Source organism: Kogia breviceps, chromosome 8 (genome assembly GCF_026419965.1).
Source record: "Kogia breviceps isolate mKogBre1 chromosome 8, mKogBre1 haplotype 1, whole genome shotgun sequence".
In the NCBI taxonomy this organism is placed as follows: domain Eukaryota; kingdom Metazoa; phylum Chordata; class Mammalia; order Artiodactyla; family Physeteridae; genus Kogia; species Kogia breviceps.
The window spans coordinates 90,138,057-90,199,004 of NC_081317.1; the positions used below are offsets into that span (position 1 = coordinate 90,138,057).

The 60,948-nt window shown below is 46.8% G+C and overlaps 2 protein-coding genes and 1 pseudogene across 10 annotated transcripts; 2 read left to right on the forward strand and 1 right to left on the reverse strand.

The window, feature by feature from the left end:
* Positions 1-24,759: 24,759 nt before the first annotated feature.
* Positions 24,760-41,702, forward strand: GRHPR (glyoxylate and hydroxypyruvate reductase). 3 transcript variants are annotated; one of them, XR_010841611.1, is made up of 10 exons: positions 24,761-24,894; positions 27,066-27,196; positions 27,595-27,667; positions 28,227-28,343; positions 29,453-29,541; positions 30,658-30,762; positions 31,538-31,673; positions 32,959-33,089; positions 34,738-34,894; positions 38,910-41,358. XR_010841611.1 is itself a non-coding variant. In XM_059073273.2 (9 exons), the coding sequence occupies exons 1-9, from the start codon at positions 24,812-24,814 to the stop codon at positions 34,388-34,390; spliced, it is 987 nt and encodes a 328-aa protein (XP_058929256.1). In that variant the 5' UTR covers positions 24,760-24,811; the 3' UTR covers positions 34,391-34,611. The 3 variants fall into 3 exon arrangements, 1 of the variants encoding a protein (XP_058929256.1); XR_010841610.1 differs by having other exon boundaries at positions 24,768-24,894; positions 40,828-41,702; XM_059073273.2 differs by lacking the exons at positions 34,738-34,894; positions 38,910-41,358 and adding an exon at positions 34,269-34,611 and having other exon boundaries at positions 24,760-24,894.
* Positions 35,450-58,004, reverse strand: ZBTB5 (zinc finger and BTB domain containing 5). 7 transcript variants are annotated; one of them, XM_059073242.2, is made up of 4 exons: positions 57,791-58,004; positions 38,051-40,110; positions 36,821-36,939; positions 35,450-36,153 (listed from the first exon to the last, which is right to left on the reverse strand). In XM_059073242.2, exon 2 carries the CDS (start codon positions 40,104-40,106, stop codon positions 38,076-38,078), a length of 2,031 nt encoding a protein of 676 aa, XP_058929225.1. In that variant the 5' UTR covers positions 40,107-40,110; positions 57,791-58,004; the 3' UTR covers positions 35,450-36,153; positions 36,821-36,939; positions 38,051-38,075. The 7 variants fall into 7 exon arrangements, with proteins under 7 accessions (XP_058929225.1, XP_066895804.1, XP_058929224.1 ...); XM_067039703.1 differs by having other exon boundaries at positions 35,450-36,156; XM_059073241.2 differs by having other exon boundaries at positions 38,201-40,110; positions 57,791-57,971.
* On the forward strand, positions 48,941-49,039 carry LOC131762023 (U6 spliceosomal RNA; annotated as a pseudogene).
* Positions 58,005-60,948: the final 2,944 nt, after the last annotated feature.

The following is a 60,948-nucleotide window of genomic DNA, read 5'->3' on the forward strand; positions in this document are numbered from 1 at the left end:
TTTTTAAGGTTGAATAATATTCTGTTGTATGTATACACCACATGTTGTTTATTCATTCATCCACTGAGGGATACTAGGGTTGCTTCCATATTTTGGCTATTGTGAATACTGCTGCTGTGAGCAGAAGTGTCTCTTCAAGTCCCTGCTTTCAACTCTTTTGGGTATATACTCAAGAAGTGGGATTGCTGGATCAGATGGTAATTCTATTTTTAATTTTTGAGCACAAGCAGCTTTTACTGAGTACTCCTCTGGCCTTCTTCCACTCCTCAGGCTGGAGGCCAAGCCAGGCAGCAAATGAGAGCATGAGAAAGCAGTTTAGGGCTTCTCCAGAGAAAGGGAAAACTGACTGTGGGGTGATTTGCACCCACCCGCCAGGTTCTGTACACGGCCTCTCAGGGCTTCCTATGGGGATTTCAAGTCAATGTTTCCTGGGATTTCCAAGACCCTTGCTCTGGACCCTGCCCTTGGGAGCCAGCAGGGGAAGCATTCACCTATCAAATAGGATAATAAGCGCCTGGGACCTGGGAGGTAGGTATTATCATTATCCCATTTTACAGATGAGAGTCCTGATGCTCAGAGAGGTTAAATGAGGGGCCCAAGGTCCCAGCTAGAAAGTGGTGAGGCTCAGACTAAAGCCCAGCTCTGTCCACTACCTCATGCTGCCTCTACTGGCATTTAAATGCATGTGGAGATGTAAAAACCTCCTGCTGCAGGAAGAAGTGTCTAGGGGCAGGGATGGGGGAGACTGATTCTGACTTAGGAAGCTGGAAGTTTCCTTGGAGGAGCCACATTATAGCAGAACTTTGAAAATCAGGTAGATGTTGGAAGTTGGAGGAGATGGGGGGAACTGGGTGAAAAGCTCCTTGAATGGTTCTGTCTGGTGAGAGGTGATAGATCTTAAATGCAGTAGAGATTTTCTTTTAAGACTGTAGCTCTAAACTATTAAGTTTGAAAGGTTTACAAAATGAATAATTTTATATGAAAATTAACATTTACAAGGTCAACTCAAAAAGAGGCCATATAAGAAATTGGAAACCTTTCACTCTCTGCATTGTATATTTCTGTAATATTTGAACTATAAATGAACATATGTTACTTTTGGAATCTGAAAAATGAATATATAAAAATTAAATAGATATATTATTGTGGAAAATATGTATGATATATTGTTAGGTGTAAAAAAACAGATTGCAAATCAGTATATGTAGAGAATGACCCCATTTATGCAAGTAAATGTGTGAATGTGAGTGTGTATTTGAAAGGATATACACCAAAATTCTCTCAATGTTTATCCCTGGGAAGTAGAACTATGGGTGACTTTCTCTTTTCTATTATTTGTATTTTACACTAAGAAGAAAATTAATTTGAAGAGAAACCTAGATGAGCTTGGGTATGGTGATATGATGCCTTTTCAAATACAACACTGAAGACACAATCCAGGAAAGAAGTAATCGATAAGCTGGACTTCATTAAAATTAAAGACTTCTGCTCTGCAGAACACAATATCAAAAGAGTCAGAAAACAAGCCATAGACTGAAAAAAAATATGTGCAAAAGACACACCTGATAAAGGACTTGTATCCAAAATATACAAAGAACTCGTAAAATTCAATGATAAGAAAACTACCTGGTTAAAAAATGGGCCAAAGATCTTAACAGACACCTCACCTAAGATGATAAACAGTTGGCAAATAAGCATATTATGAAAAGATGCTCCACATCATATGTCATCGGGAAAAATGCAGATTAAAGAAACAATGAGATACCACTACACACATATTAGAATGGCCAAAATCTGGAACGCTGACCAACATCAAATGCTGCTGGTGACATGGAGTAACAGGACTTTCGTACGTTGCTGGTGGGAATGCAAATGGTACAGATACTTTGGAAGTTTCATCAGTTTGGCAGTTTCTTAGAAAACTAAACATACTCTTACAATAGGATCTAGCAGTCATATGCCTTGGTATTTACCCAAAGGAGTTGCAAACTTAGTCCACACAAAAACCTGCACAGAGATATGTATAGCAGCTTTATTCATAATTGCCAAAACTTGAAAGCAACCAAGATGTCCTTCAGTAAGCGAACGTCTAAACTGTGATACATCCAAGACAATGGAATATCATTCAGCACTAAAAATAAATAAATAAACAAAACCAAACAAACAAAAACAGAGCTGTCAAGCCATGAAAAGACATGAAGGAATCTTTTTAAAATTTTACTTTATTGAAGTATAGTTGATTTACAATGTTGTGTTTAATTTCTGCTGTACAGCAAAATGACTCAGTTATACATATATACATTCTTTTTCATATTCTTTTCCACTATGGTTTATCACAGGATATTGAATATAGTTCCCCATGATATATAGTAGAACCTTGTTGTTTATCCATTATATATATAATAGTTTGCATCTACTAATCCCAGACTCCCACTCCATCCCTCCCCCACCCCCCCCCCCGGCAACCACAAATTTTTCTCTATGTCTGTGAGTCTGTTCTGTAGATAAGTTCATTTGTGTCATATTTTAGATTCTATACATAAATGATGTCATATGGTATTTGTCTTTCTCTTTCTGACTGATGTACTTAGTATGATAATCTCTAGGTCCATCTATAGTGTTGCAAATGGCATTATTTCATTCTTTTTTATGCTGAGTAGTATTCCATTGTGTGTGTATGTGTATATATATATATATATATATATACACATACACACATATATTTACACAACATCTTTATCTATTCATCTGTCAGTGGACATTTAGATTGTTTCTATGTCTTGGCTATTGTAAATAGTTCTGCAATGGACACTGGGGTACCTGTATCTTTTCAAATTATAGTTTTCTCCAGATGTATGCCCCGGAGTGGAATTGCAGGATCATATGGCAACTCTATTTTTAGTTTTTTAAGGAACCTCCTTACTGTTCTTCATAGTGGCTGTATCAATTTACATTCCCACCTACAGTGTAGAAGGGTTCCCTTTTCTCCACACCCTCTCCAGCATTTGTTATTTGTAGACTTTTAAATGATGGCCATGCTGACCAGTGTGAAGTGGTACCTCATTGTAGTTTTGATTTGCATTTCTCTGATAATTAGTGATGCTGAGCATCTTTCATGTGCCTGTTGACCATCTGTAGGTCTTCTTTAGAGAAATGCCTATTTAGGTCTTCTGCCTATTTTTCGATTGGGTTGTTTATTTTTTTGTTAATGAGTTGTATGAGCTGTTTGTATATTTTGGAAATTAAGCCCTTGTCAGTTGCATCATTTGCAAATATTTTCTCCCAGTTTGTAGGTTGTCTTTTCATTTTGTTTATGGTTTTCTTTGCTGGTCAAAAGCTTGTAAGTTTGATTAGGTTCCATTTGTTTATTTTTGCTTTTATTACTATTGCCTTGAGAGACTGACCTAAGAAAACATTGGTACAATTTGTGTCAGAAGATGTTTTGCCTGTGTTCTCTACTAAGAGTTTTATGGTGTCAAGGACCTGAAAGAATCTTAAATACGTATTAGTAGGGGAAAGAAGACAATCTGAAAAGGCTATATACTGTATGATTCCAACTATAAGACATTCTAGAAAAGGAAAAACTATGGAGACAGTAAAAAGATCAGTGGTTGACAAGGGTTGGTGGGAGTGATAGAAAGATAAATAGCTGGGGCACTTAGGATTTTTAAGATGTATGTTATTATAATGATGGATAAATGTCATCGTACATTTGTCCAAACCCATACAATGTATAACACCAAGATGAACCCTAAGGTTAACTATGGACTTTGGGTGATAACAATATGTTAATGTAGGTTCATCCTTGGTTAAAAATGTACCATACTAGTGGGGATGTGGATAATGGGGGAGGCTATGCATGTGTGGTGGCAGGGGATATGTGGGAAATCTCTGTACCTTCCTCTCAATTTTGTTGTAAATCTAAAACTGCTCTTAAAAAAATATTTAAAAAGTTAATTTGAAAAAGAAAAGAAAGCTTGTTCAAGCACTACTCTTGCAAAAGGATACAGGCCGTTCTCAGGATGAATCTTGTCAAGGTTTCACATAACAATTAATTCCTATGCTATTTAACCTTTTCCAGAGCTTAAAAAAGTTAAAAATTTTCCAATTAATTTTATACACTTAGAATAACTCCAATACCAAGACTTGATATTTTTTTTAAAAAAAGCATCAGATAAAGTATGTTTACCTAAAATCAGAAGCCAACATCATACTCAATGATAAAACACTCAGCTCTAGTCTAGAGGGATTCACATTTGAGTCAGAATTAAGACAAGGATGACAGTTAGGTATCAGCAATGCTAGCGGCTCTAACAAACAAAACCCCAAATCTCAGTAGCTTAACACAATAATAGTTTATTCCTTATTCACCCAAATAACAATGAGGACCCCTGGTCAACAAGCACCTCTCATTAGGCTTTTCATGGACCTAAACTCCTCTGCCTCTGGTCCTGCCATCACCTAGAACTGCTGCTAGATCCTCTGACAGCAGACAGAGAGAGGAGAGGGTGGTATGGGAGTTTCACAGGCCAAGCAGGAAAGCCACTTATGTCATTTCCACCCACCATCCAAAGGCTAGAATGCAGTCACAGGGCCACACAGGACTGCAGAGGGGCTGGGAAGAGCGTTCTAGCTTTGTGCCTGGAGGAAAAGGAGACAGGTGATAATGCAGCATTCCTTAAAGAGTGCTTCACTATTATCTTACTTTCTGCACATTTTGATGTGGGGCATGTAGGCAATGACTTTCACCTGAGCACCAGTGATTATAAACACATCCCAATTTCAGAGATTTAAAATGTGAAAACTTAGACTCGATAAAATACTGCTTATGAATACTAGACGAAATAAGAAATGCTGTATTTGTAAAAGCCCATGGACGAGCAAGGGTTTTCCAGGCATGATCCCAAGGCAAAAAGCATAAAAGATAGACTGACCACATAAAAATAAAAAATCCCTCACATCAAAGAAAGAAAATTAGGGACTTCCCTGGCAGTCCAGTGGTTAAGACTCCACGCTAACACTGCAGGGGGCGAGGGTTCGATATCCCTGGTCGGGGAACTAAGATCCCACATGCTGTGTGGCAAAAAAAAAAAAAAAAAAAAAAAAAATTAAAAGCAGAAGGACCCATGGGAGGGGGATGTAGAAATATTTGTAACGTGTGATAGATCAAGAATTAGTAGGCTTACTATTTTTAAAAGCCCTTATACACCAACGGTGAAAAAGGTGAAGATTCCAAGACAAAAATGGACAAAGAACTGTAACAGGAAATGAATCAAAAAAAACTAAAAATGGTTAAATATGTTAACTATGTAAAACTCTTTGGTAGTCAAAGACATGCAAATTAAAACCACACTAGGATATATATATTTTTAATCATAAAACTGGCAGAGGTCTGAAAATTGACAATGGTGCTGGCAAGGACTGGGAATTAGAGACTGTTTCACTTCTGGAAGAGGGTGAAATGGGCGTACTGTTCAGCGCTGTGGGTAAGATCTTAAAAACATGCATGCCTGTTGACCCAGCCATCCCACTTCTGGAATTTTTTAAATTTCAGTTTTATTTTTATCAAAGTTAAACATGCATATAATTTTAAAAGTTGAAAAATTCTTCATGGTTTCTTATGAAAATCAGCAATTCCCTGAAGCCCCTTCCCCTCAACCCCCAACACTATCACCACCCTACCCCTCTTTCTCAGTCCCAGAGATACAGGTTTCAATCTTTCTGATATTTACCATATTTTCTTTAAGTAACATGATTACATGGCTACTTCTTGAATTTTCAGGTTTGGGCATCATCTAATAATTTCTCATCATGAAGAGAGGATTTAGCTCTCTCACCAACCCTCTCCCCCAAACACAACCCCTATAAAACACATGCACATTCTCCACCCACACACACCCACACATATCCCCTGGTCATCAGCCTCCCAATATTGTTATTTGTCATTCTAATTAGATCAATATTCATTATTTGCCTTATTCTGGCTGTAAATCTATTGTCAAATGAGCTGTGCAGAACACTATCATTTTCTTTTCCTGCACAACATGTTGTCTTCCCTGGAGTAAATAACTGACTTGTTTTAATCATCAGCTTAATTTGCTCATTTTTATCATCAATTTAACCACAAACTCTCTTTCAGAATTTTGAACTTGTTACTCCACTGTGTTCTGGCTTCCACTGATGCTGTTTTTAAAATCCAATGCCATTCTCAGCCATAATTCTCTCTATATACCTACTTTTTCTCTGCAAACATGTAGGATCTTTTCTCTGTCCACGTAACCCATACTAACCCCAGTCCTGAGATGCTTGGTGAGCCTGATTTGAGACCTCTTTATGGTTCTGCAGTATAAATCAGGCTTCTTTTTCATCTTTGGGATATGGCTTTCTTGGGCCTGTTAAGTCCATCTACTTTCCAACTACCAAAATGCTGTTGCTGATGACTCCTCTATTCTCCTCCTCCTTGTGAGTTTTTTCTTTTTTAATCAGTTTGCTATAGTTTGGAGAGAAAGCAGCATTGCACCAAAGTTAGGTGTAGAGTCCTGCTTCCCTGTGGAGGGTCTTGATTAGACTCTTCCTCCCCCCACTGGGTCCTGGGCCTCCACATCTGTCCGCCTCGTCCCACAGTCCTCTCAAAACAGCTGTTGCTCAGCTCAGTTCAGCTGGCAGGCAAATGCCCTTAGGGCAAATTAATGACCTTGGTGTCAAATCTAAGAAGTTTAAAAAAAATACAATAAACCCCAAAACAATATAAGTAAAGAGATAAAAAACAAAATGGAAACCAACAAAATAGAAAATAAAAACGCAATGAAGACCAATAAAACTAAGAGTTGATTCTTTGAAAAGACAGAATAGAAAAATCTCTGGGAAGATGGATCAAGGGAAAAAAAAGAAAATATACAAATAAATGACATTATACATGAAAAGAGTAACATAACTATAGTTAAAACAGAGGTTTAAAAGATAATACGATAAAAACAGATAACCATCTGGAGGTTTTATCTTTTCATGCGGCTGTATTTGTAAATAAAAGATTACTGAGAAAAAACATAATAAGGGAATTCTATCAACAACATTATGCCAACAAATTTGAAGTCTTAGTATTATAGAAATACATAAATTCCTACCAAAACTGAAAAAAAACAGATATTCTGAATAGTCCTAAAACAATTAAAGAATTTGAAGCAATAATTGAAAACATTCCCACAAAGAAAATTCAAGGCCCAGATGGTTTTAGGTGAATTATACCAACATTTCAAGAATAGATAAGCCAATCTTATATGAATTCTTCCAGGGAATAGAAAGATAAGGAATATTCCCAAATTCATTCTTTGAGGACAGTGTAATCTTAATGTAAAAATTAAACAGGGCTTCCCTGGTGGCGCAGTGGTTAAGAATCCGCCTGCCAGTGCAGGGGACACAGGTTCAAGTCCTGGTCCGGGAGGATCCCACATGCCATGGAGCAACTAAGCTCATGCACCACAACTACTGAGCCTGCGCTCTGGAGCCCTTGAGCCACAACTACTGAGCCCACGTGCGCGCCTAGAGCCTGTGCTCTGCAACAAGAGAAGCCACTGCAATGAGAAGCCCGCGCACCACAATGAAGAGTAGCCCCTGCTCACCACAGCTAGAGAAAGCCTGTGCACAGCGATGAAGACCCAAGGCAGCCAAAAATTAATTAATTAATTAATTAAATTTAAAATGTAAACAAGTATGGCATAGGAAAGGAAAATTGCAGGCCCATTTCACTCATACATTTAGATGTAATAATCCTAAGTAACATATTATTAAAATAATTCAACTGTATATAAAAAAGATAATGTACCATAACTAGGTTGAGTTTATTCCAAGAATACAAAGATGGCTTAATATTAGAAAATCTATAAAGCTAATTTATCACATTAATAGATTAAAGAAGAAAAATGTATCATCATCTAAGCAGACACAGAAAAGGTATTTGATAAAAGTATATAATGATTGATGATAAACTTTTAAGCAGATTGGAAATAAAAGGGAATTTCCTTAAACTGATAAAGGATATCTATAAAAACTTCTAAAGGAAATATTACTTGTGCAAACAATAGTAACATTTCCTTTAAAATCAGGAAAAGATAAGGATGCCTACTATAACATTTTTTGAGGGTGACGCAAGAGGGAAGAGATATGGGAACATACGTATATGTATAACTGATTCACTTTGTTGTAAAGCAGAAACTAACACACCATTGTAAAACAGTTATACTCCAATAAAGATGTTAAAAAAAACCCAAAAAAACATTTTTTGTTCAGCATTGTACTTTTGAATTTATTTTTCTTAAATAAATTAATACATTTAGCGGTAGAAGTTTTTAAATAAATTAATAAAATAGATCAATGGCATGCTTTTGGTTTTTTTTGTGGTACACAGGCCTCTCACTGCTGTGGCCTCCCCCGTTGCGGAGCACAGGCTCCGGACGCGCAGGCTCAGCGGCCATGGCTCATAGGCCCAGCCGCTCCGCGGCACGTGGGATTCTCCCGGACCAGGGCACGAACCCGCGTCCCCTGCATCGGCAGGCGGACTCTCAACCACTGCGCCACCAGGGAAGCCCAATGGCATAATTTTGAAAAGAAAGAGATAAACTGTCATTATTTGTAGATGATACGATTGTCTATTTAGAAAACCCAAAGGAATCTACGGACCAATTATTAGTTAGCAAGATTACTGGGTGTAAAACCAATAGGCAAAAGTCAATGAAATTCCTAGTCATTAAAGAAAAAAACACAGTTGATGAATAAACTTATGAAAATATGCTCAACCTTTGTAGTTATCTGGGAAATTCAGTTTTAAACAAAGATATAGTATTTTATACTTGTCAGATTGGCAGGTATTTTTAAAAATCTGACACCACCAAGTGTTAGAGAAGAGGTAGAGGAACTAGACCCTTCATATGCTGCTTGTGGGAATCATTGGTACAGCCACCTTAGTTAGAGCCATTTTTACCATCTATCTCAGTTAAGTCGAAGATGCCCTAGACCCAGCAAATCTATACCCCCAAAACCTCTTCTGAGTGTACTCAAAGAGAATTTTACAAGAATGCTTATGGCAATATTGTTTATAATGACCGAAAAAAAAGAAATCTTAAATGTTCATTGACAAGACAACAAATAAAGATGGTACGTTCATAAAAAAGAAAAAGATAATATGGAGTAAATAAGCAAGATATAGAAGGATATGATCCTACTTAAAGTTGCAACATTCCACCCCTGCCTCTCTGGCTTTTTTTCCCCCTTTGCACTTCTCACATTCTAACATACAGTTTATCTATAATTCTTAAATTTTGCTTACGTTTGGCTCACCCCACGGGAATGTACACACCACAAGAGTAGTGATCTTGTCTGTTTTGTTCACTGATATTCCCAGGGTGCCTCATATACGTTAGGCGCTCAATAAATATTTGCCAAGTGAATTTGTTGAATGAATAGAAGACAATATGAAGCCACATATTGAAAGTTTGAAGGCATGCAAAACAATACTACTTAATATTTATAGATAAACATCCCTTTATATTTTTGGTTACCTTTGTGACAGAGGTGGAGGGTGGGATCAGGAAGGGACACCCAGGAACCTTCAAGTGTCCCCGTAAGGTTTTATTTCCTAAGGTGGCAATGGAGAGGGGAGCGTTGATTATATTATTACCAACAATGTCTGCACGATGGAAAAATTTCACATTAGCACTTGTTTTTAATAATCGGAACAGCAGCACCTGCAGCATGTACTAGGGTTTCTAAGGGTTTTCCCACATGATCTCATGGGTCAGCTGTGCACAAGGGGCTTCCTATAAGCCCAGCTCAGAGCAAGGTGGGACCTGGGACTGGGGTTCTTCCAAATTGCCCAAGAGGGGAAATCCCAGCCTGAAAGGAAGAAGAGGCAGCCCCAGGGGCCACCCCTCCTGGATGAGATGGGAGGCTATGTGAGAACTGGGCTTTGTCTTACACTGTCCTCACTCAGGAGCTGGGGGCTTGCTGCTGGGCCCGCAGTCAGGGACACGCTCCTCTGAGGCAGCACTGGGTTCTGTGTTAGGAGCTGTCCCAGTTCAGAATCTGAGTCCCTGTGGTCTCTCTTTCCTCCCCTGGATAATGGGAGAATAAATAATGACCCTGGGGCTTCCCTGGTGGCGCAGTGGTTGAGAGTCCGCCTGCCGATGCAGGGGTCACGGGTTCGTGCCCGAGTCCGGGAGGATCCCACGTGCAGCGGAGCGGCTGGGCCCGTGAGCCATGGCCGCTGAGCGTGCGCGTCCGGAGCCTGTGCTCCGCAACGGGAGAGGCCACAACAGTGAGAGGCCCGCGTACCGCAAAAAAAAAAAAAAAAAAAAAAAAAAAAAGACTTTGTTTTGTCTACCTGAGAGGGCTGTTGTGAGGACCAGACAACAAGGAAAGAAAGTTGCCCTGACAGTAGGGACCAGAGTCTCAATGCAGTTTTGCATTTTCTCCTTTGATATGAAACCTTTGAACATAAACATTATCTGTGTTGCTACATAGTCTTCAAAATGATCATTTTTATTGGCTGAAGAACCATCAAGGGCTCAACCATAATTTACTAAATCATTCCACTCTTGTTGTAGATTGAGTGTGTTTACCATTTTCCTCAACTGTAAACAACACTGCAGTTAACATCTTCATGTGCTTACATTTTGCTTTGCTTTTTTGAAATTATTTCACTAGGATAAATTCCTGAGTAAATAACTGATCAAAGTATATAAATGGTTCTTATGGTTCTTGATGGGTTTTGTCAAAGTGCCATTTCCAAATGGTTGGCCCTGGTGACATACAGGTGTATGTAGGGACACTCCACCTTATTCCAGGAAGGGTCTAGTCCTGCCAGGGCATAATTCAAAATTCACCGAATTTGAGACTAATCCTGACAAAAGATGAGAGGAGACACTTACATTTGTTTACCAGTTTAAAAAATGCCCTATGTGGCAATATTGTAAATCCAGTTGACAGCTCGCTTAACTGGACAGCTTTGAAGTTATTTGTTTCTTGAGGTACATTTTAAAAGGTGGGAGAGGGGCTTCCCTGGTGGCTCAGTGGTTAAGAATCCGCCTGCCAATTCAGGAGACACGGGTTCGAGCCCTGGTCTGGGAAGATCCCACAGGCCGCGGAGCAACTAAGCCCGTGTGCCACAACTACTGAGCCTGCGCTCTAGAGCCCACGAGCCACAACTACTGAGCTTGTGTGCCACAACTACTGAAGCCCGCATGCCTAGAGCCCATGCTCCACAAAAAGAGAAGCCACTGCAATGAGAAGCCAGCGCACCGCAACCAAGAGTAGACCCGACTCGCTGAAACTAGGGAAAGCCTGCGTGCAGCAATGAAGACCCAATGCAGCCAAAAATAAATATAAATAAATAAATTTTTTTTTAAAAAAAGGTGGGAGAATTCAGATAAAGTGAGACTTTATTAATATTTAACATTCATGAAATATTTACCTTGACTATTTTAAATGTTCACAAAATGCTGCCATGCTGTGCTAGTTTGTCATACCATCTCCACAATGGGGCACTACTTTTTTTTTTTTCCTAAAGAAATAGGTCTTCTTCTAACAACCAAGTTTGCAGCTGTAGACCTGTGAGAACCATTTGTAAGGCAGGGAAGGAGGAGATAATGTAACATAGGTGCTTCTCTTGGAACCAGCTAATAACTAAATGCACTGATTGTTAAGAATTTACTTTCTGCTGGGCACTGTGCCAGGCACTTTCCTGTGTTACCTCATTTAATCTTTGATCCTATTAGATAGGTACAATTTTCCCACTTTACAAATGAGGAAGCTGAGATCTGGGTCCTAGGGATATAGGCATTACAGACATAGCAGGTAGAATCAGAGAAAAAGATAGGAATGATGTCAAGAGTCACTGGTCCTGGCTCTGTCCCTAATTTTTGGCTCATCAGTCAACTCTTCTGGGCCTTGTCTTTGCCCCCGGGGAGAGGCTGAAGACCAGGGATGGGCACTGGGTGTGGTTATGCAACTTCTTTACATCCCCACACCCACCTACTACCTTTTCTTTCCCTGCACAGAACACCAGGAGGACTTGGCTGAGCAAGGATGAGCCATACGGACCAGCCCAGCAGTGGGTTGACACATGCTGTGTTTACAGCATCTTCATCGCTTACTCAGGAGACCCAGAACTCAGCTCTGTCCTTCCCTTCATTCCCCAAACACTTTTTGAGTGCCATGCTGAAGGCAGTGGGGCTGGCCTTGAGGCCACGGAGCACGGCTGCACTCCACCTTGTGACACAGCTGTGGGACTTGGGTAAGTCACTTCTGTGGCCTCTGACCGCAGTTTCCTCATCTGTAAAATGGGGATAATAATGACTACCTCAGAGGGTTATTCTGAGGCTTGACTGAGGAGAAGGTGTGACTTAGGCCCCACGAGAGGCCCTGTAAAGCATGAGCTGAAGTGACCCTCCAGGTGTTCTCTGGATATGAGTCAGGTGCCTGCCAGGGACCTCAGCCTGACACCAACACCCAAAACAGAGCACAAGGGAGAAAGTGTCAGGCCAGGGGTGGGTAAGACAAACTTTCCCTGAGGGTTGGAAAGGGTTCTGGGAGGGCTCCCTGGAAGAGGTGGTGTGTGCACCAAAGGAAAATCAATCCTATTGAGTGACCAGAGCTGCCACCTGCAGCCAGAACTTCCATCTAGAACCGGGACACAAGACTTCCTGCAGGAGGTAAGGTCAGGCTGACTCCCCGCACTTAGAGAGGATGCCCCCAGAACATCTCAGGGATCTCTGCCCACCCGCTCTGTCACATGACAGATGCATTTCATTCATTCATTCATTTGATTAATGTTTATTGAGCATCGGCTATGTGCCAGGCACTGGTCTCAGTACCGGAGATGTGTCAGCGAACAAAACAAACCCCTTGCACCTTCTCACGATGATGGTGCCGAAGGCGAAGAAGGAAGCCCCTGCCCCTCCCAAAGTGGAAGCCAAAGCAAAGGCTTTGAAGGCTAAGAAAGCAGCGTTGAAAGGCGTCTGTCCACAGCCACACACAAAAAAGATCCGGACATCACCCACCTTCCAACGGCCCAAAACACTGCGGCTCAGGAGGCAGCCCAGATAGTCTCGGAAGGGCGCCCCCTGGGAGAAAAGAGCTTGACCACTAAGCCATCAGAGCACATTACCCCTCACCACCAAGTCAGCCACGAAGAAAATAGAAGACAACACACTGGTGTTCACTGTGGACGTTAAAGGCCAACAAGCACCAGATTCAACAGGCTGTGAAGAAGCTCTGTGACACTGACATGACTAAGGTCAACACCCTGACCAGGCCCGATGGAGAGAAGAAGGCATATATGTTTGACTGATAGCTGGGCTGAAGCCAGTGCTGCCCTGGCCTGCGGGCTCTGGGAAGCTGCTGGGACTCCTGATTTCTGCCCGAAGTTTGCTGATCTCAGTCCCTGCGGGCTAAGCATCGTCATCATGGGAGAGGACTTGGGAGAACACCGGGGCTTTGGTCTTTCTCCTGAGCGCAGTCGGGAGCCAGGGAAGGTGGAAGGCAGGGAAGGGACAGGACCAGATTTGCTTTTTAGAGGGGACCTTCTGGCAACTCCAGGAGACTGGATTGGAGGAGAGGAGGCTGGAGGCCAGGAGGTCAGGTGGGGCCTCTCTGGTGGGATGGAGAGAAGGGAAGCGGGGTCAAGTAAAGGGACAGGAGTTCCCACTAATACAGATCCATCTCTCTGGGCTGCCAACTAGTGGCTCTACCCTTTGGGCCCAAGCCTGATGCCTGGGGCCCCTGAACTCTTGTTGGCAGAGCCTCTTGGGGCCCAGGTCAGGCCAGTGACTCATTTCTGAATGGTTTTGGCTGAATAAGACTGTTTTACCTCTCACCTGAGCTCTTTGTCCATCCTCGTCACAGTTCAGGGTTTGGGCCACAAACAGCGGCAAATGAGAGAGGGATTTCCGGAGGTGGTTTATGGGACCTTTGCTGAAATAGTTGAGTGCACTTCACCTGCAACCTGCAGGGAGCTGAGCCATCCCTCCGAGCTCCATGCTCCTCCTTGGCCTGTCCTAAACATGGCCACCTTGGCCTTCCGGCAGCACGCCTGAGCTCCTCCCTTGGATCCTGCTCAAACCCTTTTCCTCAGCAGAAACTGCACATCCTGCTCCACATCACAGAGCAAGGCCACTCCTCCTCCTCCTCTGGGAAGCTGTACTCAGATCTCCTTGTACACAGCACCTTGGATGGTACTGATTGATGGGTGCAGGGAATATGGAAGCCCAGCTCCCTTGCCTGGGGTTTTGACAACCCTGAGATGTAACTTATACTCCAGAGCCCCCCTCAGGATCAGATTGAAGCTACCCTCTGCAGGACAAGGCCAGAAATGGCACCATTTATCTTCTCCCCTCCCCAGTCCCCACCCTCACCCCTCCTGTGCCCCACTCCTTTCCAGGCTCATTCTGGGAACACTTCCCGGATAAATCACTTGCACATGAATCCTCAGGTAAGAGCCTGCTTCTGGGGAACCCCTTGTTCAGCCCTGCCATACCCACAGTCCAGTCTGCATGTGGCATTGTGCTGCCCCCAACCTCACAGCCGCCCTGGGCCTCTGAGGCTCTATCTATATAAAGGCGGTGCTGGGCTCTCTGGCCCTGTGTGAGCACTGCTGCTGTTCTTGTCCTGGATCCCTGCTCCCTACCCCAACCCCTTTGCTACAGCTGAACTCAGTCATCAAGAAAAGAGGGCTCATTTAAGAATGAGCAGTTGTTCTCAGCTCACAGAACCAAGTTCTCCGGCTGTTACAGCTCATTACTAAACCCCAGCCATGCTCTGAGAAGGATTACAGAAAGGGTTCTGGTAAAAATCCCCAGCAGAAATAACATGCTCCTGCCTCAAATCTGACTGTGGTAATCTTCTCGTCTCCGCCCAAGCACATTCAGGTGTTTGCATGTCAGTGGGGTCGCAGCATCTGGGCAATGGTGCCTGCTTTTGGATCCACGTGCAGGACTTTCCACAGCTGCTGGGGGAGCTTCGAGGTCAAACTGGCCCACGGGGAGAACCTGAGTCTAGACAGTCTAGCAAGAGGCTAGGACAGGTCACTGCTTTGCTTGGAGCCTGCATACGCCTCTGCTCTGTTGAGTCCAGCCTCCAGAAAGCCTGTGGGGCAGGTCCTGCTAAGCCTCCTTCCCTTCCCCCCAGCCGGTGGTTCCACACACTCACCCCATCCCTGGGACACACCTCACTGGGAACTGAAACTCGAACACATTATCCAAGGGCCTGGGCTGTCCAAGGGGGCCCAGCTGGGCCCTCTGCTACCCTCTGCATCCGGGGCTCAGGCCCTCTGTATGGCAGCATCAGCTTCCAGCCATCAGATGCAAACCCAGGCAGAGGCCAAGATGAAGGCCATACTAAGCCCAGCTTGTCGTGCATCATCAAGTGTGTTCTTTTCCCTCTCTGGGCCTCAGTTTCCATATCTATATAAAAGGCAAGTAAGAGATCTCTGAGGTCCCTTTACAAATCATTATAGCCATTGTACTCTGTGGCCCAGAGAGGTGAAGGGAGCCCAGACTAGAACCCAGCCATCCTGCCCCCACCGGCCAGGGCTCTAGGACCACAAGGGTGAGCAGAGGGTGGCTCCCAGGTCACAAAGCTGTCAGGCCCTGAGACAGTATGGAGGAACCAAGTGCTCAGCACTCTGGGTGTCTTGAACCCCAGCTCCTAGCTTCCTGCATATGCCCCACCAATATGCACCCCCTTCAAGCACAAACCAGGGGCAAGTACTCCCATCAGGGAGGAGAGAATCAGATGAGCTCAATTCAAATCCAGTTTTGCCCTTTGTCAGCTGTGTGACCTTGGACAAGTCACTTCACCAAATCTGTGCCTCAGTTTCCTTATATGTAAAATGGGGGTCCTAAAATCTGCCTCACTGGCCTTTGCAGGGGCTAAATGACCTGGTGTGTGTGAAGTGCCTGGCACGGATCCAACACTAAGTGGAAGTTCCTTTTCCTTGGGGCCTCTTCCCCTCCTCCTATGTCATTATCTGGCGTCACCTTCCACTGCCCATCTCAGCTGCTTGTACTTCTCTTCCCTTTGGCACATACCCATGCTTTCCAGCATCCAGGCCTCTGCTCATGCCGTTCCTTCTACCAGGAATGCCATTCCTCTGTCTGATTCTCACCATTCCCAATCTTATTGCTTTCATTGTTCAGCTCAAATGCCACCTCCTCCAGGAAGACTCTTCTCCAAGGAGCTCTGTGCCAGCAGACAAGAACACAGATAACAGGGGCATCCGAAGGGCCAGTTCTCTGCCCACAGTGGCCTCCTCTACCTCCTGCCTGGGTCAGTCATACATGTAGAGCATTTTTCTCCCCCGCCCTGCAGTACACAGAAGTGCCCACTAGGTGGTGATAGAACGACAAAGTCCCAGCGGGGCTGAGCAATAAGGGAGGCCAACCAGGCACCGCCTGCGTCATTCATTCATTTCTTCAACAAATATTTTCTGAACACCTGCCATGTGCAAGATGTAGGACGACAGTGGCAAACAAAGCAACAAAGTCCCTGCTCTCAAGAAGCTTATGTTCTAGTGGCAGGAGGTGAGAGAGAAGAAACACAAAAAATAAGGAAATAAAGCAAGAAAAACCAGGACAGAGGTGAAGACTGTACAGAAAACACCAGGGCCTGCTTGTGTCCAAACCTCTGAGTTAGCATTTCGTCAGTGAACAGCAGGATCTGTAATCAAAACATCACTTAGGATCTCAGAGTGGCTGAGCTGGAACATTCCCCAGCCCCTTGTTCACAGTGCGCTCTGTGGACAAACAGCATCAGCATCACTTGGGAGCTTACAGGAAATGCAGATTCCCAGGTCTGCCCCAAGTCTGCTGCATCAGAATCTGCATTTTAACAAGATCCCCAAGTAATTTGTATACACGTTAAAGTGAGAAGCTCTGCTCCAGCCAGGCGCCTGGGGGTGACCCATAGCCTTTGGCCAAATCTGGCCACCTATTTTTTTGCGTGATGCCCGTCCAAGACTGGATCTTGCTCAGAAAGAGAAATCTAGGAATTTTATGACACATGAAAATTACATGTTCTTCAAATTTCAATGTCCATACATAAAGTTGTACTGAAACAGCCATGCCCATTCACTTATGTATTGTCTGTGGCTGCTTTCGGGCTATAATGGCAGAGCTGAGTAGTGCAACAGCAACTATGTGGCCCATGAAGGCTAAAATATTTACTGTCGGGCCCTTTGCAGAAAAAGTTTGCAGATCCCTGCTCTAATTCAACCTCATTGAATGAGGAATCAGGGCCCAGAGAGGGGCAGTATCTTGTCAAGGCTCATAGGAGCCCTGCTTTTATTTCCATGTCCCACTCAAGGTCCTGTTTGCACAGCCTCTGGTTTGGGCAGTTGAATTGCCTTTGCCTTTTCTGGGTTTGGAGTGATAGCCTCATTGGAAAAGGTTTGTAACTGATTTATGATGTAATCAAGACATTGCAATGAAATTTCCATTTCAGATGAAGCTAGTTTGGAGCCCAGAATGAGATGTGGGTACCCACAGAAACTGGGTTGCTTTTACTAGAGCATGCATGACTGATATTAAGCCTTTTCCTGAGAAGGGAGGGGACCCTAGGCTCCTGAAGAAAGGAGAGGGCTTCAGAGGGGTCAGTGCCGGGAGCGGGAAGGAGTCTTTCCTGCTCCTAACCCACCTGCAGAGTGAGGGGTCCTGACCTGTCAGGTGCTCTGAGGCTTTTGGCCGGGCCGGCAGTTGAGACCAATCTCAAGTCACCAAGTATCAATACTCCCCTGCTGTGTCTCCAGTAGGAGTTTAGGGGGCTTGGTGCTGGTGGGGGTGTGGGTACCAATAGGGGGCAGCAGAGAAGACAGTGGTCAAGGCCTGGACTATGGCTGGGGATGCAGCTCAGAGGAGCTCTCCCCTGCTCAGCCCCATCCATGATTCCCACCGTTCTCATGCCTGGGGGCCAAGCTTAGCCTGCCCCAGCCCCTCCCTGCACGTGCCAGCTGCCCAGAACAGCTTGCAGCTCCCCTTTTGGGCCCACGCTTCCCACCTCAGGACCTTTGCTCCTGCTATAGCCAGCCAGTGACTGTGGTGTCCTCCCTTTGTCTCCCGACTGCCTCCCCAAATCCTCCCCACGATTCAGGGCCCAGTGCAAAGTCTGCTCCTAAGAGAAGCTTTCTTTGGCTTCTACGAAGTTAGGTACTCTGCCTCCTTGCAGCACCTTGAAACTTGAACTTTTCTCAAGATCAGGAACTCCATTTCTCTCTCTTTTCTCACCTGCTGAATGGGGAACAGAGGAGATAAGAGCGCAACCCACAGTCATTCATACTTAGATTTAAATATCAGCTCAGCCACTTATTAGCTGTGAGAACTTGGGCAAGTTTCTTAACAGTTCTGAGCCTGTTTCCTCATCTGCAAAATGGGAATAATGACAGCACCCACCAGAGAGGGTTGCTGTGAAAATTAAATGAGACAATACATGTAAAGGATAGCCACGGACACACAGCTGGCACTCAGTAAATGTTAGCTCTCATAGCATATGTTGGACTAACAGTATTACTAATCATTTGTTAATGAACAGCCGGGTGGCACATAATTCTTAGAGACTGACCAGCATTTGTGGACACCGCACAGTGCCCAGTATGGGTGGGCACTCTTCTATATGCTGCCTCTTGCAGCCCTTCACTACGGCCCACGAGGCAGCCATACTCTCCCTGCCTCCCAGCCTGCAGCCGTCCACGGGCTGTTTGATCTTCGGGTGTCTCTGGGATGCATGCCGAGCTGAGTCACTCTATGCCTGAGTGGCTGTGGGGAGGGCTAGGTTACAAGATCGGTCCCGGGGTGCTACGGTGGGACCCCAGCCCAGAGGAGCAAGGCTGGGCTTTTAACCAGGGTTGAGGGGAACAGTGGAGAAGAGAGGGCGGCAGGCCCCCAGGTCAGCTGGTCAGGGCTCAGGAAGACTATGGGGTTGGCCCAACCCTTAAGGTTCCAGACTCCCGAAGTCTCAGAGATCGGGCAGAAGCCAGTCGACCAGAACAGAGGCCCAAGGGCCAAGCAGACCTAATCCAAGATCCCTGAGCTCTCCGAACCCCCTGATCAAGGACGGGAGGGGTCCAGGGCCTGGAGCAGGGCAGGGGCTGCAGGGGCAAGTGCCACGCTGTGGGGAGCAAAGCCAGAGGGGACAGGGAGACAGGCAGTGCCCAGTGCCCAAAATTTCAGAGACATGGCTGGGCCATTTTCGCCCCCAAAGAGTGAGGGTGCAAGTCAATGCCATTCTGTCCTCATTTCCTGGGCACCCCCAAGGCCCCGGCCCTGGGCTCAGCGCATACCAACCACCATGACAGGGAATAATTGTCCCCATTCTATGGTTTGGAAACCAAGGATCAAACAGAAGTGCTTTGCCTGATGCCGCCAGTTTGTGGCCAAGGCAGATCTTCTGAGCCAGCCTTGTTCTCACAGAGCCTTGGAAATGACATAAGCCACAAGTACCTAACTTTTTGCTTCTAAAGAGGCCCTCAGGTGTGTCCTCACCTACCCTCGTGTACGAGGCCACATAACAAATGACCACGAACCTAGCGGCTTCCAACAGCACCCCTTTACTATCTCACAGATGACCAGTCACATGCGATTTGACAGAACAGGAAATCAGGTTTAGAAATAGGCCCTAAAAGACCCACATTTAGTATACAACAGTGAGAAAAAGGTGGATTGTTTCATAAAAGATGTTGAACAACTTGCTATCTTTAAAAATATATGAATCAAAATTTCAGTAAAAAATTAAACCATAAAGGTACCAGGCCTAGAAAGAATGATATTTAAAAATTGAAACCCAGGGGCTTCCCTGGTGGCGCAGTGGTTGAGAATCCGCCTGCCGATGCAGGAGACACGGGTTCGTGCCCTGGTCCGGGAAGATCCCACATGCCGCGGAGCAACTAAGCCCGTGAGCCGTGGCCGCTGAGCCTGTGTGTCCGGAGCCTGTGCTCCGCAACGGGAGAGGCCACAACAGTGAGAGGCCCGCATACCGCAAAAAAAAAAAAATTGAAACCCAATGTGAGAAAGGCTTTTTACATGAAAAAGCAATGTTAAAACATGCTCCCTCCCCTGGAACTCTTCCATACTCTTTCCATCAAGAGGTGGAGTCTCTGTCCTCTCCTGGAATCTGGGCTTGGTGACTGTGTAACCAATAGAATATAGCAGAAGTGATGCACACCGTTTCCAGGCTGAGGCCTTAAGAGCCTGAGAGCTTCCCGTTCTGTCTCTTGGAATGGCCCAGGCTCCAGGCTGTGAGGCAGTCCAGGCCACAGGCAGGGGGCCTGTGTAGGTGTCCAGCCCAGCAGCCCAGCAGAGGGCCCAGCTGACGGCCAGCCTTGACAACCAGACACTTGAGTGAGGAAGCCTTCAGCTGCCTGCAGCCCAACCACCATCCGACTACACGGCATGAAGGAGCCTGAATGAGACCCTCTTGCTGAGCCCAGCCAACTTCCAGAACCATCAGAGAGAATAGTGGAAGGATTGCTGTTGCTTTAAGCCACTATGTTTTGGGATAATTTATTATGCAGCAGTAGATGCACTATGATACACTCTGTATGACAAAACCTAGAAGCCATAAGAATAAAAAAATGTCTGCATTAAAAATAATTAACAGGGCTTCCTTGGTGGCGCAGTGGTTGAGAGTTTGCCTGCCGATGCAGGGGACGTGGGTTCGTGCCCCGGTCTGGGAAGATCCCACATGCCGCAGAGCGGCTGGGCCCGTGAGCCATGGCCGCTGAGCCTGTGCGTCCGGAGCCTGTGCTCTGCAACGGGAGAGTCCACAACAATGAAAGGCCCACGTACCGCCAAAAAAAAAAAAAAAAATTAACAAAACCATAAGACAGGGGCTTCCCTGGTGGCGCAGTGGCTAAGAATCCACCTGCCAATTGCCAATGCAGGGGACACGGGTTCAATCCCTGGTCCGGGAAGATCCCACATGCCACAGAGCAACTAAGCCCATGTGTCACAACTACTGAGCCTGCACTCTGGAGCCCGCGAGCCACAACTACTGAGCCCACGTGCCACAACTACTGCAGCCCGCGTGCCTAGAGCCCGTGCTCCGCAACAAGAGAAGCCACTGCAATGAGAAGCCCACACACCGCAATGAAGAGTAGCTCCCCGCTCGCCACAACTAGAGAAAGCCCGTGTGCAGCAACAAAGACCCAACACAGCCTAAATAAATAAATTAATTTATTTTTTTTAAAAAAATATGACAGCAAACTCAGGGAAAGACCATATTTGCAGCTCATATTACAAAGGGCTAATTTCCTTATTGTATGAATAGTACCTACAAATCATTAAGACAAAGATGCCCAGCTCACCTGAATAGGCAAAGGATATCCATAGGTTATAGAAGGAAATGGTTCTTAAACATATGAAAAGTGCTCAGCTTGGCTCAAAAGAGAACTGTAAATTAAAATTACAATAAGATATCATTAAAAACAAAAATACACAGGAGAAATAGATGCTTTCATACATTACTGATAGGAGTGTAAATTGAACAACTTCGCTGAAAAGCATTTTATCAGTATCTATCAAAATTTTACAGTGCACATATTTTTTGACCCAGCAATTCTGCTTCTAGGAATTTATCTTACAGATGTATTTACCCACGCACAAAATGACATTTGTGAAAGGCTCTTTGTTGTGTCATTGTAATAGTAAAGATGGGAAACATCCTAAATGTCCATTATTAGGGGACTGTTCATCATTTGTGGTTCACTCCTACAGTGAAATACTCTGCACCCATAAAAAGAATGAGGCACCTCTGTGTGTATGGATGTGCAATGATCTCCAGGAAACACTGTTGAGTGAAAACAAATGGGGTGATGTAGAGTGTATATGCTACCATTTATGTGAAAACTATATGCATATTATTATATATATTAAACATCTCTGGAAAGATGTGACTGCTTCTGGGGAGAGGATCTGAGTGGTGGGGGACAGGGTAGGAGTGGCGATTTTCACCTTATGCCCTTGCGTACCTTTGGGAATTTGTACCTTGTACATTTATTATCTATTCCAAAACTTAAAAAAATACTTATTTAAAAATAGTACTTGAATAACTGGTTAACCATTTGGAAAAACATTAAGGAGAACCTCCCACCTCAAACTGTATACACAAAATGTTCCAAATAGATTCAAGATTTAAATGCAAAAGCAAATTTATAACAGTCCTACAGAAACTTCCTTTCTTACTGTCATTTTGAATTTTTGCGTGTTCCAAATTTCCATCCCCCTGCTGGAACTGTGGCCCTGACCCTCAGTCAGTCACCCAGGTGTCTCCCAGGCTGCCACTGCCTGGAACTTACTAAGAACTCCATAAATCTCAGCTGCTTATTAATTTGTTTTGCCAGTGAAGCCCAGGTCAGGCCTCTGATGCCTCTCCAGTTTGGATCCTTCCTCTCCCAACCACTTCACCTGATCCTCCTCAAGGGTTCTCAGCTGGCTCCATCCTCTGGCTCCATGGCCAACATCCAGTAGCACTATTGAGCACCATCTGGGTGCTTTGCCTTGGCGGAGGGGGTCCATTGATCTGTCACACCCCCTCCTGCCCCTGGTGGACAGGCTTGCCCAATATCCTTGCCTGTCCTTGTGTGAGGGAGGAGCTGGGCCCAGGTGTCACCACTGATTAACAGGATGGAGCCACTGGGCTGTGCTGTCCCCAGAAGCCCTGGCCTGGGGACAGAAAAACACCTTGTTGTGTCAATAGTTGAGGTATTTCAGAAATTGTCCCCAATGTGTCCTAGCAGTGCAGATAGCAGTCTGTGGGTAAGACATTTATTAATGTGTTACTTACAAGGAGAGATGGCAGGACAGAGCACTGGCCAGGGACCCAGGTGGCCCAAAGAGCCAGCTCTGGCCCCTCCAGCGACTTGCTGTGTGACCCCAGGCTTGAGATGTCACGTCTCTGTGCCTGTCTCTCTTTCCTAGCTGGGCCTTGACGGGGCAGAACGGATTCAGATAAAATCCTCAGAGAAGAGACCACCAGGTAGGGCTTTTGCCTTCTAGGTGCTCCCAAGCCTGGGAGCAAGTACCTGAACAGGCTCTGACAGAGATGAAGCCGGCAGAGCTCAGGGACAGGTCTGGGCCCCTCCCACTTGTCCTGAGTCTTGCTTCAGCATCTGCATCTCTGACCAGCTGCTATCACTGGGGTATGTGTTTCCTTGGATGTGTTACTATTTATCAAGCACCTACGATGTGTGTTACCTGGTATAGTTAGTCCATTCAAGATGGGTGTTCTCTTGCTCTCTGTATATCCCCTGCTCTAGTAGTCCCTGCTTCACTCACATGACTATCCAATCCTCCTAATTATAGGGCTTAATTAGTCCCTGGTAACTGATGAGCCCACCTGATGTCAATTCCCCCATAAATGGTAGCTTACTACTCCCTCGGGCAGCAAAGACATGTCCTGCCCACCATCTGCATGGTGGGGTGTTGCTCCAGGACCCTTTGTGTACGATACCCTGTCCAATAAACCACTGATGTCTTCGTCACTGTCTCCAGGCTCTTTCTTGGGTCTCGAGGCTGGACAACTACAAGGCTTGCAGGCCTGCAGGGTGCAGCCCAACATACCTGCTGTTGTAAGTACTATATATAGTCATCCTCTCAACAAGCTGTGAGGGAGGTATCACTATTGTCCCCGTTTTACAGATGAGGAAACTGAGGCATGCAGAACTTTAACAACTTGTCCTTAGTGGGTGGCAGAGCTGTGATTTAAACCCAGGCAGTTTGGCTCCTGAGCCTGAACTTCTCAACTCTTTCCTTCATGGCCTTGGTGCTTGGTAAATACCTAACATGGCCCAGGGCCCATGCAAATGTTGCTTGCTTAATAATCACAACAACCCTTAAAGGTAAGTGCTAATAACTCCATCTTGTAGCTGAAGAAACTGAGGCTTAGGAAGCGGATGTGAACTGACCAAGATCACACAGCTTGTAAGTGGCAGAGCTGGGATTCAGACCCAGTCCACCTGATTGCAAACCCGGGGTCTGACCATGAGCCCATGACCCCACAGGTCTCCAGCATCTTGGCCCTGGCCCTATGCATGACCTGCCTCCAGCAGGTCAGCAAGTGTTCAGCAAACTGGGTGGCCCACAACCATTCAAACTCCCTCTCACAACTGTGGGCTTCCTATGGGGAACTGCACCAAGTATTAAAGAGGTCATTCTGGGATTCAGACCGCCCTCATCCAGGCTCCTGTGTATGCACAATAGGCCAGGCTCAGAGCTCAGTCTGTGTGACCAAAGACCCCTGCCTGGAACAGTGTGACCATGATGGAACAGACCTAGAGAAGATGGTCAATGCACTCAGGCCCTGGGAATGGGGATGGTCCTTCACTGCAGCCCCCTCCCCCAGCGCAGTAGGCACCTTTATAGGCATCCACACACATTCATTCACACAGGACTCTCCCCTGGATGCCCCTTTACACAACGCAACCCCCAAGTCACGCCTGCCGGTCCTGATGCTCTGGGGCAGTGGGTACCCAGAGGTAGGCCCTGCAGGCCAAGGGTACGAGCCTGGCACCAGCCCCAGAACCAGTCTCAGTTTCATTAAGGCTTGAACACACACACACACACACACATAGGCACAAGGCGTACACGCGGAGCCCCAGTTACCCCTCACACATACACACCGTCACTGCCACTCGCTCACAGCACAGCTGCAATCCCACACGCCCCCACTCTGCCCCGCCCCTCCTGCTCCGGCCCGGCCCTCCCGAGGCCCCGCCCCCTTCCCGGCCTGCTTCCGCCCGCGGGGTCCGGCACAGTATCCGGCGGCTGCAAGGTGAATGAGGCCTGTGCGACTCATGAAGGTGTTTGTGACGCGCAGGATCCCCCCTGAGGGCAGCGCCGCGCTCGCCCGAGCCGCAGAGTAAGAGCCCGGCGCCCCCGCACGCTCCGCGCGCCGAGTCCCCGCCCTCCGGGCGCGAGTTCTGCGGGTGGCGTCGCGGGAAGGGGCTGCAGAGCCCCAGGCGCCGCTCCGGGACCTCGGGCCCCCAGTACGCGGGCTGACTCAGCGTCTCCGGGCGGGTCGGGGTAGGCCTCCCGAGGCCCAGTTAGTTATTTTTGGTGGGGCGGACGGGGTGGTCCGTGGCGTCAGAGAGATCCGGGATCCTGCGCTTGGGCCTTGGCCGAAGTTTCCAACCTGTGCCTGGCCAGGACGGTCTTGGAGTTTGGCGAAGCTTAGAGAAGGTTCTCTGGGGCCCAGCTTTCTCCAGGCCCGTTGCCGTGACTCTGGGACCCGCAGATCCCCTGGCCCTTGCCGTGTGGGTGGGGGAAAGGGCTGGAGCCCTCCCCAGTCATGGCCCTGGGGAGAGGGGAGACGGCCCATGACACACGGTACAGGCTGTTAATCTTTTACCCTCTGTGGTCACTTGGCCAAGTCAGCGACCTTGGCAGTCACTGGATTACCTGGTCCCTTTGGACAGTTGTCAGGGGGCCTCTGGTAGCATTTCTTAAATTGAACCCTGCAGGTCAGCCTTGCTAGGTGCTTCATATACGTAAACTCCTAATCCTTCAGTACTGTGAAGTCGGTACTGTAATTCCCACTTTACAGAGAAAATTGGGAGAGGTTAAGTACCTTCCCCAATGACCGTGTGTGGCACAGCTGGGATGTGAACTTGGCTCTGTCTGCTGCAGTCTGAGCCCTGCATTATGCAGGTTTGCACCGCCCATATCAGGCAGGGAGAAGGTGGAACCCAGCCTCAGAGACCAGTGCCAGGGGAAAATGAGATTTGTTCACTTCATTCAATGCAATAAAACCTTTGCTGAGGGCTTCCCTGGTGGCGCAGTGGTTGAGAGTCCGCCTGCCGATGCAGGGGACGCGGGTTCGTGCCCCGGTCGGGGAAGATCCCACATGCTGCTGAGCGGCTTGGGCTCGTGAGCCATGGCCGCTGAGCCTGCGCGTCCGGAGCCTGTGCTCCGCAACGGGAGAGGCCACAACAGTGAGAGGCCCGCGTACCGCAAAACAAAACAAAACAAAACACCTTTGCTGAGGACTTGCCATGTACCAAGCATTGAGGGGGGAAGAGGGGAGGGCAGAAACAGCAAGGGCACTAATGGTAGCAGCTCACACTGCTATAGCGCTGTGCCACCATCAAAGGAGGGTGAAAGGAAGCCTGTGCCTGGGGCTTGGGCGTGGAGGTGCTGCGGCGGGGAATTCTGGGAAGTGCCAGCAGCTCTGTGTATTGCGCGTGTAGATGCTCCGTATGTGTTGGCTGCACAGAATTAAATGTCAAGGGCTTGGAGGTTGGGCAGCACCATGGGAAAACATGCCCCGTGCCCACCAGCCACCATAGAAGTGCCCCCTGAAACTCCTCCATGTTGAACTGCTTTGATCTTGTCCAAGTACAAAGTCAAGAGCAAGAGTTTTTCATTTCATGGACTCATAGGAGAGGATGTGCAACTAGACAGGGAAATCAAGCCCCATCTGATGGGACCCCCCCACTGGCCTTCCCAACAATAGGCAGCCCAGGCCCAGGAGCTCACTACCTGTGAGGCCTCCTGTAGGGGTAAGAAAGCGCTTCCTTGGGGCTTCCCTGGTGGCGCAGTGGTTGAGAGTCCGCCTGTCGATGCAGGGGACACGGGTTCGTGCCCCAGTCCGGGAAGATCCCACATGTCGCAGAGCGGCTGGGCCCGTGAGCCATGGCCGCTGAGACTGCGCGTCCGGAGCCTGTGCTCCGCTCCGCAACGGACAAGGCCACAACTGTGAGGGGCCCGTGTACCAAAAAAAAAAAAAGAAAGCGCTTCCTTATGTTGAGCTGAGAGCCGTCCCCGTGACTTTCTTCTTTCACTGTAGGCCCCTTTCAGTCCTTGTCAGAGAGCTGTGCTCTGTGACAGTCCTTCACCCTCAGGACAGTTCTGAGGCAACCCACGCCTGACCTTGACTCGCCTCAGCCAGCCCCAGGCAGCTTGAGGCCAGAGCAAGCAGAAGACAGTGTCTCCCACTCTGGGAGGGGTCTGCAGGGGGCTGGAGGGGCTCTGGGGGCCTGGGGGCACCTGCGGGGCTCCCGCACTTCTGAGCGGTCTTTCCTTTGCCTTCAGCTGTGAGGTGGAGCAGTGGGATTCTGATGAGCCCATCCCCAGCAAGGACCTGCAACGGGGTGCGGCCGGGGCCCATGGCCTGCTCTGCCTCCTCTCTGACCGCATAGACAAGGAGCTCCTGGATGCTGCAGGTGTGTGCACTGGGCAGGCCCGGGGAGGGTTCCAAGGGTGTCTGGCCCTGGTGGACATAGCAGCCTTCTGCTGCTGGTTCCCAAGCAGGTCTTCAGTGACCTCTCTGAGCTCTGAGGGCATTCACTGCAGACCTAGGCCAGAGGGAGCAGTTGTGTGCGGTTCCATCTGGCACACACTTTGCCCCTCTCTCCTGGCGGTGAGTCCCCAGAGGGAGGCCTTAGGAGGGCAAAGACCGTGGTGTGGAGGAGAGCCAGGGCCCAGGGCCCTCGTCCAGCTCTGTTCATCCTTGCTTCATGACCTGAACAGGGCCCTGCCTTTTCTGGACCCGACTATAGTGTGCAGGAGGGCCTTGAATCCCATCAGCAAAGATACAAACAATGCTTTTTCTGCCCAACAGGAGCCAATCTCAAAGTCATCAGCACAATGTCCGTGGGTGTCGACCACTTGGCTTTGGATGAAATTAAGAAGCGGTAAGTGCAGCTTGGGCTCTGGAAGCAGGGCCTGGAGTGAGGGGTGACTACCAGAGAGGGAAAAAGAGGAGCTGACTGTTTATTTTTTTCTTCATATTCTTTGACCATTCAGTGAAAACGTAAGGTAGCTGATGATAAAATCTGCTCATGTGTGCACACATCAGTTAAGGTAAGGCCGAGCAGTCAGAAGCAGTGGGTAACAATGTCCAGGTGACACCCTTTCACATTCATTCTTTTTTTTTTTGACCCCCACAATAACCCCTTCAAGTAGAAAAGGCAAGTATTATTATTTCCCTCTTTAGATGAGGAAGTTCAGAAAAGTTAAGTAGTTACTGGCTCCAGACTTTGGACCCCTATCTTCCATCTTATATCCTTCTCAAAATGGGAGATAATCAAGATGGGAATGAGGGCTGGCCATTCCTGAGTGCTCACTTACAGCTCTGAGCTTCCCGACAGGCAGCGCAAAGAGGGAACAAAGCTGCATCACGGCAATGTCCCAGCAGTAGAAATTGGTGAAGGTGCTTGAGGCCAGTTTTACCGCCAGATCTTTGATTCGTAGTGGGATCCGTGTGGGCTACACCCCAGATGTCCTGACGGACGCCACAGCCGAACTCGCTGTCTCCCTGCTGCTCACCACCTGTCGCCGGTTGCCTGAGGCCATCGAGGAGGTGAAGAAGTGAGTGAACACTTGGCAGGGAAGTCGACTCTGCTCAGCAGCTAGTACTTGAGCACCCAGTGTCACCCTGGACCAGAGGTGATCCTGTCCCCGGCTGTGCCCCAACTAAGGAGGGGGGACAGACTCAGGCACGATACTAAAATGCACAGCAGAGCTGAGATAAACAGGGCATGAAGGGAAATTGTGGGGGAGGAGCGTGGATGAGGGAAGGCTGCGTGGAAGTGGTAGCTGGTGGGCGTCCTCTTGAGCCCTTAGAGGGCTCTGTCCACCATCATGTGGGAATCCAAAAGACTCTGGAAACTGAAGGTTGTTTCATTTCATTGAAGATGCACCAACGTGCTTGATATGAGTGCCACCCCAGATGCTGTTGAGGGTGTTATGTAGAATACAGCATATGCACCTTACACCTTCCTAAAATCTGAAAATTTTAAAATTCTGGCCTGAGGGTTTCAGATCAGAGATGTGGGTCTGTACATCCAGAGTTAGGAAAGATACTCCAGGTGCGGGGACTGGCTTGAGCAAAGGCCAGGAGGCATGCAGATGCAGCCTCTCAGAGAATGTTTACTGGGAGAGGGGGTTTGAGGTGGGGATGTGGCAGGGACAGAGGCTGCATGGGGCTGACTAGACACGGTGCTGAATGTCCCTCTCACCCTTCTGTCGAGGGAGTTGGTCCTTTCATTGGAGGTGACTCAAGACAGGCTTTATTCCCCTCTCCACTCAAGGCAACAGGGGTGGGCCTGTGGCTTCCCTGGAGCACTGAGAATACTGGTTTTGGAATCCTACATCCTGGGTTTGTAACCTGCTGCTCGGCCCTGGCTGTGTGACCTCACATAGATTGCCCTTTCTTGTCTCAGTTTTCCCGTCTGCAAAATGGGAGGAGAACCTGTAAGGCCCCTTCCAGCCTTCGGATTCTGTGTCCCCAGTGGCTTTAAAGGAAGAGTCAGTCACCCTGCTTATCGGCAGCACCCAGTGGCTGTAGGGGTAACACATGCTCCTCTCAATCCTTGACTGGAGGGTTGGGCCTGTCCCTTGGACCACAGCGTCTGCGCAGCGGCCCTCATCTTTGCCCGAGACCAGAGCCTCTAACCCGTCCTTCTCTCTCCCTGCAGCGGCGGCTGGACCTCCTGGAAGCCCCTGTGGATGTGTGGCTACGGCCTCACACAGAGCACCGTTGGCATCATCGGTCTGGGGCGCATAGGTGAGGCTCCCATCTACCCAGATTGGCACCCTGGCTCTCACGTCTTGGTTTGAGTCTCTGGCACCCCGTGTCCAGATGCTGACAATCCTTCTTTGGAAAGGGTTGCTGTACCTGGGTGCAGTAGGGATATCTCTAGCGAGAAGACACAGCATCGTAAAACAGAGGCCAAAAAAATAAAATAAGGAGTTCCTTAAGAACTCACTAGGTGATAGAAACAAGTTGTAAGAGCCAGGGTTCTTTATGATTATAGCTGTGTACAGGACAGATGAAAGAGATGATGGCTGCAGGGTCGGGACTTTTAGGAGGGGTTTACTGTGGGACCCAGGCCTGGGTTCTGGAAGGCATCTGACTCCTAAAGCCTTAATTCAGGAACCAGAGGGTCCAGCGGACAGAGCTTACCTGTGATTCTGAGGCGGGGCAGAGCTACTTTTCTTCCAGTGGCCCCCAGCGCTGGAGAAGCCTGGCATAGGCCGGTGGCTCTCTGGCACCCTGCCTGGTGCAGAGGTGAGGGTGAGGATGGGAGGGGTGCATAAATTGTCCGGCCAGCCAGCAGCCCTGCCTCCCATACTAGAGGGCTGCTTGGAGGAAGCCAGCAGCTTTGGGACATGATCTGCGTCTGAAAATCCAGCTGCCCAAGCCTGTCCCGGCAGCAGTGTGTGTGCAGAGGGTCAGGGTCGGGGTGAGTCGGCAGTTGGGCAGCGCCACCAGAAAGTCGGGTGGGGTCTGTGGGTGCACCAGCAGAAGCAGAGGGTCCAGAAGGAGGAAGGGGACCGTGTGCTCAGACCTCTGCTGGGCTGCCAGGTCCAGTGCTCAGGGAAGGCTAGCAGATGGCCCTCAAGATGGCCAGCACCGTGTGAGGACAGCACAAGTCAGCCACAGCCACACAAGAGCTGTGGTGCTGCCTTCAGATCCCTGAAGGACTATCACACGGACCCCTGAGGGCAGTGTGGGCCGGCAGGGGGCTGGGTACAGTGTGGCAGGAGTGGTTAATGTTGGGAAGGACCTCCCCACCTCCACCCTTCCCCCAGGAGCTCCGGCTTTGTGGAGCTGCTGGGTGCTGCCCTGCCCTCTTGAGGGACTGCGAACAAGCGCTGACCCTTGACTCCTTGCCTCCAGGCCAGGCCATTGCTCGGTGTCTGAAACCATTCGGTGTCCAGAGATTGCTTTACACAGGGCGCCAGCCCAGGCCTCAGGAAGCAGAGGAATTCCAGGCAGAGTTTGGTAAGTAAAACCTCAGTTTGCACAGGAACCCCACCTGTGCTCGGCTGGATGGTTCTCCGTGTTTGCTGTAACGGCAGCACTTTGGGGCAGAATGCAGGAGCTCCATGGTGTCTGTGGTGTGCCTTAGCTGTTGTCTGACCTCCCTGCCCCTGCACGCAGAGGCCCATTCAGGGGGCAAAGGGACTCACCCAGGCCACACAGTGAGTACTGTCAGTGCCAGAGGGACTCCAGGTCTCCTGTCTTGCAGGGTCTTTTATCACCATTGTCCATGTACAAACAGAGCAGCAGGGATGGTGACACATATAAGGAATTGCTAGGAACTTTCACGCAAAGTTTCCTTAATCAACTGGTGAGCGCTTACCCGCCAGCCTTGTGTCCGGGTGGATCCAGCTCCCTGGCAGGCGCACAGCGTGGTGAGCGGAGGGCAGGCTGGATCTCAGCCACTCTGCCCCCTTGGCACATTGGGCCTTGAAGGTGGTCAAAGCTGGAGTGGCCCAGATCCCATTGTGTGACCTTGAATAAGCTCCTGCCCCTCTCTGGCCTCAGTTTCCCCACCTTTAGAGCAGGGGGCTGGCTGAATGATACAACATACCAGGATCCCACGAGTGTCTGTTGACTTTGTGCAGTTATTAGAGTTCTCCAGGTAGAGACAAGGCCTTCAGGAAGCATCCTGGGAGTTTCCATTATGGGCAGAGGGAGGAACGGTCAAGGTTCCCACCCTCTTGCTGGCCCTAACCTGGGACACAGCACCTGATGGAGCGCTGCCCTCCCACAGTGTCCACCCACCAGCTGGCCGCTGAGTCTGACTTCATTGTCGTGGCCTGCTCCTTAACACCTGCAACCAGGGGGCTCTGCAACAAGGACTTCTTCCAGCAGATGAAGAAAACAGCTGTATTTGTCAACATCAGCAGGTATTCTGGGTCACCAGGCAAGCCTAGAGAGGGGCTGTCCCTGCTGCTGTGACCTGAGGTTTTTCTTCCCCATGGGCTGTCAGTGAGACTCAGGCTGAGCTTACTGCCCTCCATAAACCAATCAACCAAACAACTCGGAAATACAGTAAAGGCACCAGAGCATGTCCCAGGTGCTCAGAGCAGGGCCTGGCCTGTTTGGTTCCCAGCAGTACCCTTGGCCTTGCTCAGGAAGTGAAGGCACCGTGGCAGCAAGTTACCAGGTAACCCTGTACCTCTGACCACAAAGGGGTGGCCTTAATGTTCTTTACAGCCCTTTGGAGGCCGACCTTCATGGTGATGAGCCTGGGTCTGTCTGTGTGAGTCAATGACAGCTTGAACCCTCATGCTCCTGGGCAGACAGACCCAAAGCCCAGGTTGTCTTGGGTCCTCAAAGTGTCCCCAGGGTGCCTTTAGGCCACTGAGCATGTGATGGGGGCAGACCTTCCTTCTTTGCCACTCCAACCCATTCTTAGCTAGTGCCCTTTGAACCCACTTAAATCAATTTGGAGGCAAAGATGGGCAATGGGGAGGGGACTCCAAGGGCTCATCCACCCCACAGGTGCCTGTAGTTACTGACATTTAGCTGCAAAGGGGGTGCCTTTGGGGTGGAGTGAACATGCAGGAACACAGGGCTCGCACTGATGCCAACAGTGTCGTTGCTTCCGTCGCGTACCCAGTCCTTCAGGGCACTGGGTTATTTATTGCTGCACGAGTATCGTTGAGTGCACAATGTGAAGTTTCTAGCAAACCAGTTCTCTACTCCAGTGGTTCATTGATGGGAAGGATGTCTGCTCACTTGGATGGAGGTAGTTGGGTGTATCCTCAGGTCTCTGCCTGCAGTTGGGCAGGTGCCTGACACTTGCTGCAGTGCTTGTCAGCCGGAGGTCGGGAGCCCAACACACATGCAGGCTCTGGGTCCCGTTCATGCAGTGGTGCGTGTAAGCAAGCTTTGATGCTCCTAGCACTCCTAGGAGTTAGGTAGTATTCTCCCTATCATACAGAGGAGGACCCTGAGGCACAGAGAATTTGAGATACTTGCCCAAGGACACAGAGCTCGAAAGTGGCAGGCTGGAGTTCTCTGTATTAGTGTACAAACTATAAATAAGTACACTATAAGGCTTACTGCTTTGAAAGTTAGTGCCAAGTGCCAGGTTGATGGGAAAATTCATTCTCTGCGTGGTTCTGCCCTAAAGGCGACCTGGGTAGAGGGCGCTCTGGGGCACCCACATCACACCGTCATTCTCAGGGGAGAAGTGGTGGACCAGGATGACCTGTACCAGGCCCTGGCCAGTGGTCAGATTGCAGCTGCTGGACTGGACGTGACGACCCCAGAACCACTGCCTACAAACCACCCTCTCCTGACCCTGAAGAACTGCGGTAAGAAATGCGCTTTGCCAGCAACACTTCACCCGGCCCCGGTTCCTTCCCGCCACGGCTTGTGAAGCCAGCTTGCAGTTCTCCCAACACTCGGGTTAAGCACTGTGCCCCCAGAGAGACACAAGCCACAGCCGCCAGAGGTGGGAGTCGCAGCTCCAAACGCACTTTCTCAGGCTAAGTTTTAACAGTCATACCCTCTTCCCTGTCCCCTAGCCCCCGGGGAGGTAGATGCATCTGGCACCTCAGCCCCTGTGACACCTTAGTGCAGTGGTTCTCAAACTTTTATGTTCATTGGTCACCTGGAGGGACTGATCAAACACACGGTGCCGGGCCCCCCCACGATTCTGCCTCAGGGATGAGGCCTGAGAATGTGCTGCTAATGTCTCCCACGCTGCTGCTGCCCCTTGGCCGGGGAGCCCTGTGAGAACCACTTACTTAGCATTCCTCTTTAGACTCCTCAGTTACCGTTAACAGTTCTTTATATTATGGTCTCTGTGTTCAGCTAGCTGGTGTGCTCTCTGCCTCCAGACTAATATGTAACCGAGTGGAAGGGCCTCAGGTTGTCTGGGCCAGTCCCTGTCCTTTACTTACGTTCTGGAAGGGAAAACCAAAGAGAAGGGCCATAGCTGCCTTCCCCCCCCAGTGAATGCTCCCATTATTGGAGCCCTTGGAAGCTCTACCATCCCCGCCCCCGTGCCCATCTGAGAGGAACATTGGCTGTGACGGCCAGGCTGTTGCCCGGAGCTGGGAAAACTCCCATCCCCCCAAGCCCTGGGCCTTTAGCTCGGTGCCCTGGGTACTGCTTTCGAAAGGTGCACATTAGGGACGAGTGACCTCACTTGCTCTGCAGTGGGGCCAGAGGAAGCTGTGCTATCCAGCCTTTCATCTAGTTATTTCGGGAGATCAGAAGCCCAGGGCGTCACCTAGTTTTGCCATCTGATATTTGAAGGGCTGCGTCTAGACAGGCTCCAAGACTCCTTCTAGCCCTGACATTCTTGTGTTCAGGATATATAATTCTTGTCACCCTTGTGTCTGGGTTTCGGTAGCCCTGGGGGAATGGAGTGCTTAGTGAGAGGGGGGAAGGCAAATCTTTTTATTGGCACATCCTAGCCATGAAAAAAGGGCCCGAGTTAAGGCTCTTGAATCACCCTCATTTCCCTTTCTTCCTCTTCTTTCCAGTGATCCTGCCCCACATTGGCAGTGCCACCCATAGAACCCGAAACACCATGTCCTTGTTGGCAGCTAACAACTTGCTGGCTGGCCTGAGAGGGGAGCCGATGCCCAGTGAACTCAAGCTGTAGCCACATGGGAGACACTGAGGCTAGGAGGCAAACGGCCCCAGGATTCTGTCAGACGCACCCAGGCTTGATTGATTGGACCCACAGGATGGGAGCCAAAGAAAAATGTCTGATGTGTACTGATTCTGTGGGGGGAAGACTGGTGCTAATGGATGTGCTCCCACTTTTGTGGTTGGAAGCATCTGAGCCCAAAGTGTGTAATTCTATTAAATAATTCTCTGAGAGACCGCCTGGGCGTGTAACTGGGAGAAGCTGATGATAAGAGCATCTGCTTACATTTTCTAAATCAGGGCCTCTAGTGACTGCAGGTTCTTCTTCCCACCCCCATCCCCATGCATTTCAATTATTAGAGCCTGTCCAAACCACCTTACCCCTCATCCTCTGCTAAAATGCCTTCAAGTGTTCCTCACTGAGGACAGGACAACCACAGCCCAGTGGTGACCGCGGCAATTGGACCTGCTCCCTAGACCGTCGGACAAATTAAACACACATGGCAAAAAGAACTAGGTAAGGTCACAATACTCATTTTTTGGTCAAGACTAATCAAGGTAGGTGCGTTTCTTAATTTTTATTTTAAAATTAGTTTCAGCACCTTTGTATTTTGTCCCTCGTGTCCATCTCCTCACTCCCCAGGTGAATGCCCTTTTCTAATCACCTCAGTCCTCCTAAGGCCAGGCCACCAGCACTGCCAAAGCCCTGCTCCTGCTGAGAGACCTGGGCTCCAGTTCTTCCCCACAGCTGAGCCAGGCTGGAGAGTGGAGTCTTCACCCTGGGAGGCACATTAAGGGGGCCGCAGAAAGCGCAAAATTTGGCAGGCCCACTAGGAGTAAAACTGCAATGAGAACAACACATCACCCTTGTCCACAGCTCAAAGCTCAGGGAAAGCACGAGGGACTAATGACCAATAATTGTTATTAACCGACAGCATAAGAGTATTTTCTAGGAAGCTTGGTTTTAAAAAAAACTACTGGTCACAGCAGGGTTAGCAGAGAAAGCAATACTACTTCACTTTTTTATTTCAACCTTAATAACCTAAGGCGAAGAAAAAGAACACATAATTAGTTAGAGGCAAGAATATGACAAATTTTTTATTTCAAAGTCTCAAATTTTGACCAGCATAGCACCACTGACACAGGTGCCCCGATAGAACTTTATGATTTGGTCACCAGATATGATTATGCCAAGCTATAATTAAGGCTAACCAATCAAATCCAGGTACCCAATACCGGTTAAAATTTAGGTAGAAACTACCAATTTGTAGGAACCCTGGGACTGGTTTTCCAGGGAACCTCTGAATTATTTTTTAAGTGTTACAGCATGTACGAGAACACTGGCTCACAGGCTTGCTTCTCACATGTAGGAACTGATTGACTAAGAGGTAGATGAGAGATTCCAGATTCCACTTAGCAGTGGAGAGGCAGGGCTCCAGCCGCTGTGTCAAGAGATAGGCCCTGAAGCAAGTCCGTTTAGGCTGGAGCTCAGGTGAGGGGGCGGCTTCCTGGCACCTCCTCCTCAAGGTGGAAGGGGAGGAGGGCTGCCACTGCTCTCCTGGTGCCACCGATTCCTCTTCCCAAGCCAGGCAGGGTGTCTCTCGTTCTCCACGTTGACCCACCTGCCTCCCAGGGTTAATCTCACGAGTCACTGGTCCCCACAGAGGGGTGGATGTGGAGCCTCCTCACATCAAGTCAGAGCATGACTGCTAACAATTCGCCACACACAGCTGAACCTCACAGGTGTCCCACAGCCTCCAGCCGTCTCCCCGACATCTGCTGAAAGGAGAGGAATCAGAGGTTTCCCTTTTGGTTTTCCTCCCTGGGAATCAGTTCATAGGAGATGCTAAGCAATGAACATTGTAAGTTTATCCATAGATATGTAACTGCATACACTAGATTAAGAGGAGAAAACACTTGTTGATTACCTTTCTTTCTAAACAAAGGTAAGAACTGAAGGATTTCACTTAATTATGCACAATGGCTTGTGTCTAAAAAAGCTGTATAAAAAATGAACTCATGTTCATGCATGGATTAAACTGACTTCATGAGCTCTATAGAGACACATTAACCTGTGCTTTTCCCCTGGAAGCTCATGAGCCAGGGCTCAGCCTAACAGCTGCTACCAAAAGCCCCGATGGCACAGGGTCAGAAGACCACAGATGGGGCTGGGGAAGAGAAGCAGTGGGGTCTATGGAGGCCCAGGGCAGTCACCCAGATGTCTCTTCAAACTGTCTCAGATGCTGCTTGGTGACTTCAATGCTCTGGGCTGCCCAACCCGCTTATATTTACCCATGAATACTGTTGCATTTGGATTTCAAACATTCAGTATTGGGTTGGGGCAACAACAAAAGTTCAGGGTCTGTACTTTAAAACGATAGTATAGGACACTAATAAAACCCACGATGGAGGGGGGTTGATTTCACTTTTGGTTAGTTTTTACCTGAAAACAGTAATCTAGGCCCGGGAAAGAAGCCATATGTGGCATGAGTGTGAAGAAGTGAAGCAGACAACGGGTTTGTCGTTGGGTGAGATGTGTCAGGCTGGACCAGCCCCCGAAATCTGCACGGAACAAAGGGTAAATGCGCCATAAAAGATCTCACTAAACAGGACTCCACACCATCAGAACAAAGACAAACACTAGCTCTTTTCTGACTTCCAAACATGGAACTGTGACATATGTAATACAAGTTGGTTAAAATACTGCTAAAACAGCACATACAGAAACAATACCTTACTTGTTGCTCCCTATAAGTACATACTCCTTTTACAACTTTGTTTTTAAAACCAGGAAAAATTGTTAAAACATCTATGTAACAAACAGTGATGTTTTCAAAAGTATATATACACCTAATAGTCCAGAGAACGCTCGCTCTGGACCCAGTGTCAGCACCATCAAAGTGCAGTGTCTGTGACTGCAAATCAGACAAAAATAAAAAATACAGTACTTTCTGAAGCCTAGGACTAGCTCATGATAAACTTTAAAGCGTTTTTGGCAGACAGGCACGTCCTCAAGGGCCTTCCTTTTAGACAGGCACAAAGTTGCCACTGGTTACACATAAGTTCATCTTGCATCACTGTACAGGTATATAATCTCATCAGAAGGTATATAGGAAATTTAATTAAATGCTTCAGAGTTTTACAAAAATTGCTAAAAAAACTTTTTTTGCACTTCAATTTTTAATTGTCAAATGTGCCACTTTTTTTTTTTTCTTTTGTGGTATGCGGGCCTCACTGTTGTGGCCTCTCCCGTTGTGGAGCACAGGCTCCGGATGCGCAGGCTCATCGGCCATGGCTCCCGGGCCCAGCCGCTCCGCGGCATGTGGGATCTTCCCAGACCGGGGCACAAACCCGTGTCCCCTGCATCGGCAGGCGGATTCTAAACCACTGCGCCACCAGGGAAGCCCAAATGTGCCACTTTTAATGTCATCGATTCCAAACTACTTTCTGACTGCATTACTCAACCCTAAGGAAGAAGTTGGTTTCAGGGATTGGATCCCTTCTCCGAAAGTGTACATTTCACTCAGAAATGTAGCAGCACAAGCACTACACCTATTAATTCTCTACTTATTAGTCATCGAAATTTGCACGAGCCATTCGCAGCCTGAAGCCTCAAACCCAAGGGCATTAACCACCAACCAAAAGAGACTGTAGTTTAGGTCCTGATACTGGCCTCATCATTATCTCAAGAAGTAGGGTTAGAGCAAAGTGCTGGGAAGGTTGCTGCTCTGCCAGCGCAGGCAGGTGGTCTTCGAGTGTTTGTACAGGTGGCTGGACTGACTGAATCTCTTGCCACACTTCAGGCAGGCGTAGGGTTTTTCACCTGTGTGAACACGGATGTGCTTCTTGCAATCTGTCAAGGTCAGGAAAGTCTTGCAGCAGATTTTGCAGGCATACTTGCGAGCCCCCTCTACGACTAAGACGTTGTGCTCCGATAAGGCCTTCTTGCACTTTGACAGGACGTCAGCAGATGCCCTCGTCAACTGCGGGGGGCCGGGCTGCGAAGGGTGGCCATTTTCAAATGAGGATGTGGCTGCGTTCATCATTAGCTGGGAACTGGCAGAGTTCTCTGGGATCTGTGAGCTCCTGACTGATGTTACCACTGGCATTTTGGGAGCTATGCGGCGGTAGTATGGAAAGTTACTGGCTCCACCTCTAGGGGAGCCCATCATTACCCTGGAGAAGGAGGAATGCAACCCCAAACCAGACCTGGAAAAATCCATCCCAAACTGTTCTCCTCCTTGGTAGCCTGAGGTCTGCACACATGGCAGGCCCATCACTTCCTGCATAGGCCTGACGAAGTGGGCATCTGTGGGCTCGCTGAACGGGTTCTCCACGTGAGAGCCAGGGGCTGAGGAGGGCCCGCCTGCAGGCCCAGCCTCTGGACTCAACAAATAAGGGGCCTCCCCCTCCAGCCTGCAGTCACTAGTGGTGTTTGGGATATTATCATCATTGTTCTGATTTGCACTAAAGTTACTTCCTCTGCTCTTGTTAAGAAAATTTGATATGCTAAAAGTGGATTTATGTTCTAGGTTATTTGTGACTTCCAAAATATGGATGTCTCCTACCCGGTCAGTGCTAGACTGGGGATCTGAAAAACTCCGGTCGCTGCTCTCGGGGCTGAGGTCTATCTTCTCGGCACTGACCACCACTCCCTCTACCTCCACCGATTCGCTGCCTTCTGCTTGGGAGGTCACGTCGCTCACTTCATCCTGAGGCTCAGGAGAGCTCAGGGGCTCAGATTTAACCACCACTCTCATGTGCTCCTTCTCACTAAGGCCAGCCTCAGGGTTTTCGCACTGAAAACCACTTTTCTCAGTTGTGGCTTCCTGCTCAAAACTAGCCTCGACCTGAGTGGCGCGGGAGGCCATGGAGAGCTGGGTCACGTTGCCGGCGCTGTTGTCGGACTGGCTGGGCACCTGGGCATCTTCTTGAGCACCAAAGGGCCGGTCAAACATGATGGCACTGTCGTCCTGGGTGTCGGTCATCCCGTCAGCTTTAGGGTTATCCACGATCTTCAGAGAATCTGGTGAAAAGAACTCCTCCCGAGAATGAACCCCCGGCCCATTCTCTGGCGTAACGTCGGAGATGGCAGACTCATCCAGGGCGGGTCGGAGCCGCTGTCTGGCCCGCTCCTCTGCAGACTGCTTGCGCTTATGCAGCCGTCTCATGGGGAAGGGTGTCCGCTGGTCCAGGTTACTGCGCATCGAGGAGCTCATGGGGGCCGGCTGCTCCTCACCACTCTGGCTGGAATTGAGGGCTGAGCTCACGATGCTCAGTCCCAGCTGCTGCAGCATAAAGGAGCGCTGCATGCGGGCACTCTGCTCCTGAACACGCTCACTGGGGGGAGACATGGGCAGCGTCCTTGTCGTTAGGTAATGTTTACATGCCTTAACAACAGAGTTCAAGTGCAGGTGAGAGGCTGCCAATAAGACATCCATAACGTTGCTCTCCCCCAGCATGAGGGTGGAGGTATACATCATGTCAATCAGTGCGGCAAAGGCCTCTGCTGTCACTACCTCGCTATCCAACTGGATCATGTTCATGGTCTGATCTCCCTCTGCCACAGAGAACAGGGCTCGGAAATGTGTACTGCATGCTGCTAGTACTGAGCGGTGGGCTTTGAAATGTCTGTTCCCCACTACAATGACACAATCACAGAGCTGGCCATGAAGTCTCTGGTAGTTCAGCTGCTGGAAGATCTGTTCAAAGTGCCCAGGAAAATCCATGATCCTATAAAAAAAGAAAGTGTTAAGATGCAGAAGAGCTTAAGTCAAAGTCAGAGCACAGAGGGTGCAATGACAAGAGAGGCATGGGGACTTCCCTGGCGGTCCAGTGGTTAAGACTTCGCCTTCCAATGCAGGGGGTGTGGGTTCGACCCTGGTCAGGGAGCTAAGATCCCACATGACTGGCATCTAAAAAACCAAAACATAAAACAGAAGCGATGTTGTAACAAATTCAATAAACACTAAAAAAATGGTCCACATCAAAAAAAAAAAAATCTTAAAAATAAGAGGGAGGCATGAATGGCCAAGCTTGGACCTTTCAAAGCTTGCGATGTTTCTGATGGTGGGCAGGCAGACTAAACACCTGTCCAATAAGGAGCAAATGCTGAGTCGGCTTACAGCCCTGGAAGCCTGCACACACACACAGATCAGCTACTGGCTGTTTACAGCCTCCCCTTCACCCTTACATGACCCACTTTTAACACTTAGGGTCCATGTTAAAAAAGACCAGTGTGTGGGTGATGCAACATCTATACCTGAGAAGTCAGAGTTCTGCATTCCCTAAGGACAATAAACTCCAAGAAATTATAAAGTCTTTTAGCAACCTTAAATAAGGGCAAATCAATATTAGTGGGGAAGAGTTCCAGTTATAGATGGTAGTAGATTGCACTCATGCATTTACCCTCTCCACCCCTAAAAGTTTTTTGGTTTTGTTGTTTTAAAGGTAAAAACCCACAAGGGAAAAAAGAATGGGAAAGAAATATCAATAGCATTTTGGAAGCTCGTGAGCAGGTAAACGAATGCATGCTGACTGACTTAGCATGCCCAGAAAGCTGAATCCTAAACTGGCAGTGGCTAAAACAACCTGACATATATAAGCCACCACCCACCCAGAGGCTCAGAACTGGCTGCCAAGGTGCCAGGGGAAGTGGAGTGAAGATGATGTCAAGACAAGGGGACTGGCTGGAAGTCTATTCGATAAAAAAAATAATCTAATGGAAGTTCCACACCTGTGGCACAGAAAAGGTAAAGCTATAGAGACAGAGTAGATTAGTGGTTTTCTGGGACTGGGGTTGGGCTCGGGGCAGGACTGCAGGTGGCAAGAGGGACTTCTGGGGGCATGACGGAAGTGTTCTAAAGTTGGGTTATGATGGTTACACATCAAATTCTCTAAAAATAGTTGAACTGTACACTTAAAACAAGGAATTTTATGGTATGTACATAGACCTCAATAAAGCTCAATAAATTAAACTTCAAAAAAAATGGATAAAGAAAAACGAGATGAACAAGCTCCAGAACCATCTGGTCAGACTCCATTTTGACCTGTAGGGCTTCTATACAGCCAACCCAACCGACTGCTTAGAACATTACATGTATCTTTGATGATACTACAGAATTACTAGGTTTTTCTCCCCGTTGGGTGTGATAATGGCATTCTGATTTTTTTTTCAAAAGAGTAGTTTTTAAAGAGATAACATATAGAAATACAGATGAAATGACATGATGTCTAGCATTTGCTTCAAAAGCTTATTTTTTGTACATTTCAAATTTTTTATAAATGTTAAAATTAAATTTAAAAAGGGAATAAAGAAGAGACCGCATGGACTATGGGTGGATCACTTTCCAAAGCTGAGTTTGGAATCATTACATATCTGTACATTTTCATCTCCTGGACTCATCAGAAACAAGAACTTGCTTGTCCTCTCCTAAGAAACTGCTACACTTCCTAGGAACTATAGGACTGCTGATTCAAAGTCTAACTCCTTGACTAGTGCTCATGACACACTCTCATTGTGTGGTTAGAACACAGGGTCAGTAACCCCCGAAATGGCCCTGCTCTGTGCCTTCTGCCCACAGACTCTGTAGAAGCTGAAGGAGCCACAAAGTTTAAAACCCTGTTTTATCCTCTGCAGCAAAGGAACCTCTGGTCCTCTGGGAGGGAGTGAGGCAGAATCTAATGGTTACACCCCAGGATACAAACACATGCAGACAGACAGTTGTGCCTGGCACTAGAGATAAAATGATCCCATCTCTGCCCTCAGGGGCGACAGACTAATCAACATTCAAATACAATAAAGTATTGCAAGTGCTGTGGAAGGAAGTACAAGGTGCTACAGGAGACAAAGAAAGGGCGCCTGCCTCTGACGGGTTGGTGGAGGGGGTGTGGAAAAGCCTCTTCGAGAAAGAAGCCTGCAGCTCCCTGCTGGGCTTGGGTGGCAGAACCGGAGAAACTCTGTACTCAGGACATGAGGCGGGGACGAGCTGCTACACCCACAACTGGAGCATGAAGTTAAAGTCCACACTAGAACGTAAGACATTCTACCCACCCCACCCACCAATAGAAGAGTAGCAGCCCAGGGTTCATATACCCAGGGAATCCCTCCAACAGACCACTTGGGTCCCCATCAAACTTCCCTACAATGAAGCCCACCAGTCCTCAAGGCCCATTCACTCAGCTTCCAATCAGTCAGGTAGAAGCACCACAAACTGGAGGGGAAAAATCCCTAACACTGAAACCGAGTGCAGCCCTATGGGGCTTCCAGGCACGGAGGCTTTTTTGTCCCCCATTTCTTGTAGGCAAAACTCCAGACTCCATGACCTTCCCTGAGTTCCAAAGGGCAGATTCGAACAGTTGCTGATCAAGGGAGGAGCAGGCAAGAAACCACCTGAGGCAAGATTAAAGGGACCAGAGAAGCTCATTGAGATTAGGAGACCATCTGAGACCCTGCACGCATCCTAATCTTGTCAGCAACCCCATCCTTTTGAAACTCTGCAGAAGAAGAATGCAAGACTTTGTCCTTATTGCATAGCCCTGACCATGAGCCCCGACTATAAGACCTCTCCCTATTCCCCAGGGAGGGGAGCACAGTTCTTGAGGTGCTAGCCTACTGTGTTCCCTCTTCGCCTGGCAAACAGATAAAGCCACTCTTTCTTTCTCCTCCATAACTGTCTCAGTATTTCTGTACAGCATCAGTGCACAGACAGCCAAGATTCTGGCAACAACATGAAAGAGCCCTAAACAAACAAAAAGGCATCTGGAAGAAACAGAACTAAGGGTGAAAAACACCTATAATTAACATCCTCAGAGAGCTAAGATATGATATCCATGAAACAAGAAGAGAATGTTTTTAATTTTTTTGAAAAGAAATATTCCAGAAACAAAATTATTGGAAGTTTAAAATTGAAAAAAAAATTTTAAGTTACTAGTATGGTTGGAAGATAATATGGCTGAGGAAATGTCACAGACAAGGCAAAGGAGAAATAAAAGTGAATGAACAAGAGAAAAAAAGAATTAACTAATGAAGCCCAAAGTCTGAATACAAAAGAGAAAAGACAGAAAATGGGGAGAATGATGAACAACAAAAAATAATTCTCAGAACTAAAAAATTACTTATTCACACTAAAAAGTTCCACCAAGTGCTCAGCAATATGAATGAACAAATCCCCACACCTGGTTCATTACAGTGACATTTTAAAACACCTGGGATAAAGATCTGGAAAGTTTGAAGTGGGGGGAGTTAACAAAGAATCAGGAATAAAACTGGCATTAGACTTCTCAAAAGCGATACTGGAAGGTAAAAGGTTCCTTTAAAATTCTCCGAGAAAATTATTTCCAACTTAGACCATACCCAGCCAAACATCAATTATGAGGGGAGACTAAGGCATTTTCCAGACAAGCAAGAACCCAAAAGTCTACCTCCCACATATCCTTTCTCAGGAAGCTATTAAAGCTTGTGCTTCAGGAAGCTGGGAATAAACCAAGAAAAGGAAGATGAAGAATATAGGAATTGGAGATCCATCCTAGAAAACAGGCAAAGAGAATTTGAAAGATGATGCTGAAGCCCAAAATGAGAGCTAGGCAGCAGGACTGAGGAGCAGACTGGAGCAGGAAGATGAGGGGCTCCAAGGAGTTCGCCAAGGGAAAAAAGAAATGGAGAGATCACATGACATAGTTGAGAGCACTAAGAAGTTAACAGTTCCATGAAAATGTGAAGATAGGTCATAAAAAAACAAGAAGGATTTTAAATGGGACAGTTATTAACTCCAGGAAAAATACAAGGTTGTTTAGTTGCCGTACCCTATGTGTTTTGTTTACAGAGTCATAATGTGAACACAGAGCCAAATTTGAGATACTGGAAGGGTAAGGGAAGGCCAATACGTGTGGGGGGGGGGGGCAGAGGAGAAATGGTGTAAGAAAGTTAAATTCTCACCTTCCCTATTAGTCGAGAAATGCTGTCTGAAATCTACCTCAAGAAACAGTAATATAAGGGCTTCCCTGGTGGCGCAGTGGTTGAGAGTCCGCCTGCCGATGCAGGGGACAGGGGTTCGTGCCCCGGTCCGGGAAGATCCCACATGCCGCGGAGCGGCTGGGCCCGTGAGCCATGGCCGCTGAGCCTGCGCGTCCGGAGCCTGTGCTCCGCAACGGGAGAGGCCACAACAGTGAGAGGCCCGCGTACCGCAAAAAAAAAAAAAAAAACACCACACTTATTTGTTGATTAATTTTTAAATAAAAATAAACAATTACAGGGACTTCCCTGGTGGCGCAGTGGTTAAGAATCTGCCTGCCAATGCAGGTGACATGGGTTCGAGCCCTGATCCGGGAAGATCCCACATGCCATGGAGCAACTAAGCCCATGCGCCACAACTGCTGAGCCCGCGCGCCTAGAGCCCGTGCTCTGCAACAAGAGAAGCCACTGCGATGAGAAGCCCACGCACCGCAACAAGAGTAGCCCCCACTCACCGCAACTAGAGAAAGCCCGCGCGCAGCAACAAAGACCCAACGCAGCCAAAAATAAATTTTTTAAAAATAAACAATTATATGTTAACTTTTATGAAAAATAACTATACTCACCCCCCCCCCAAAAAAATGAGAAGAGTGGCACTGTTTTACATTTTTGCATTAACAGAAGATAGCTGGATTCTCATATTTGCTTCTGCATTCAGGATTTTGCAATATCATACGTGAGTGTACACTCATGAAAGAATGAGAGTGAAAAAAGCAAATAAGTCTTTATATCAATATGAAAATAGCTTTGACCTCACAGACTCCTTGAAAAACTCTCAGAGGTCCCTATGGGTCCTTGGACTATACTTTGAGAACAGCTGATCTAATGAAAATTCTAACTATACGGGGGGATGGAGGAATGGGGAATGTGCATTGAAATGCACAGAGCAAAACCTGTTGAATCATAAGGAGAAATTAACAAACTCATAAAACACAAAATTCTTATCTCTAACCAAGGGGAAGTCAATAGATAATGCCTAAACTGAAAAATTAAGAAGCTCCAAGTATGGCTTTTCACATATGTATATCAAAAGAATATATATATATCAAAAGAATTAGCTAAGAGTTGAAAGTGGGAGTCTTGGGGAAGAGAAATGGGGAGCAAGGAGGCCAGGGCCTGGTATTTATCTTAAAAATCTTGTGGAACTATTTGATTCCTGAAGTGATGTGTACTTAGCAAACTACATATATATCTTTGGTAAAATTTCTTTTTAAAAATATAAAACGAGGGCTTCCCTGGTGGCGCAGTGGTTGGGAGTCCGCCTGCCGATGCGGGGGACGCGGGTTCGTGCCCTGGTCCGGGAGGATCCCACGTGCCGCGGAGCAACTAAGCCCGTGAGCTATGGCCGCTGGGCCTGTGCGTCCGGAGCCTGTGCTCCGCAACGGGAGAGGCCACAGCAGTGAGAGGCCCGCATACCGCAAAAAAAAAAAAAAAAAAAAAAAAAAAAATATATATATATATATAAAACGAGAGCCTGAAGAGACCATAACTGGTCCCCACCACCACGCACACAATTAGAAAGAGCTGCCAAAGAATTACTTCTCCCCTGAAGAGGCATCAGCACCAAGTAGTTTTACAGGAAATATCTATTGAATGCTATGGAAAAGATAATTCCTATATTATTTAAACTATTTTAGGATAGAAAGCTTCCTATGATGCAATTTTAAATATTGATAAATAGCTATTATATCACATGCCAGGCAATGCAATTAAATACTGTAAATATTGGGACTTCTCTGGTGGTCCAATGGTTAAGACTCGGTGCTCCCAATGCAGGGGGCATGGGTTTGATCCCTGGTCGGGGAACTAGGATCACGCATGCCACATGGCGTGACAGGGATAAATACTGACCAATCTTTCTGAATGGACTGGTGAGGATAAGTTATATATAGTGAAGGGCAACCTACTGCTGTGAACGTACTGACTGACTTTTAAGAGAAGCTATTTAATATCCAGTAACAACGGACTTCCCTGGTGGTCCAGTGGTAAAGAATCCACCTTACAATGCAGCAGATGAGGGTTCAATTCCTGGTCAGGGAACTAAGATCCCACATGCGTGGGGCAACTAAACCCTTGTGCCACAACTACTGAGCCCACGCGCCTCAATGAGAGAGCATGTGTGCCACAAACTACAGAGCCCACCCTGCATGCCACAACTAGAGAGAAGCCCGTACGCCACAACAGAAGATCCTGCGTGCTGCAACTAAGACCCGACACAGCCAAAAAAAAAAAAAAAAAAAAAAATCCAGTAACACGTGCATAACTCAATTAAGGTAAAAGTGGAGCCATGAGTTAAATGAAACGAGAAATGCAGCTGACTCACTAATGTGATGGTTAATATATGTTCTGGCCATCCCAAAGTGCCACAAGTCAGTATTCCAAGAATGAACTGGAAACAGCAGGGCATTACTGTGATGCCCCAAAGTGATTCCAAAGACTATGAATATGAAAAAGGCTTAGTGTCATACTGTCTTATGTAGGGTTTCCCACAAGCAGACCCTAAGAGAAGGATTCAAGTACATCTGACTTATCAAGGAAGTGCTCCCAGGAGAAACTGGGAATTGGAAGCAGTAGAGAGAAGTAGCAGCGTCCAAGCAAGGGAGCAATGTGGGGCAAAATCCCAGCTTTAGCCTGGTCCAGCAGGGGAACTCTGGAGTATAAGTAACTGAGTTTGAGCCGTCTCAAGGCAAGGGAACTGGTCTTTCATAGCCCTTGCGTTAGTCAGTCAACAGCTAAGAACCTCTCCAGGGAGGTGGAGCACTTCAAGCTCTCTGGGCCTATGCACAAAGTGAAGCCAGTCACTCAAAGACAGTCCTCAAAAGAGTCACAGACACAAGCCATTAGAAGCAAAGATTCGCTCAAAGCTGCATAACTGCTGCACAGAAGCAGTAAAAAGGATCAAGGGGATCTGGTCAGGGCACAGACAGCATCTGCTATGTATACTTGGTGATACTAAAGAATAAAGTGCCATGTAACCATATGGATAAACAGATGACACTGTCTGTTAGTAAAGGATTTTTTTGTAAATATACTTAATATGTTTTATCCCCAATCTCCCACTGCTGTCCCCAAACTATTATTAGGTCAATGAGAAATTCCAATTCCTTTCTTTTATTCTAAGAGGCCACTTAGCATTAAGAGGCCCCATTGTAGTAAAAGTTAGTAATCACTGTTTTAACAAGTCATTAACAAAATAATTTACCATAACATACTTTCTCAATTGAGCTTTCTGGGATAACTGAAGAAATTTAATTAATTTGGATATTAAAATACAGCTAACTGTAGTTATGATGGTCTGTCAGTTAAGCCTTGTACACAACCAACAGCACTCAACTCTGGTTTACTTGAGTGAAAGCCATCTGAGAGCTCAAAGACTTGGGAGGCTGAAGAACCAGACAGCAGGAGCTTAGAAGGGCTAGGAAGCAAAATCCATAATCACATTGGTACAGTAGGAAGAGTCTCCTTGGGCTACTGCCCCTGCAATAAATGGGCTCCAGCAGTTCCCTCAGTTATGGATATCACATGCTCAAGATTCAAAGTTCCAGGGAGAGCTTCTAATATAGCTGAACTTAGGGATCCACCCACCCCTACCTGTGATTGTGCTGGGGAAGAAAGAGGAAGGATCTATTTTTCCTTCTGTGGTGGAAGGCTGGTTGCTAATTTATCCATCTAAGATTATACATGAAGGGGATGGAGATAATTCACAACTAAGAGTGCTATTAGGAAGGGAGAAAGAATGCTGGAGAGCTTTTTGGTGATACTATGTGATACATTAGGCAACAAAGAAACTGGTCAATATAAGGACAACCCAAGAACTGGCATAGCCTAATTTATATTTCATGTTCTTTATAAAAACCGGTCACTTGAAATAAGGCAATGTATATAGCAGATTGCATTTTCCACACTATGTGACTACTTGTGAGCTAGGTCATAAAAGGTGACACCACTTTCACCTGGTCTTTTTGGCGTCCTCTTAGAACCCAACAACCATTCTGTGAGGAAGCCCAGCTGAAATCTAGTTGACAGTCAACACCTCCCTCCAGACATGACTTCAGGTTAACTTCAGCCCCACATACAATCTGACTACTAACAGATGCCAAGAGAGAATAAGCTAGCTGAACCCAGTCAACCCCTAGAACTCTTAGAGATAATAATAAAATGCTTTTTGTTGTTTTAAGCCATTAAGGTTTCAAGTGATTTGTTTCATAGCAATAAATAACTGAAACAATGTAGAACTTGTTAACATCTGCCCCACAAATGAATATTCAAATACTATCTCCAAGGGACACCTTTTGTTTTCTTTTGGTCTACTGTCTTTGGGGTAAATAACTTTCTACCCATTCTTAGTCCAGCTGGAACAGAACAGACTGCCCCCAAACCTCTGAGTTCAGATGATTCAGATGATTCTGGTTCCTCCAGATGATCTAGAGAGGCCTGGCTAATTTCTTAACCACTTCCCTAGATTGCAGTGATTGTTTCAGAGATGGATATGTGACCCAACCCATGGCAATTAGAGTCTGCCCTGGGGACTTTTGCTGATACCATCAAGAAAGAAGCTCCTGCTTGCTAAAATTTGAACCATAAAGAGAAGATTAGCATGGCCCCTGCGGCAAGGATGACAAGCAAATTCATGAAATGTTCCGAATTTTTCACTCACTGGGATCCTTATCAATGCCAATGTTACAGTAGAGAAATGATGGATTGACTGTTTCAAAAGAGAGAGAGAGAATAGAATAGAATAGATATTCTCTTCACCCAGATTGCAAGCTGTGAGAAAGATGTAAGTCTAACACTGATGGTGGCAATTTTTGCCTATCTGAGAATGAAGCCAACAAAGAAGGAAGCAATACCAAAGACAATGTCCTGATGACATCAAGACCCTGGGATCCAGCCATGACTGTAGTTAGCATGACCCTAGGACTTTCTATTTCATGAGCCAATGAATTCCCCTTTTACTTTAACCTGGTTCATGCTGGATCTCTGTCACACAGTGAAGTTCAAATAGCAATCTTTAAAAAATCTAAACAACATGGCTATCTTGAAACAGTTTTGTATCTTAGAAAGGGTATTTTAAAAAATCAGTTAGTTTGAGAGGTATGAAATGTGTTACTCTCCATTGTGATGGAAGCGAATTATGAATCAAGATCATGGTTATTCAAAACTCACAAGCATCTCTAGCAAACTCAGAGATCCAGTCTAAAAGCTATAAAAGAGCTCATGCTGAGAAGATAAGTGTTTTACCAAAAGCCTCCTGTCTGAAGCCTTCAAACCAAGGAAAAAAGCTTCAGGTCTCTCTCTCTTTTTTTTTTTTTTTAATAATTTTTAAAATTTTTTATTTATTTATTTTTGGCTGCGTTGGGTCTTCGTTGCTGCACGCGGGCTTTCTCTAGTTGCAGCGGGTGGGCGCAACTCTTTGTTGCGGGGCGTGGGCTTCTCATTGCAGTGGCTTCTCTTGTTGCAGAGCTCAGGCTCTAGGCACACGGGCTTCAGCAGTTGTGGCTCATGGGCTCAGTAGTTGTGGCACACGGGCTTAGTTGCTCCGCGGCATGTAGGATCTTCCCGGACCAGGGCTCGAACCCGTGTCCCTTGCATTGGCAGGCAGATTCTTAACCACTTAGCCACCAGGGAAGCCCCAGGTCTCTTTAAAAGATTTCAAAATGTGACTATGAGTCTATATGGCAGGAGGATATACAGCAAGTAATCTATCAATTTGTAACTCTGTCTGACCCAAAGCAAGTGTACACTACAATATTTGTTATGCAGGAACAGAGTTTTAGAAATTTCCAAACTAAATATAATTAAGAAAATACACTTATACCACTGCTTATTACATTAACATGAATAATCAAGAGTTGACTGTTTTCTCAATAGATTTACTTTCCTAATAGTGCTTTACTTAGACTAATAAAAAAGTTCATTTGTGTTCTAGGGGAAGAAGCCAGCTTTTCAATAATATCCTTAGTTCATAAAGAAATGTATACCTATACTCAAACATCATCTACAACATATCAAGTGATTTGCTGCTGGTCTGCCAGGCAGGACCTGCAAGGCTACACCTGCAAGAAGCATCTTAACATTCTAAGAACTCTTAACGTTCAATATCCCTAATCTAGATAAAACCCTAGCAGAAAAATAACTAAACAGAACTTTTGCTCCACTTGTAGAGACGACATAAGTGAAAATAAATGTAAGAGAACAAAACTAGGCAAGGTCCCAGTCAAGCAGGCTAGGATTTTTGATGGGGTTCCAAGTCCTGGAGTCCTAGAACATTCATCCATATTCTGGTCTGACCAACTAAGTGGGACTAGGTAGGCACACAGGTACCTAAGGTTAACCCCAGCTACCACATCTGTCAGCATGACTAATTTTATAGTCTCTCTGGTTCTGCTGTGTCAGCGCAGCTCAGAAATTGGACAGATTAAGTGTATTAAAAAGGAAATCAGGACTTCCCTGGTGGTCCACGGTAAAGAATCTGCCTTACAATGCAGGGGACACGGGTTTGATCCCTGGTCAGGGAACTAAGATCCCACATGCTGCGAGGCAACTAAGCCCACGGGCCACAACTATTGAGCTCAAGCACCTCAACTAGAGAGCCCACGTGATCTGGAACCTGCGCACCAGAACTACAGAGCCAATGGCGCCCTGGAGCCTGCACGCCACAACTAGAGAAAGAAAACACACATGCCACAACTAGAGAGAAGCCCACGTGCCTCAATGAAAGATCCTGAATGCCACAACTAAGACCCGAGACAGCCAAAAATAAATAAATAATAAATCTTAAAAAAAAAAAAGGAAATCCATCAATGACTAAAAGTGAGCATGGGCTTCCCTGGTGGCGCAGTGGTTGAGAGTCTGCCTGCCGATGCAGGGGACACGGGTTCGTGCCCTGGTCCGGGAAGATCCCATGTGCCGCGGAGCGGCTGGGCCCGTGAGCCATGGCCGCTGAGCCTGCGCGTCCGGAGCCTGTGCTCCGCAATGGGAGAGGCCACAGCAGTGAGAGGCCCGCGTACCGCCAAAAAAAAAAAAAAAAAAAAAAAAAAGTGAGCATGACTGGGGATGTCAAGCTAATAATGCCAGAAGCCCTTACCATCTCACCCTACCCTCCAGCTCTCCCACTTTACCAGTTTGTTTTCCAGTTCAAAATTCCTAGGGCTGGACTTCCCTGGTGGTGCAGTGGTTAAGAATCCACCTGCCAATGCAGGGGACACGAGTTTGAGCCCTGGTCCAGGAAGATCCCATATGCCATGGAGCAACTAAGCCTGTGTGCCACAGCTACAGAGCCTGTGCTCTAGAGCCCACGAGCCACAACTACTGAGCCCGCGTGCCACAACTACTGAAGCCCACACACCTAGAGCCCATGCTCCACAACAAGAGAAGCCACAGCAATGAGAAGCCCGCTCGCCACAACTAGAGAAAGCCCGTGCATAGCAATGAAGACCCAACACAGCCAAAAATAAATAAATAAATAAATTTCTTTTTAAAAATTCCTAGGGATTAGCTGACCTAAAACTTCATAATTCAGTTTGAATAAGAAAAGTTATTAGTGCCCTACTTATACTCTAGTGCAAAGTCAAAATGCTTCTACTAAAACTTCCTGTTGACTCCAGGGACTATAATTTCTCTCTCTCTTCCAAAGTGCCTGATATACAACTCAGTAAATTATCTTGAATGAATTTTGTATTTAGGTGAAATGTAACACCATATTACCCAACAGTCATTTTTCTGAGAGTCACAACTATCCCTACAATCAGCCAAAAGCCAGAAAGAAAAAGTCTCAGAATATCCAAAATAAAGGTCAAAACCTATGTATAAAAGATTTCCTCATAGGAAAGTACCTCAAGCCCTCACATAGTCTTTTTTTTTAATAATTATTTTTTAAATTAATTAATTAAACTGCAAAAAGAGACAGCTGACCCACTAAGGGAGAAAAGCGGCCCAGCAGCACGTACTGGGGCTATTAGCCCTAAATTTTCACATATTTAGAAAGTGCATGTATGTGGAATCTCTTTTTTGTTTTGTTTTGTTTCGGTTTCGGGGGGTGGTTGTTTTTTGTTTGTTTTTGGCCGCACTGCATGGCTTGCAGAATTTTAGTTTCCCAACCAGGGACCGAACCTGGGCCCTTGGCAGTGAAAGCATGGAGTCCTAAACACTGGATTGCCAGGGAATTCTCTGCAATCTCATTCTTTAAAAATACAGGATAAATGGGACTTTAGTGTAAAGGCAGCCTTTGATTTATACATATACTGTGCTACTCAAGTTTGCAAAATAAATCACTTAGCATTTTCTCAGCAATATTACTTTCCAAGACCACTCACAAAGTATGCCTTTAACCTGTTACTATGTTAGCAAACAGGTCAAAGCACCTGTGGCAGTGTAAGTAACATTGCACCACACTTACCACTATACTTCGATTAGTTGGATGAAAAGGTCGAATGCCTACTAAGAGCAAGGTCCTGTAGGTATTTTACATATATTCTCTCTTATGGATGATGATCAAGTAGTGACTGTCTTCCCCATGCCTAGGGCCAACATCACCCAACTAGTACAGCAAGTGAAGGATAAGAGACATGATCCTAGGTCCATCCACAAAACTTCACTTTGCAGTAATGGGAGTAGCCCCCAGGAAGACATGGGCCCGGTGGCTGATGACAGGATATTCAGTGGAGAGACAGTAAGCAATCACTAGTGTGAGCAAAGGCTAGGAATGACGATTAGGCAATTGGAGGGAGTAAGGGGGATGAAGCTGAAAAGCAGGGTCAGGGTCAAGGATTGGAACTGAGTGAAAAGACAGGTGTGTAAAATAACAGCTAAGGGAGTGAAAATTAGAGCAAGGATTCTGAAAGAGCTGGCAGGAGGGGCTTTTCATCTCTTTTCTTCCTCAAATCCTCCCTTATTACCAATGCCACACGCCACCACCACCACAGACCACACTGCCAAGGCTTCACCAGTGCTAACAGACCCCAGTTTAGAAGGTCAGCAGGATGTAAGATAAGCTTTGCCTTCTCCTCCCACAGCTCCTTACCCCTGGCTCCTCCCAACCCTGCCTTCCATGAGGCTGGTGCCAAACAAGAATCAGGGAGCAGAGCCTTGGGGAAAAGAGGGGCGGGGTGACAGAATGCATTCCTGGTGGCAGAATCACCTGTAATAAGGGGAAGATCTTGGTCTGCCCAAAAGTGTCAGGGAGGTGGTCAGCCAAGGTGGTGGCCCACCAGCAGAATGCTGTCTCATAGATGGGCATGCCTAAGACAGTCACTTACATGAGAGTCTGACAGCACTGCACTTCAACTTCAAAATAATTTATGAGAAACTTCACTGCTTTATCCTATTTAGAACTTTACACTTGCACTGTAACTGTTCTAGAAATTTCCCTGTCTCAGGTACTACATTTTCCTAAAACTTAAAATGACTAGCCAGCCAGCTGATTGTCCAGATAAAAGAACATCTATAGCCACTTAACGCTCTAAAGAGCATACAAACTTCACAAAGGTACCCAAAAATCTATAGAAACCAGCCATTAATGGCTTCTTTTAGCTGTTTATATATTTGAGACTATATTTTAACACGTTTTAAAAGTCTAAATATATTTTCCCTCTATTATTTAGTAAACGCTGCCTGACACCCATCCCAGTTGCCTCCACCACACACAACCTTTTCAGCAATTTTAAAAAATAGCTTTTATTGCCTTGCACCCCTGACAGATCAAGATACGTATTTCTTAAGGAAAAAAATTAAACTTCTATCAAGAAGAAAGCCATGCTGAAGCACTGGAGACACAATTATTGATGGTGCCTATCCAGGAGAGAAGATGAAAAATGGATTTAATTCATTTCTTATACCTAATTTACTTTCAAAGGAGTATATTCCTTCACTTCTGAATCATTTATCAAATCAATAGTATTCAGCAAGTGACTGATACTTCACCTGCTGAGTTGCTTTTGACATTCTACTCAAAATAAAATACAGTGTATGTTACTACATGTGTTTAGATATTTGTACCATCTGTATATTCCTCTCAAAACTGAACCCCAAAACATTGGGTTTTCTTCTCCCTGTCCTCCTTCCTCAAATCCTCTCTGTAGACTAAAACAGAAGGACTTGTATTTCAAAGACCTTCAAAATTGAAGGTCTTATATTTTTAGAGGAAGACAGCTGAGTAGATTTTAAATTATAACTAATTTAGATGTACTGAAAAATCAATTACACCAAGTTAACAATATCATGTACAGAAGAAACGGGGGAACAATTCACCCTAATCATTTTAAACTTAAGAAGCTGGAAATAAAGCATTTGTAAACTGTTATCAAGTATACAAAGTAACAAAACACCAAGTACAGTTTCCAAAAAGCAGACCCAGCACTCAATCATCCTTTAAAATTTGTCAAAGAAACAAAACAGTTCGTTAATTCCCCTCTGAATAAGGAAAAAATATTAATTCCAATAGGATTCCTTTCAATACCAAACTTTCTTCAGAGTGCAGATTTGGAAAATTAATCGCTTACAATTAACAACGAATTAGTTGGATACAAAAGTCTTTTAATTGTACCCAGTTTCATTAAATCTAAGATGCCAGTGATTATCAAGTGCAACATTATCTCATGTAACATGGGGGGGGGAAACAATGCCAATTAAGCTATGGTATAAGCTTACTTATGGCATCCTGTCCTCAAGATTAAAATGTGAACAAAATGTGGTTTAGAATCAAGGAAATACTGGAACCTTAAATATATCATTCAAATATGTTAGAATATCACAAGGAAAATTATCTACAGATAAAATAATCTTAGATACTAAAACAGTAATCTATATTAAAATAAAATGTCAGTACTCCAACACAATTCCTAATCTGAGCTGTCAGAAAGATAAATCAAAGCTTTTAGTAAATAGATGTATAATTAATCAAATGAAAGGCACCTCCCAAAATTGGAATCTGGAGATTAAAAGCCACTATTCAGTAATGACAATGATGAAAACAACTGTAAGAACAATAGTTCACTCAGAAACAGCTGGTCTTTTAGCATGAGTTCACCTCATACTTAGACAAAAGGTGCATACACTAACAAAATGTGGCTCTACTACTAGACAACATCCATATTTGAGAAATGTTAAGTACAGTAAAAGAGAACTCATGCTTAAAACTGACAAACAGGAAAAGTATTTGTTTACAACAAGTTTATATTAAAAAAATAAAAGTTGAAGACTAACATGGAATCAATACCTTGGGTTTTTCTTTTCCCTTTCCAAGGAGAAACTGAGGCAGATTCAAGATTCTGTGTCAGCACTACAGCAAACTGTCATTTCTCATTGTACACAAGCTATTTTTAAGTCTTACCCACGTGAAAGAACTCCAATTCAACATAATTCATGCTAAATACTTTAAATACTAAACATTTACATGCGTTTTGTATCCAAGATAGTCTTACGACAAAGTCTGTTTTGAGAGCACTGACCCCTAAGCTTAGGAAAACACCCCACTCTAAGATGCTTTTCTTCCAAATCTTATCTCTTTCAGAATTTTGCTAGACACCTCAAACAGGCAGAATACAGCTTGCCAGTATCCCCAGCTAACTATACCATGTTTTGACACAACTTTTAAGAGAGAAAAAGCAAATCAAGAAAACATGCTGACTTCAGGACTCTCCAGTTAGTCTTACCTGGCAGGTCACCAAGCCGACAGTGGTGGTGAGGCCAGTCTTCCCAAGTTTCCTGGGATTTCCAGAGGGGACTAAAGTAATAGTAAGAGGCCTTCCCTGGTTTAGGGGCTTTTCTCTAAAATTCTCTCTCTCCTCTCCCCACCTGGTCTTTTTCCCCCCGCCGCTAATCTTTTAGCTTATCAACCTCACCACCAAAATCACAACACTGAATGTACTTTCTCCAGAAAACGGTGAAGCACCCAGCCCACCTTTTTAAAATTATGTAAGGCACAACAGCCCCTACAAGGACAACAAATCATCAGTGATGTCTAAGGCACAGCATTCTCTTCAACCTCTAAAGAAAGATCCTAATGTATGTAATATCTTCTACCTACTACAACTGAAAAGTGTATGAACATATTTCGGAAATATTTCTGCTTCAATTCTTGAAGGTGAAGGGTTTCTTACTTCCATTCATTAAAATTAACCAGAACCCAACCATACTACTTAGTACTCAAGATTTCACTGGGGGGCTTCCTTGATGGCACAGTGGTTAAGAAACCGCCTGCCAATGCAGGGGACACGGGTTCGAGCCCTGGTCCAGGAAGATCCCACATACCGCAGAGCAACTAAGCTCCTGTGCCACAACTACTGAGCCTGCGCTCTACAGCCCGTGAGCCACAACTACTGAGCCCACGTGCCACAACTACTGAAGTCTGCGCGCCTAGAGCCCATGCTCTGCAACAAGAGAAGCCACAGCAATGAGAAGCCCGCGCACTGCAACAAAGAGTAGCCCTCGCTCGCCGCAACTAGAGAAAGCCCACGCGCAGCAACGAAGACCCAATGCAGCCAAAAATAAATTTAAAAAATTAATTAATTAAAAAAATTTCACTGCGCCTTTACATAAAATTTTTCCTCCAAACTAAATATTTAGGATTTGTGTCCTATTCAGAAATTAGCTTCCACAGTACCCTCCACGATGCTAGAATGCACACTGACTTAATAACAAACGTCTTTTTTGGAAGAGAAGAAAAACTAACCTTCGACCCCCCTTAACTCACTGCCTAAGGTTAGTATTTTATAAATCTGCGTGTCCTCTAAACAAGGGGAGGAGGGCGGAAGGCTGTTCTTACCACTGCATCCCCCACTGCTCCTAGCACGAAGCCTGGAAGCAAAGGCCATTCAATAATAGCCTATAAACACTGCAGTCCTCTGATAGGTTGGGGCATTCCAAAACACTGGCTCCACCCCTCCAAGGGTCAGCCTCCGGTTCCCGATTCCAGACCGCCTCGGCCTTGCTCTGGTGTAAATGAAACCTCGTCGCTCAAAGAGACCCAGGATGGGGGCGAGAGAGCCAGCCGACCCCATCCCGCAGATCCTCTATTCACCCCGCCAGGCTGTTGGTCCGAAGCCTTCCCCACCCGATCCCAGTAACCAACGTCGCCGGCCCGCAGATCCGAGGGGGCAAGAGACCCCGCCCCACCGGCTGGACAGACAGCCTGGCGTCGGGACACGGGGACGCCTGCGCAGAAGAACACGCCTTCCACCCGCCTGGCCCCTCCGTTCCGAGGGTAACAATACCACCTCAGAAAGACGGACAAGGTAGGCGGGGATGGGGGGATGGAGGGGAACCGGTACGCGTCTGCGCACGCCCCGACGCCTGGACGAGACCCTGCTCGCGCCGCCCACCCAGCTCCCCCAGAGCCCAACAGTCTCCACGTGAGCGCGCCCGCGCGCGCCACCACGGCTCGCGCTGACAGGGTTGCCTCACCTGAGCTGGACTCCGCCCCCCTTCTCGCTGGAGGAGGCGGTGACCCTTCTCCGATCGGACCCGACAGTGTTGGAGGAGGCGGGAACGTCCAGGCTGGCGCCCGTGATGGGATTTCCTCCCCCTTCCGCCCACCCCGCCTCTCGTCCCCCTGCTCCTTCAGCCCGTTCGCCGCCGCACTCAAAATACCGCGGCAGCTGCCCACAGTAAACGGAAGTGACGCAACACGAGATCGCCTACTCCGCGGCTTTCCTCCTCCCCTCCGGGCGCGCTACAACCAATCAGAAGCGGAAGGGGCGGGGCCAGGGTAGATGTGCCGCCAGCCGGCGCGCGGAATCCGGCGGAATTTACTCGGCCCCGGGAACACTGACCAATCCGCGGTCCCAGGAGCCTTGCTGTGTTTACTACCGAGCGAATCCGTGAGCCCTGCAACCAATCACCGTATGCCTTACAAGACGTAAAACTGTTATCAAACGCCTTTTAAGGCGGGATTTATCACTAAGCGGCTCTAGGTTTGGACTACAGAAAAGCGACTGTGTCCGAAGCCAATCCAGACCCGCCGTGGTGGAGGCCAGCGGGTTTTCCGCCTCAGTCCGCCAGTCACAGCTACGACTGCCTAAGGTCTGAGCCAGGTGTGAGGCGAGCCCGCGAGGTAGTGTGTCCCACCGCTGGCTGGACCTGAAGGATTTCCCCACCCTCACGGCGCCCGGCTCCCTCTTTAGGTGACACCGGGCTCCCTCTCCAATGCGAATTCCCTTCGCGGGACCCACACAGTCGCCGGATCCGAGGTTGAGTACGCACCTCGTAGGCTTTGGAAAAAAATAAAATTCCAAGACGCTGTTTAGGTTGAATTAAGTCAAAATCCAGGCTAAAGACGCTGAACCGAAAATGCCATCCATCTGACGGCAGTTGGGTCCGACACCGCTCCACGTCCAGTCCCGGTGGCGGTGTCTCCAAGGGCTGGGGCCTGAGAAGTCTGGCACTTCGCTCCGCATTCCGTGCCGCAGGTCAAATAAGCGTGCGGTCTCCAGGACCAGTCTTCCAATGAACAGAATTGGAAACGTGGAAGAGTCGCGGACTTAGGTGGGACAATGTCAGAAAAGAGCAAGGTCCGTGCGACTCCCGGGCTCCCAGGTGCACGCTCGGACGGAGAGCCTGAACCCTTAGGTACACCGGCCCCGGCGCCTCCAACGGCAGAAAGAAGCCCACCTTCCCCAGGTGAAGAGGAGACAAGGAAGTCCGTAAGGGGCCTTCCGCGCGGGAGCTGTCGGGAGCTCTGCGTGGCTCCGGAGACAAAGGCAGGCTGGGGAACGCAGTTCGGTTCTTTTTTTTTTAGGGGGATGGCTTGGGGGGGAAGACTATTTTTAAAAGGGGACACCCCACTTCTTCAGAACTCAACACCCAGTTATCATTAGAGCTGATCCAGCCCTTCAGACCATACACGTTGGAAATGTTGTCCTTGCAATATTGGGGTTGGGGGTTTTTTTCTTTACAGTCTCAACGAAATCTGATGGTAAATTGTGTTCATTAAGATTCCCTGACATCTTATTGCCCTTGCACGTATTTTACTATCAGATTGGGCTGCTTAAAAAAAAAAAAAAACGGAATACTGACAGTAAGCCAGGCAACGTTAGAGGTCCTTTAACATATGTGACCCTTACAGACATACTGTGAGCTAGATGTTATCTCATATATACAGAGTGGCAAAAATTAAAAAGATTTGTACGTTCAGTACTTAGGAGAGTGCGTGAAAAAAGTCCCATCCTATATCGTTGTTGGGAGTATCACTGCTGTTCTCTGAAGAGAACTTGGTATCTTCAAATTTTTAAATTATGCATTCATTACCTTCTCGCTGGCAATTCCTTTCTAGAAATTCTACTTAAACAAATGTGGAAAAGTATGCACGAGACTTTGATCAAGCTTTATTAGTGGAAGAAAAAAAAGAAACAATGTGAATGTGCATCCATAGAGGATTATAATACATTGATATACACTGAGTATGTATTATGGCTTCTTTATTACTAATGATCCCATATACATGCAAAACAAAACCAGTAAAACCCTGCGTGTGGATGTACACATAAAAGCTTGTAAATGTATGGCTAAGTATGAAAGGATACTATCAAACTGTAAAAATTGCCTCAGTGAAGGGAAGTTGGGAGGGGGTGATGATAAGGAAATATTTTAAGAGGGCCTTCTTAATTTTTAGCCTTTACATACTTCTGTATTAATTTAATTTTTATAATAACCTTTATTATTTTAGTAGTATATATGAAAACCAGGATTATTAGGTTGAGTTTTCAACTCATTGACAAAATTATTCCTAAATTAAGCTATAAATTTCCCAATAAAAGTATCACTAAGGTACTTTTGGCTTGCGCTGTTGGTGGGAATGTAAATTGATACAGCCACTATGGAGAACAGTATGGAGGTTCCTTAAACAACTAAAAATAGGGGCTTCCCTGGTGGCACAGTGGTTTAGAGTCTGCCTGCCGATGCAGGGGACGCAGGTTTGTGCCCCCGTCCGGGAGAATCCACATGCCGCGGAGCGGCTGGGCCCATGAGCCATGGCCGCTGGGCCTGCACGTCTGGAGCCTGTGCTCCACAACAGGACAGGCTGCAACAGTGAGAGGCCCACGTAATGCAAAAAAAAAACCCAAAAACCTAAAAATAGAACTACTATAAGACCCAGCAATCCCACTACTGGGCATATACCCTGAGAAAACCATAATTCAAAAAGAGTCATGTATCACAATGTTCATTGAAGCTCTGTTTACAATAGCCAGGACATGGAAGCCAAACTGTGTCCATTGACAGATGAATGGATAAAGATGTGGTACATATATACAATGGAATATTACTCAGCCATAAAAAGAAATGAAATTGAGTTATTTGTAGTGAGGTGGATGGACCTAGAATCTGTCATACGGAGTGAAGTAAGTCAGAAAGAGAAAAACAAATACCGTATGCTTAACACATGTATATGGAATCTAAAAATAAACAAAAGGTTTTGAAGAGCCTAGGGGCAGGACAGGAATAAAGACACAGATGTAGAGAATGGACTTGAGGACATGGGGAGGGGGAAGGATAAGCTGGGGTGAAGTGAGAGAGTGGCATGGACTTATATATACTACTAAATGTAAAATAGATAGCTAGTGGGA

What these genes read in the sequence shown, in the direction of transcription:
- GRHPR (XM_059073273.2), top strand. Translation starts at nt 24,812, where the DNA reads ATGAGGCCTGTGCGACTCATGAAGGTGTTTGTGACGCGCAGGATCCCC. An exon ending in GCCATCGAGGAGGTGAAGAA is followed by an intron (nt 28,344 to 29,452) that starts GTGAGTGAACAC and finishes CTCTCCCTGCAG; the next exon opens with CGGCGGCTGGACCTCCTGGA. An exon ending in GTATTTGTCAACATCAGCAG is followed by an intron (nt 31,674 to 32,958) that starts GTATTCTGGGTC and finishes CGTCATTCTCAG; the next exon opens with GGGAGAAGTGGTGGACCAGG.
- ZBTB5 (XM_059073239.2), bottom strand. Translation starts at nt 40,106, where the DNA reads ATGGATTTTCCTGGGCACTTTGAACAGATCTTCCAGCAGCTGAACTAC. An exon ending in GCACATCCGTGTTCACACAG is followed by an intron (nt 36,940 to 38,200) that starts GTGAAAAACCCT and finishes TGTTCCGTGCAG; the next exon opens with ATTTCGGGGGCTGGTCCAGC. An exon ending in GCCTAGATTACTGTTTTCAG is followed by an intron (nt 36,157 to 36,820) that starts GTAAAAACTAAC and finishes CTCTCCTTTCAG; the next exon opens with CAGATGTCGGGGAGACGGCT.